Genomic DNA, 65,529 nt, shown 5'->3' on the forward strand with positions numbered 1-65,529 from the left:
GCTTCTTCGCCTTTTACTTCAGCGGAATCAGCGTTGACTTTTCGCTGTAAGCTCTGCATTCCCTTAGGAACGTCTTTGGAGCTTCTTCGCCTTTTACTTAGGCGGTATCAGCGTTGACTTTTCGCTGTATGCTCTGCATTCCTTTTGGAACGACTTTGGAGCAGAAAACTTACACTGTGCTCCCTTCGGAACGACTTTTTGTGACTTCATTAAACTTACTCTGCGTTCCTTAGAACGTCTTTTTGTTGCTTCGAAAAATTTTCGGTAGTCCGAAGGTCCTTTTTATTATCATAAGCCTGTGAAGAAAACATATTTTTTGTAGGAATCACCGAAACTAATTACATGAAACCTAAACAACGTCCTTTATTACAGAAAATAAAACTGAATGAAAAAGACTGCTATTAGGGTAGGATATTTGTCAATAGATGTGCTTTGATTCTGGCACAGTGCTGTTGACCGTGCGAGCTTCGGACTGTTCTCTGAAGTCCCTTTGATGCGGAGCATATTGGCTCCCTTCTGGCTGCTGGCCTTGCTGCAACGGAGGTGGAGGCGGAGGCTGTTGCCAGGAAGCTTGAGGCTGACTCGCCGAAGCAACAGAGACTGCAGGATGGTTGCCCACATATTCTGGGATGTAGGGCGAATGATACGAAGCTGTATGCATGACCTGCTTCGGCTGAGCTTGTTGTGCTGCTGCTTCAGCTATTTCCTTTTGCTTCTGAATAGTGACATGGCACATCCTGGTAGTATGGCCTTTGTTTTCACCGCAGAATAAGCAAAAGATTCTTCTCGGTTGATCGCCAAATCTTCCTCCGAAGCCCCTGGCTCCTCTGCCTCTTGGAGCTGGAGGTCGGAAGGAACTTTGTTGTTGCCCTGAAGCCTGTGAGGAGTATTGTGGCCTTTGTTGCTGACTCCCTTTATCATCATTCTGAGTGGAATTGTGAATTGACCTGACATGCCTCGGGTAAAACCTTCCTCCGAAGCCCCTGGTCATTTCAGAAAACCTAAAAGCCTCCTCCCTTCTTTGACGAAAATCATTGTCAGCTCGAATGTATTCATCCATCTTCTGGAGCAGCTTTTCCAGCGTTTGTGGTGGCTTCCTGGCAAAATACTGTGCTGACGGCCCTGGCCGAAGCCCCTTGATCATAGCCTCAATGACAATCTCATTGGGCACTGTTGGCGCCTGTGCCCTCAATCGTAGAAACCTTCGGACATATGCCTGAAGGTACTCTTCATGGTCCTGAGTGCATTGGAAAAGAGCCTGAGCAGTGACCGGCTTCGTCTGAAACCCTTGAAAGCTAGTTAACAGCAAGTCTTTCAGCTTCTGCCATGAGGTGATTGTTCCTGGTCGAAGGGAGGAATACCAGGTTTGAGCAACGCTTCTGACAGCCATAACGAAAGATTTGGCCATGACTGAAGCATTGCCACCATACGAAGACACTGTTGCTTCGTAGCTCATCAAAAACTGCTTCGGGTCTGAGTGGCCATCAAACACGGGGAGCTGAGGCGGCTTGTAGGACGGGGGCCAAGGTGTAGCCTGCAGCTCAGCGGACAGGGGAGAAGCATCATCAAAAACAAAATTCCCATGATGGAAACTGTCATACCAGTCATCTTCGTTGGGAAAACCCTCCTGATGAAGATCTTGATGCTGAGGCCTTCGGTGTTGCTCATCCTGAGCAAGATGGCGAACTTCTTCAGAGGCTTCGTCTATCTGCCTCTGCAGTTCGACTAGCCTGGCCATCTTCTCCTTCTTGCGTTGAACCTGTTGCTGAAGGATTTCCAGATTTTGAATCTCCTGATCTAGATCATCCTCCGGAGGTGTTGGACTAGTAGCCTTCCTCTTCTGGCTTCGTGCCTCTCTAAGAGAAAGGACGTCTTGATTGGGGTCCAACGGCTGCAGCGTGCCAGCCCCTGGTGCTGAAGTCTTCTTCGGTGGCATGACGAAGGTGATGCCTTCCGAAGGTGTTGAAAAAGCAACATAGAAAATGTTAATCGTTAAGGCCCTTCGTCCCCCGAAGCATTATTTCCCTTGGGATATAATGATTTGCGGACGAAGGTTATGAAGGACATACCTTCATAAATTCATCAAACAATGACGGAGGATAAAATATAAAGAATATAAAAGAACACATGAACAATCATTTATTATTATTATTGAACATAAACAAAAATATTGTTGAACTATAAGTGTACCTTCAACCGGAAGGAAATGATAGTACAAGCGTGACGCAAAAAAGCGAATGCCAAGTCAGCGTGAACAGTACGGGGATACTGTTCACCTATTTATAGACACGGGACACAGCCCTTACAAAATTACATTCATGCCCTTTACATCTGACAATAACTCTATAGTAATCTATTGAGGTCTGAATAGCCTTTTCATCTTTAAGTCGGTTCCACTCTCTGCTGTTACGCCGAAGCTTTCCTGCTCAACACCTTCGGCTCTGTATCAAGCTTCGTATTATTCCGGTCTGCTGCAATGCCGATTTTAGTCTGAGGGTACCTGTTCACATATTGTACTACAGAAATACTGTTAAATCCTGTTTTTGAGGACCTTCGGACGCCGAAGGTCCCCAACAGGGGCATAGGCCGCAGCCCGGCTTGCTTCTCCCCACCATCGAACCGGTGGTCACCCTCCTGCGTGACCATTGGTGAGGGGATGCAGCCGGACTGCCTGATGAAAATCCTTGAAGTCAAGCAATGGCTGAAAGGTGCCAACCTCCGCGAAGTTACGCTCCTCCAACAGCAGCAAGACGAAAGCAACGCGGGCGCTCCCCATCCGGGGGCTCGGAAGGTGGAAGGGCGCAATGCATGAGGAGAGTGCGAAGGCGTGGCTACCACCCAGGGGGTCGATCCCTTTTTAAAGGTGACTCTCCCCACTCACGTCCTCAGGCGTCGCGGACTAAGTCTTCACCAACGCGCTCCAGGGTCCTCCCCCTACGACATGGGGGCAGGGTCCCACACGTCATGCAAGCTGGCCTGGGACAGAAGAACCCAAACCGCCACGCGCGGAGCGTGTAACCGCCCAACGGTTACAAGCACTCCTCCATCTTCGCCTAAACCAACGGGTGAAAGGGCGGACCGCTATGCAGGTGGCATGCAACTGCACCACGGAGACGCACCCTTTCGACTTCGACGCATCCAGCATGGAGGCCCAGGCCCACACGTCATGTAACCGGCGCGCCGGTTACTACGTACGAAAAACTGCACTGCCACTTACGCCAATGTCGCGCCTTCTCGACTGCGGAACCGGTGCCGCGACTCGAGGCAACCCTGCGCATGGCCCAACAGTGCCAACCAAGCACATCGGTCACGGGTCAGTCAGCCGCGGGAGAAGGCGTGACGGTCGATATGGCCAAAAGTGGGCCGGCAGTAATGGCGGCAGCAGGCGGGCGGAAGCAGCAGTCAAATCGTCTGCAGGCTCACTTCCCCTCCTGGAGCAACAGGGGAGCCCTCTCCCACGGCGTGAAGACGACGCGCCCGTGTTCCGTCCCTCGAATGGCTCGCGCAACGGCTGCCCCGCGAACCACCCGTCCCGTCGCATTAACTTCGCGGCAGGGCAGGCGACACCTTTGGCAGGTGAAGCGGGCGACGTTTCACCTCCGCCATGATGACCGCATCAAAAAAGGTGCGTCACATCGTTTAAATTCATATCCTTTTCTCCTTCCCCTCTCTATCTCTTGCTACAGGGACCGGGAAAGGGGATATTTCGAAAGGGATCCTTCTCCATGAAGGAAGCGGGCCCCGAGCCCTCCTACTGATCAGGGGTTCGAAGGCTGGCCCCTCGGAAGGGTTCGACAGCCGCCCTAGAGCACTCGGGCTTCAGGCTCATTACTGATCAGAGGTTCGAAGGCTGGCCCCTCGGAAGGGTTCTACAGCCGCCTCAGAGCACTCGGGCTCCGCGCCCACTACTGATCAGGGGTTCGAAGGCTGGCCCCCCGAAGGGTTCGACAGCCGCCCCAGAACACGCAGAGCGAGGGATGACTCTGGGTACGTCCGATACATGGCCGAGGCTCGGGCTACGCTCCCGAGGTACCCTAGGACATTTCCGAGACCAGCAGGAGCGATTCTGTAACGGAATCCCATCAGAGGGAGGCATCAAGCCCTCGGACCCTATCAAACGGGACCGGGTCCGGCAAATCACCTGCAGTTACTTTTGGAGCGCGCCTCTGGGCCACTAGCCGACCCTTATCGAACGGGGCACGGGCATCCACTCGAATCACCCGTTAGCAACTCACTGGAGACACCATGTTCGGCGCCCTCCGAGGGCAACATGGTGCTTCCCCACCCCTCCTCCTTGCGGAAAGGAGACGAAGGGGCGTATGATAAAAGCCGAGTCAGTCCTTGACTATCCTCTCGCTCTGTGCAGAGGCTCGGGGGCTGCTCTCGCAAACCCGGCTCCGGCCAAACCGTTGACAGCGTCAACATACCAGCCCGAGAACTCGGAACCTGACCATGCACCCGGGCTACGATCAGATCGCATGAGGGAACAACCAGACCGGCCGAGGCGTCATGAAAGGCATTAAGACCTCGGAGGAGTCAAACCACTCCTCCGAGGCCTCGGGGGCTACACCCGGCAGGTGCGCTCGCGCACACCCACCTGAACAAAATGTAACCGAGAAAGGTCGGTCCCCTTGCAAAAAAGTGCGACAAAGCCTCCAAGCGAGTACCAACACTCCCTTTGAGGCTCGGGGGCTACTGTCGGGGACCATAATTAGGGGTACCCCCAAGACTCCTAAACTCGGCTGGTAATCACCATCGGCACAAGCTGCATAAGCCTAACGGGCGCAATTCAGGTCAAGGCTCCATCCACTCAAGGGACACGATCTCGCCTCGCCCGAGCCCTGCCTCGGGCAGAAACAGTAGACCCAGGCGGATTCACGCCTCGCCCGAGGGCCTCCTCAAGCAACGGGCGCACACTCGACTCGCCCGAGGCCCAGCTCGGACAGGCTTCACAGTGAAGCCACCTTGGCCAGATCGTCTCGCCAACTGACTGTATCGCAGGAGCATTCAATGCAAGGATCGCCTGACACCTTATCCTGACGCGTGTTCCTCAGTCGGCAGGGCTGAAGTGACCGTAGTCACTTCGCCCCTCCACTGACTGACCTGACAGGAAAACAACGCCGCCTGCCCTGCTCCGACTGCTGTGCCACCCGCCAGGGTGAGGCTGACAGCAGCCGAGTCCAGCCTCAGGCGCCATAGGAAACTCCGCCTCGCCCGACCCCGGGGCTCGGCCCCCGCCTCGGCCTCGGAAGGTGGTCTCTGCCTCGCCCGGCCCCAGGGCTCGGCCTCAACCTTGACCTCGGAAGACGGTCTCCGCCTCGCCCGACCCCAGGGCTCGGCCTCAACCTCGACCTCGGAAGACGGTCTCCGCCTCGCCCAACCCCAGGGCTCGACCTCAACCTCGACCTCGGAGGAGTCACCGCCTCGCCCGACCTTGGGCTCGGACCGACCACGCCACAGGGGGTACATCATTACCCTACCCCTAGCTAGCTCAGGCTACGGGGAACAAGACCGGCGTCCCATCTGGCTCGCCCCGGTAAACAAGTAATGATGGCACCCCGCGTGCTCCCATGACGACAGCGGTTCTCAGCCCCCTACGGAAGCAAGGAGACGTCGGCAAGGTCCCGACAGCCCCGACAGTTGTGCTTCAACAGGGCTCAAGCGCTCCTCCGACGACCACGACATCACATGCACAGGGCACTAGCACCTCTCCGACAGCCACGTCGGCATGTACATAGGGCTCTGGCTCCTCTCTGCCGGACACGTTAGCATATTGCTACACCCCCCATTGTACACCTGGACCCTCTCCTTACATCTATAAAAGGAAGATCCAGGGCCCTCGTACGAGGAGGTGGCCGCGCGGGAGGACGGGCTGACGAACAGGCTCTCTCTCTCCCTCGCGAACGCTTGTAACCCCCTAATGCAAGCACATCCACCCTGGGCGCAGGACAACACGAAGCCGCGGTTTTCCCCTCTTTGTGTTCCGTCTCGCGCCGACCCATCTGGGCTGGGGCACGCAGCGACAATTTACTCGTTGGTCCAGGGACCCCCCGGGGTCGAAATGCCGACAATTGGGAAAGCCGATCCAACTTTATTCACTAAGACTTGTGATGGTGACTTATTTGTGTGCCAAATTTATGTCGATGACATAATATTTGGTTCTACTAACCAAAAGTCTTGTGAAGAGTTTAGCAGGGTGATGACTCAAAAGTTTGAAATGTCGATGATGGGCGAGTTGAACTACTTCCTTGGGTTCCAAGTGAAGCAACTCAAGGACGACACTTTCATCTCCCAAACAAAGTACACGCAAGACTTGATCAAGCGGTTTGGGATGAAGGACGCCAAGCCCGCAAAGACTCCAATAGGAACTGACGGACACGTCGACCTCAACAAAGGAGGTAAGTCCGTTGATCAAAAAGCATACCGGTCTATGATAGGTTCCTTGCTTTACTTATGTGCTAGTAGACCGGATATTATGCTTAGCGTATGCATGTGTGCTAGATTTCAATCCGATCCAAGGGAGTGTCACTTAGTGGCCGTGAAGCGAATTCTTAGATATTTAGTCGCTACGCCTTGCTTCGGGATCTGGTATCCAAAGGGGTCTACCTTTGACTTAATTGGATATTCAGACTCCGATTATGCTGGATGTAAGGTTGATAGGAAGAGTACATCAGGGACGTGTCAATTCTTAGGAAGGTCCCTGGTGTCTTGGAGTTCTAAGAAACAAACTTTTGTTGCCCTATCCACCGTTGAGGCCGAGTATGTTGCCGCAGGACAGTGTTGTGCGCAACTACTTTGGATGAGGCAAACCCTCCGGGAGTTTGGCTACAATCTGAGCAAAGAACCACTCCTATGTGATAATGAGAGTGCTATCTGCATGGCGGATAATCCTGTTGAACACAGCCGCACAAAGCACATAGACATCCGGCATCACTTTTTGAGAGACCGCCAGCAAAAGGGAGATATCGAAGTGTTTTATGTTAGCACCGAGAACCAGCTAGCCGATATCTTTACCAAGCCTCTAGATGCGAAGACCTTTTGCAGGCTGCGAAGTGAGCTAAATGTCTTAGATTCGCGGAACTTGGATTGACTTATAGCATACATGTGTCTTATGCCTTTGATCATGTTCCTTTATGCATATTGTTGTTTATTTATGGTGCTCAAGTTGTACAAGCACTCCCCGGACCTCACAAGTCCATTTGCAAGTGGTGCACATATTTAGGGGGAGTTGTGCTACAACTTGACCCTTTGAGACTAACCATGTGTTTGAGCTTGCTTGATTTAGTCTCAAAGGTGGATTGAAAGGGAAAGATGGACTTGGACCATGAAAGACTTCCACTGCACTCCGATGAGAGGGTAACTTACTCCAAGTTCATCTCCATGTCTCTTATTGCCTTTTGCTCTTAATTGACAATTTTGGTGAGGCAATGAGGTTAAAAGGGTCAAGATTGATCCCGTTTTGGTGCTTCATGCCAAAGGGGGAGACAATAAGGTCAAAGCAAGAAATGGATCAGCTACCACTTGAGAATTTTGAAAATAGTAGAGTTAGAGTTTTTGTTTTGTCAAAATACTCTTATGGTCTCTTGTGGGGAGAATGTTTGATTATGGAAAAAGGGGGAGTTTTTGAATCTTTGATCAATTTCTCTTGGAATACCTTTCTCTATGCCTCAACAAGTGAATTTGACTTAGAGATAGGAAATTGAGTTTGATTTGCAAAAACAAACCAAGTGGTGGAAAAGAATGATCCAAATATGCCATATTTGAATCAAAACAAATTCTTGTTCTAATTTGCATTGATGTTGCACTTCTATATGTTGCTTTTTGTTGTGTTGGCATAAATCACCAAAAAGGGGGAGATTGAAAGGGAAATGTGCCCTTGGGCCATTTCTAAGTATTTTGGTGATTAAGTGACCAACACAAATGGTTATGTGTTAAAATATGCCAAATGGTGGACAAAGTGCAAATCAATACAAAGGTATGATTCTAGACTTAGTACTTTGGTTTTTGTGTACTAACATATTTGTCTAAGTGCTAGAATCAGAGAAAAGACAAATGGAAAAGACTTGGCTCGAGCAGCCAAGACTTTGCTCAGTCTGGGTGCACCGGACTGTCCGGTGGTGCACCGGACAGTGTCCGGTGCGCCAGGCTGGCTCTGGGGAAAAGGCTGCTCTCGGGAACTGAACGGCGGCGTACGGCTAAAAATCACCGGACTGTCCGGTGGTGCATCAGACTGTCCGGTGAGCCAACGGTCGGCCGCGCAATCCGCGCGTGACGCGTGGCCGGGCCAACGGTCTGAAGGGGGCACCGGACTGTCCGGTGCGCCAATAGCTCCAAATCGTCAACGGTCGGTTGTGCCAGAACAGAAAAGAAATCTGCACCGGACAGTGTCCGGTGGTGCACCGGACTGTCCAGTGCACCAGTCGACAGAAGACAAGAATTGCCTTCCTGGATTGCTCTCAATGGCTCCTAGCTGCCTTGGGGCTATAAAAGGGACCCCTAGGCGCATGAAGGAGTACACCAAGTATTCTTTGATCATCTCTTAGCACCAAGACATCTCTCTAGCGCATTTGATTCGTTGTGATAGCAATTTGAGCTCCTCTTGAGTTGAGAACTCCGTGTGTGATCTTAGAGCTCAAGTTGTGACTTGTGTGCGTGTTTGTGCTCGTGCTTTGAGGCTTGTGTGTTGCTCTTCCCACTTTTACATCTGTCCTTCTTTGTGATCATCTCATTGTAAGGGCGAGAGGCTCCAAGTTGTGGAGATTCCTCGCAAATGGGAAAGAGTAAAGAAAGAAGAACACCGTGGTATTCAAGTTGATCATTGGATCACTTGAAAGGAGTTGAGTGCAACTCTCTTCCATTGGGATGCCACAACGTGGACTAGGCAAGTATTGTACTTGGCCGAACTACGGGATAAATCCTTGTGTCTCTTGTGCTTGTTCTCACTGTGTCAATTGTGGTTCACAAGAGCTCTCTTTAGCCACTTGATTTCATTGTGCTAACACTTAATCAAGTTTGTGGCTTTAAGTTTCAAGTTTTTACAGGATCACCTATTCACCCCCCCCCCTCTAGGTGCTCTCAGCTATGCTGGATAATCCCTTGATAAAGCGGCGGTAATATCCTACCATTCCCAGAAAGCTTCGAACTTCACTAACGTTGGATGGCTGCTTCCATTTTGATACTGCTTCTACCTTGGACGGGTCTACTTCTATTCCTTCTGTAATCAAGATATGCCCAAGGAAGGCTATCTTTTCTAACCAGAATTCACATTTGCTGAGCTTAGCATAGAGTTGATGTGCCCTGAGTCTTCCAAGGACAATCCGGAGATGATGCTCATGGTCTTTGTGATTCTTGGAGTAGATAAGGATGTCGTCAATGAAGACTACGACAAACTTATCTAGTTCTTCCATGAATACCTTATTCATGAGGTTCAGGAAAAAGGCAGGTGTGTTTGTTAGTCCGAAAGGCATTACTGTGAACTCATATTGTCCATATCGGGTGACGAATGCAGTCTTCTGAATATCTGCTTCCTTGATTCTCAGCTGGTGATATCCAGACCTTAGGTCTATCTTGGAGAAATATTTGGCTCCTTGTAGCTGGTCAAAGAGATCGTCGATCCGAGGGAGTGGATACTTGTTTTTGATTGTAACTTCATTCAAGGATCGGTAATCAATACACATCCTCATACTTCCATCCATTTTGGTGACGAAAAGGACGGGTGCTCCCCAAGGAGACGAGCTGGGATGGATGTACCTTTTTGTTGCAACTCTTGCGATCTGGAGTTTTAATTCTGCTAACTCTGTGGGAGCCATGCGGTATGGTCTCTTTGCGATGGGCGCAATGCCAGGGATTAGATCTATGTAGAACTCTACTCCTCTTTCAGGCGGCATTCCTGGCAACTCTTCTGGGAATACATCCATGAATTCTTCTATTACGGATATACTTTCTGGTGCTAGATTAAACACCATTGGATCATTGGCGGGTGGTTGAGCCTGACAAGAAACTGATTTTCCTTGGCGGTCAGTGAGAAGGACGGTCTTGCTTGCGCAACTTATGATGCCCTTGTGCTTAGTTAGCCAATCCATTCCTAAGATCACATCAATCCCTTGGGATGGCAAGACGGTTAAGTCTGCCAAGAACACTACCCCACTTAAAAGAATTCTGACTTGGGAGCATTTGAGCTAGCATAGAAGGTCTGACCCTGGGGTTCGGGTGACCAATAGGATTTCTAGGTGTGTAGAGGGGATGCCATGCTTTTCCATAAAACTAGTGGCTATAAATGAATGGGATGCTCCTGAATCAAAAAGTACAGTAGCGGGAGTAAACTCGACAAGGAACTCACCAAGCACTACTCCCGGAGCTTGCTGAGCCTCTTGAACATCGACGTGGTTAACTCGTGCTCTGCCCTGATACTGGGTCTTGCTTTGCTGACTGTTGGAGGAGAGTGCCTTGGAGGCGGGTGCTGAGGTATTCTTGGGGCCATTCACCGAGTTGGAGTAAGTAGGTCCCGGTGCCTTCAACTGGGGGCAGTTATTCTTGAAGTGACTGGGGTCTCCGCAGTGCCAACAGGCATTTGCTGGTGGTTGGTTGCTTACGACCGACGGGGACTGAAAGGAGCCCTGACTCTGCTGGCTGAAACGTGACGGAGTGGGTCCAGCTGGTCTATTGAAGCTTGGTCCCTTGGGTGGAAACCCGAAGGATCGAGCTCTCTGGTGCCGATCTTGCTGCTGAGCTCGGAGAACTTGGAATTTCCTCTTGAGGTGACCTTTTTCTTCTTCCTTTGCTCTTTCCACTTGTATGGATTTATTGGAGAGGTGCGAGAAGTTGAGGAAATCTTGGCTGGCAAGGATGGTCTTGAGTTCTGGTCTTAGCCCCTTCAGAAAACGGGCCATCCTCTTGGCTTCTGTGCTGACATCGTCAGGCGCGTAGCGAGCCAATTCTGTGAATTTGTGCACGTACTCACTAACAGATCTTCCACCTTGAGTTAGTTCCCGAAATTCATCTTCCTTGAGCTGAACGATCCCCTGGGGTACATGGTGCTCTCGGAAAGCAGTTTCAAATTCTGCCTAGGTAGCATCTCTTACGGTAGTGCTAAAGGTATCACACCATGCTAGGGCCATCCCGGAAAGTTGATGAGCAGCCAATTGAACACGCTGATTTTTTGGGCATCCGATGGCTTCTAATTTCCTTTTTATCGTGCGCAGCTAGTCGTCGGCATCGAGGGGATTGTTGGATCCAGCGAACGTGGGAGGCTTGAGCCTCAGAAAATCTCCCATCCTGTCCTGTGGTCTTCCACCATTCGGGCGCTGATTCTCTAGACTTCAAGTGAGGACTTCAATGAGTCGGGTTTGGTTGGCTAGAACTTGGGCTAAATCTAATGGCAGCTCCGGAGGTGCGGGGAGGTGGGTCTCACTCCCTTCTCCGCCAGCTTCTCCTTCAGCTCCTAGGGGAAACCCTGCTCCAATCCCGGAGGCGGTAGGCGTGGTTTTATCCGAAGCCATAATCTGCCAGGGAAAAAGAGTTACTACTATGCATATGCCAATTTTTTTCAACCAAGTTATTTTATTCATTACACAAGTTCATTACAAGCATACAGTTACCACAAGTCGCACTACACGCGGGTGCTATCTAAGGTACTCTCGAACTCCTTTTCTAAAGTGTCCCCAAATTCCTTGAGGAGGTCATCAAGGCTAGCTAGGGACACATCCTCGGTGTCGGACGAGTTCTCTATCCTGGTAGGAGGTAGGGTTGGAGGGGCTTCCTCCTTCTGCTCAGTTTGGCATCCTTGGCTTCTGGTCTTCTTTCGGATTTTCTTCGCGAGGGCGAGCTTCTTTAGCTTCTTGTCGTAATCCATCTTCAGGGTTCGGTAGGCTTCATGAGTATTGGTTTCCTCGCCTTCCGCTATTTCGAGACTCTCTTGGAGGGACGCCTTTTCCCTTTTAAGTTTCTTGACTTGTTGCTCTAGGCTTTCCACCCGGGAGTTTAGGTGAGTGCAGTGTGAGGAAAGGTCATCATATTGGTTATCGAGAGTGCGGAGGTATCCGGCCATGTAGACGATGGTGGGGTCATCCTCGGTAGGGTCTCTTCCTAACAGGGCCTGAAGTCTTTTCCTCCAGGCAGGGGTATTTTTGTTGCTGGGTGGAAAGTAGCGAAGGGGAGTTTCAAAGACCACTCTGCTATAGTTTTGGCATAGCTGTCGGAGGGCTTTTCGGGCAACATTTTGGCAAGTGTCTGGGAAGTGGTGTCCGGTGAAAGTGACTTGGAAAGGAGGGTGCTTTGGGTAGTTTCGGCTTTCTCCCAGGTAGATTGCCATAGAGCACTTCTCCATTCCATTTTCGAGATATTCCTTCCAGACATATTCCGGCCTCTTGCGGATCCCCATGTGAAGCGCACAACTTCGCAACAGATGTGGGAACCCCTCTACTTCTGAGTAGTAGGATGTCCTAATGACCAGAGAGTCTTCCATCTGGAATAGGAAAAGAAGGGTCCGTTAATATCGAGGAAAAGGAGAGAAGATTTTTCTTGGGGTAAGAGGTATTTTCTTTTAAGGCAAACTTTTAAGGTCAGGGATGCGACCTACGGCCAGTCGTATGGCTCCGATACCACCTGAAGCATCCCGATCCTTTGGGACTCAAATGTGATACAATTACTAGTCCTAGGAGGCTAGTAACCACATTCCTTACTTCAAATAGTATAGAGTTCGATTAAATGTTATTACAATACCAGGGTACAAGCTCGAGAGAGCTAGAATACAAAGCGCAATAGAAGATACACTAGCCCAAGCCACAGGCAGAACTGGGTGCAGACACAGCCCCCCCCCCCCCCCCTCAATCAAGCATAGCAGAAAAGAAGTTTTCGGCAGCTAAAAAACATAAATAAATCTGGGTGAATACACTAGGTATTCCGCAAGCCCACCCCGCTCCCGTAAAGAGAAAGGGACCTATATCGTACATGCTTTATATGGTGGAGTTGAAGTCACTCTTCTTTTTCTCAGAGAAAGGCAGTACTTTTAGGGTTTTTCCCAAGGAAATAGAAATAACACAATACTCAACCACCACTGAGCTTCCTGCTCCCGTGGAATCGTTTTCTTTTCCAAAAATGCACTCACACACACATTTCCCTGCTTACGGAGGTTGTAAAACACTAATTGTCATACCACACCAGACTCGTCCATTCCAGTGGACACGGACTATTCGAATAGGTTTGAACTCTGCGCAGATGGGTACACTTTACCCACTAGTCCGGTTTCTGCAATCTCACCGTCGTGAGGCCCGAATGCCGGATCTCTTTCTTTCCTCGCATGTCCTAACCTTAACGGTTATACCGGAAGGAGTCAGGCCACCGTCATGCCCAAACCGGACAAAACATTCCCCCTCCTTATCCTCCCGGTGCTCCCCAGCCTTTATAACCCTAGGGTTGGACCGTACGAGTTCAGATTGAGTGACTGCCCACACAGTCTCGAGTGGTTGTACTATCGTGAGTACAGGTAGTGAAAGATGACAAACTGGTCCTTATATGAGGGGACAATCCTTCTGCTCACGCCTAAACCAGCTGAGCCTTCACCTTAGGCCCTCCCCTAAACCAGGGAGTCCCTGATCATCCCACTCACAAGGTGATGAGGGTGAATACCCTTCATCGCACACTTTTGAAAACCTTGCTTAGTGAAACACACTGCCATTTTTCCCATCCCACATCTTGTATTCAAAAGATGTTTGTTAATGCGGGCTATCTCTCTGCTCACAATGCAAATATTCCATCCCTTAATCCTGGCTTAGGTAGTGGTAGAAAGAATAGGTAAATTATGCATCAAGGGAAGGATGGACTTGCCTTCGTTGAAGCTTTCCTGACACAAAAGATTTATCTCGGAGGGGTCGGGCTCCTACCCTTCTTCCGGGGCTACGGGTTCCGGATCGACGGTCCCCGCTTCTTCTAGCAAAACAGGTAATAAACAATACATCAAACAGTGGTTTACTGTCTGGAGTGTGTCAAGTTCCTAACATTATCATTTCATGTGACTTAGAAAGTGTTTGGATAATTTTTGGTACATAAAATATTGAGATATAAATAACTAAAGGGGAAAAGATGAAAAAGAAAAAGGAAAAGGATTTTCGGCTCTGGTGGGCCGGGGGGGATTCCAGCCCAGTCGGGTGCGGGCGCGGGAATGCCGGCCCAGCACGGCCCAAGAGCGGAAAACGGCGTGGGCACGCGAGGAGACGGCGTCGGGGTCACGGGCCCACGCGCCAGGGAGAGCGGGAGGGGAGACGGCGTCAGCGGTCGACGGGCAGGGGCGAACCGGCCGACCCGCGGGGAAAACCTGACCGCCGGCGGGTTCAACGGCGATTCGCCGCCGGTGACCCAGTTCATGGGGATTGGACAGGTGCCAAAGCATGAGGAGAGGCTGGCGAGCTTAAGGGTGGGTCCAATTTTGCCAGAGGTGACTACGAGGGAGCTGACCGCGGTGAGGTGGCGGAGCTCCACGGCGGGAGTCGTCGCCGATGAGGTTTGGGTGGTGATCAGGGGCAGGGGAGCGGTGTTCCGAGTTTGCGGAGATGTGGTGAAGCTGCTGAGCCTAGTGAATTTCTCGCTGAACAACTAGAGGGGGGAGAGAAGGAGCTTACCGGAGCGGAGGGAGGGGCGGCGGAGCTGGTGCGGTGGAGCTTGGGGAGGGCGGAGAAGAGTGGCCGAGGCCGGTGCAGGTCATGGAGGAGCTCGAGGCGGCCCTTTTATAGGCGCCCGAGGGGATGGGAGCAGCGGTGTTAGGTGGACGCCGGTGAGGTGCACAGCGACGGAGTAAATGGTGCACAGCAGCGGCGACGGAACCGCTCGGCAGGGAGGTGTCGTGCAAGGACGCGACCACAGCGAGCGAGGACGAAGCGGCGTCAACTTCTCTGTGCGGTGAGTGCAGGCGGGGAGGAGGAGAGGACGGTGGCCGGCGGCGATCGCTCTGAGTGCGCGGCGAGGGAGATGGGGTGGCTGACTGGCGGGGCCGGCTTGTCAGCGATGCGCGGGTGAGAGAGAGCGATGGTGAGTTCGGCTGGCGGGTGGGGTCGGGCAGCAGTGAGAGAGAGAGCTCGCGGGGCGGGCTAGCGCGCGTGAGGGAGCAGGCCGGAGGTGGGCCGAGAGGGGGGAGGTCGCGAGCGCGGGGAGAGGGAGGCCGCGGGTATGGGCCGAGAATCGGCCCAGCCAGGGGGGAAAGGTTTCTCCTTTTTTAATTTCTTATTTCCATTTTCTATTTCTATTTCTTTTACCTCCTTTCCTCTTGAACAATTAATTAACTAGATAATCTTAGGTTCTAAAAAATAATATAATCTATGTGAGGTGCTTCTAAACAAACAAAGTGTATGCATATGATGTGAATACCTATGGGGGAGATTAGGGAGAGATAAATAGGGGGGTTAGATTAGGGTTCCAACCCTCAGTTTGAAATTTTGGGATGTTACATACACCCAAGTGCTTAATAGAATCACTCGGTGATTAACGTAAGTGCTTTGCGAAGTGCTTAGATTAGTTAGACCGCTCTAGCGCTTGCTCTAGGTGAATCCTAGTTAGTTGAGTGAGTTTAGATAAACCACCAACCCCTCGGCTCTTGCGCGAGCCATTGTATTTGTATCGAGTGGGGCGAGAGTCTTGCGAGACCGTGACAACCGCGTTTGTGTCACGGCCGCCACCGTGTACCGGAGGGAACGAGGCCCACGGCGTTTTCAGCCGGAAGCTCGATAGTGGAGATGGTGGAGAGCGTCCGAGAGGAGCTGGAAGCGGAGCACCACTTGCGCGTGGAGAAGGTTCGCGGCTCTCTACGGAGTTACTCGACCGAGGTGCTTGGCCCTCGCGTGGGGCGTGGGCTTCCCTTTGCATATGGGCACCAACGAGGATTAGTCGGGACCTTGCGTGGTTCCGGATACCTTGGTAAAAATACGAGCGTCATCCACGAGAGTTTGCATTTCTACCTTGCTCTTTAAGTTTCCGCATTTATATTAAGCATTTAAGTTTCAATCTTATATTCATACTTATATAGTGTAGATTGAAACTTAGCCATTGTGGTAGAGATAGCAACGCTTAGACAAAACCTAGTTTGCACATTCTAGTTTGATTATTTGCATAGGTTTTGCTCTAGGGATTTATTTGTGGCCTAGTTTAGTGAAAGTTTTAGAAGTCCTAATTCACCCCCCCCCCCCCTCTTAGGCGTCACCTGTTTCCTACAAGTGGTATCAAAACTTGGTTTGGCTCATTTGAAACGCTTTAGCTTCACCGCTAAAAGAGCCAACGCTTTTTAGAGGAATGGATGGATACCCATAGGCCACCACACTTTGATGGCACTAACTTCCCATATTATAGTGCTAGAATGGCTTGTTACCTAGAGGCCGTTGATCTAGGTGTTTGGAGAGTCACTCGTGACGGGATGAAACCTCCCAAGAATCCTGAGAAACCCACCACGAGTAAGGAAAAAAAGAAATTCATTTAAATGCTAGAGCCAAAAATTGCTTGTATGAATCTCTTAGCATGGATATTTTTAATCAAGTATTTACATTGAAAACTACCAATATGATTTGGCTAAAATTGCATGAGCTCCATGACGGCACATCCAATGTCCATGAGCAAAAACATTGCCTAGTCTTAAATGAGTATAATTCTTTTGCTATGAAAGATAATGAGCTTGTTAGAGAAATGTATTCTCTTTTGAATCTAATCATCAATGAGCTCAATTCTATTGGCATTATTAAGCTAGGTGATGCGGACATTATGAGTAAGATTATCTCCCTGCTACCACAACAAAGATATGGGAGCATCTAAACCATTCTTCACAACATGGAGGACTTGAGTACAATGACCTCGACCATCGTGATTGGGAAAATCACAGCCTTTGAGATGTCGCGAAAGATGTGTCGGGGAGAGGAGCCAACTTTCTCAAGGCCATATGCTTTTGCATGTGATGAAAGGAAGGGTAAAAAGAAGGCTTCCACTCCTAGTTCCTCAAGTGAAGAAGAGGAAGAAGAAGAAAGTGATGATGAAGAAGATAATCAACCATCAACATCATCCTCCGAGGACGAAGAAACAATCTGACGCGTCAGAAAGGTAATGGGGATTATCCGTAAGATTAATCTAATGGGTGTGCCCCTGCAGGTAGAGGATCTTCTCTTTAACATTGACAGGGAAAAGCAAATAAAGAGAGGATGCTTCGCATGCGAGGAGAAGGTCCACTTCAGGGACATCTGTCCAACTATGGCCGAACCCGAAAGGGAGAGGAGCAAAGGCAAGGCACTAACAAGTGTCAAAACTTGGGACGATTCTTCAAGCAAAGATAAACCTCCAAGGATGCGCAGCCACCGATCCTCATCACGCTTATCATGGTCATCACGCAAGTGCCTTATGGCAAGAGGTAAAATAGGTATTCCATCCTCTAGTGATGAAAGTAGTAGTGATGATGAAGGTGAGGGAAAGCCCTCCGTAGATGAGCTTGCGGAAGCCGTTAAATTTTTTCAAGATGTATGCACTAAACAAAAGGCTCAACTTAAAACTTCGAAAAATAAGTTATTTAGCTCTCAAAATGACTATAAAGGTTTGCTAGAAAATTTTGAAGCTTTTGCAAATTTGAATTGTGAGGTACCAACTGAAATTGAGCAATTAGTCTAGTGCTACATCAACAGCTACCGATGATGGCCTTATTAAAAAGAATGAAAAACTTAAGGCTAAGTTAGCTAGCTCTCAAGAAGCTATTGAAAATTTTCTAGAGAAAATGGAAATTCTTAGCATACACAACAACGATCTAACTACTAAGCTAGAAAACATTGGTAGCACCTTAGGAGCATCTTTAGTTGAGATTCCTGAAATTATTAAAAAGGATTCTTCTACTTATTGCTTTGATTTAATTGATAATTCTAACCCCTGCAACCAAGTTCTTGTTAAGAGTATTGTTGTAGAAACATGTTCGAATGAGGTTGCAAAGGAGAATGAGCAATTAAGGCAAGAAGTGGCTCACCTTGGCAAGGCTTTGTACAACAAGAAAGACAGAGCCAAACAAATCCAACCTCCACAGGATAACACCACTGCGGGAGTGAACAAGCCTGTGGAGGGCGAAACTGTGATTTGTAGGTTATGCCACAAGGAAGGCCATAAGTCTTTCCAATGCAAGGCGATGACCATGGATAAACAAAAGCAAAAGCCATCAAGCCAAATCTCCAACACCTACATCAACAAGGTGGACAAAAAGGCTGCTACACCATATTTGATCAAGAAGAAAAAGAATGGAAAGGTGATAGCAATCAAGGCCAACAAGCAAGCCAACAAAGGGAAAGGAGCCAAACGCATCTGGGTGCCAAAGGAAATAATTTCAACCATGAAAAGCACCAAGAAGGTTTGGATCCCGAAAGGGAAGTGAGGAGTCCGAAGAAAGATGGGGAATTTGGAAACTTGGCAAAGATGGGATGTATATCATGGGATACATCATATTGAATCAAGTTTATTGCCAAGTGGGTTAGCAAATATTTTGGACCCAAATTTCCCCACCCATGACTAAGGTAACTAGATTTATTGTATTCTTTATTTTTAGATATGCGTATCTATTTTCTTGAATCTAGTTTTACCTTCCATGCCTAGTATTTCATTTTGTACTTACTTTGGATTAACAATGCATGCATACTAGGCAAATCACATGGTAGGATTGCTCGTTCTCATTTCATATTCTTGAGCAAAACTACATGATTTAAAATTGTTTAATTAAGCATGGCACATAGCTTATTCAACATCCCTAAGTAAATGGCACTAATGCTTCAAAATCTTATATCCTTCTTTTGGTCATTTAACTTATATGTGTCAAAGCTCGGATTATAGATAATTTGCCCCTCTTGATATAAAATCAAAGTGCATGTCTCCTATAAGTATTCAAAACTTGTATGCACACTTTCAGGGGGGATTACTCTATAATCTAAGACTTTGAGACTAATATTGTTTTCAAGTCTATTTCATGTAGTAGTCTCATTGTAAGGAAAATAAAGTCCCCGGAGAAAGACAACAAACTTCCACTGCAAAATCTCCAAGAACTTTCATGTCTCACAAGTCTGCCATTGGTCTTCAATTGGTCTGTCATTGACTTTCAATTGGTATCTTTGAGACTACATTCAGTATCATTTACATGTCTTCTCCAATATTTGATTAGACTATATTTCATATCTTATACTTCCCATGCTGCTATAATGCATATATTGTTGACTCATATTTTGTTACCTATGCATAAGGGAAGTTAGTCTATTCAAATCATGTCTTGCACCTCTATTTCTCACATGCTTTTTCCCAAGTAGAAATTCTCTGTCAGAGGGAGTATTTCTTCGTCTCTAAAGGGGGAGAAAATTCTTTCTAAAGGAGAACACTCATTTAGGGGGTAACAATTTAATTCTTCAACTAGTATTAATTGACAAATCCTTTATGAGGGCAAGTCTTATTTGCTTCCTACATGTTTTTAATGTCTTCCTTTTCTGTGGTTGATGCCAAAGGGGAGAAGTTTAGGGACCAAAGCAATGAAATTAGTATCAAACACCAAACACCACCAATTTAAAATTTTAATTCTTCAAGTGGTTTTGTTCTTTGGTCTAAAAGAGGAAGTAAGTGAATTATGGAGTTAGGGGAGGCTTAAGTCCATAATATCACGTTGTGGGGACAATCATGCATCGTAGCAAGTAGATTGCATATTTTTCAATCAACTTTTTATAATATTTTCTTGCTTTGGTTGTGTTGTCATCAATCACCAAAAAGGGAGAGATTGTAAGGAAAATGGACCCCGGGCCATTTGGTTTAATAGATTTTGGTGTTTGATGATCAACATAACATGTGAACTAATGTGTTTGCTAGTGTCTATGTTTGTAGTTCACATGATGCTAAAAGTAACTTGGACCAAGACATTGAGGAAAGCAACACCTCAAAAGAAGACATTATGAAGAACAAGTAAAGTCCAAGAAGAGAAGAAGTGTTGCCACAGTCGGACTGTCCAGTGCCACACGCCGGACTGTCCGGTGCACCAGGAACAGTAGCCCTAACGGCTAGTTCCAGGTGGCACCGTGGAGGGAAGACCACCAGACTGTCCGGTGTGAAGTCCGGACTGTCCGGTGCAAAAAAGCATGCGCACCAACGGTCACCTGCGCTGACAGATCCAACGGCTAGGTTCACCGGACAGGGGCACCGGACGGTCCGGTGACCCCACCGGACTGTCCGGTGCACCACGGAAAGCAGCAGCTTTCCTCCAACGGCTAGTTTTGTGTTGGGGCTATAAATACACCCCCAACCGGCCATTTCCATGTGTGGGAGCCCAAGAGACATACCAAGGCATATAGTAGACATTCTCAAGTGCTCTTACACCCAAGTGCTTAATAGAATCACTCGGTGATTAGCGTAGGTGCTTTGCGAAGTGCTTAGGTTAGTTAGACCGCTCTAGCGCTTGCTCTAGGTGAATCCTAGTTAGTTGAGTGAGTTTAGATAAACCACCAACCACTCGGCTCTTGCGCGAGCCATTGTAATTGTACCGAGTGGGGCGAGAGTCTTGCAAGACCGTGACAATCGCGTTTGTGTCACGGCCGCCACCGTGTACCGGAGGGAACGAGGCCCGCTGCGTTTTCAGCCGGAAGCTCGATAGTGGAGACAGCGGGGAGTGTCCGAGAGAAGCCGGAAGCGAAGCACCACTTGCGTGTGGAGAAGGCCCGTGGCTCTCTACGGAGTTACTCGACTGAGGTGCTTGGCCCTCGCGTGGGCTTTCCTTTACGTAGGGGCACCAACGAGGATTAATCGGGACCTTGCGTGGTTCCGGATACCTCGATAAAAATACCGGCATCATCAACGAGAGTTTGCATCTCTACCTTGCTCTTTAAGTTTCCGCATTTATATTAAGCATTTAAGTTTCAATCTTGTATTCATACTTATATAGTGTAGATTGAAACTTAGCCGTTGCGGTAGAGATAGCAAAACTTAGACAAAACCTAGTTTGCACATTCTAGTTTGATTATTTGCATAGGTTTTGCTGTAGGGATTATTTGTGGCCTAGTTTAGTGAAAGTTTTAGAAGTCCTAATTCACCTCCCTCTTATGCGTCACCTTTTTCCTACAACAACAGTCAAAGAGAATTTTGTGCTCATAGCAACACATGCCCTGAACTATAGTCATAATTAATGTCAATTTGTCAAGCTGAGAACACAACCTAAATGGTTAGCTAAACTTGGTGATTTAGCTGCTGGTAGAACATCAGACAAGTTAAAGAGGAGAGATTAAACAAAGCATTTGCACTAGAACAGGAGTGAGTTGCAAATGAAAAGCTACTTCTAGAGGTAAGGAAAGAAGAGGTCGAATTGAAGAAACAGAGGGATGAAGGGAGAATTATGACACTAGATCTTCCTGCTATGTCAGAAGAGATAAGGAGATACTACATGGCCTTACGGGCTAAGATCACGAGACATTAAGCTATGCCTTCAACTTAGGTTAGGTTACGTTCCATTTCTCTTCTTTCACTGTAATTCTTGTAGTTTCTGACATTTGTTTATTTAATTCAGTTCCTGGGTGGTGGAGGCATGCCATGGATTTACTTCATTTTCAAGGATCTTCATTTAGTCGAAATTCTGTTCAGTACTTGCTGCTCATAGTAGTGCGAATACTGCTGCATATTCATGGAGTTACTGCATTTTCTAGGATCTTCATTTAGTCTGAATTCAGTTCAGTGCTTGCTGCTCATGTAGTGCGAGTACTCCCTCCGGTTTCTTATTAGTTGTCGTTTAGGACAACGACACGGTCTCCAAAATATAACTTTGACCAATGTTTTTTTGTTAAAATACAAATGAACTCTTAATACATTTATACTTTTATAAAAGTACTTTTTATGACAAATTGGTGCATATAAATATTAGGTTCCAAAACTAAATAACAAAATAGTTATTTGTAGTCAAAATTTTATAAGTTTGACTCGAAACTTATCCAAAACGACAACTAATAGGAAACCGGAGGGAGTACTTACCTGTCATTTGTTACAGACACACATGTAGTTAGAATACTTGTACCTGTCATTTGTTAACCACAAACGTTAAGCAATCACTGCAACTAGAGCAGTACTTTCAGGAACGGCAAACAGAATAATGCAGCTACCCAGCGACAGAACCCGTTTTTTTTAAAAAAAAAAGTTGGCCAGCTTTCTTTTTTTGGGGAACTGATGGAGTAATAGTTTGTTCCACAACTGAGAAAATACAATTTCTACATATATATAGGACGGAAGAACATTTTTTATATTTAGAGGACGCTAAAGAAGATAGGTAAGAAAATCTTCCTTATATTTACGAACGAGTGTTTAGCGGTGGCCGCTGGAGGAAAGTACAGTAGCTAGCAGGCATCCTGCTCGACCCGTGTAGGAGGAAGGATTTAGATAGCCAACAAATCTAGAAGGCTTAAGTAGATACAAAAAGAAAGTTTGAAGGCTTGTTTTTTACTCCACTACCTAAGTACATACAGAATAGGAGCCCGTTTAGGGGCTGTATGTTGGAGATTGTCAACCGAAGGATCAAAAAGATGGCATCCAATTGATTTGTTGAGATCCAGCTGAGAACGTAACACCTGATATTTTTAGTTGGTTTAATAATTACTCCCTCTCCCAAAATAAATGCACTTTTTGCTATGTACTATCTAGATAAGCACTTGTCCAGATATAGTCAGAAATGCATTTTGTTTGGGACAGTAATCGCTAAAAAGGACTGAACAAGTTACCACATTAGCGATCTGCATCGCTGTGTATTTACAGTTTTATAACTGGCTGTTGAGGACTGGAGGGTACATGCTAGCGCCTGAATAATAGGCATTCAGGTATATGGTTGCCTCAACAGTGCGCTGAGCCGCTAGACCCAAATAGGCAAAAATTTAGAGCTGTGCAAAATTGGGCACGAGTATATAGGTCTGTAGTAGCCCAGCAGCAGCATGGCCAACTAAGCTCGGTACTCGTCACCACAATCCCCAATAATATCGATCAAATTTCTGCCCCTCTTCGACACTTCAGTGATGATGTTCATGTCCTCTTCATCCAATTCAAGTGAGAATATGGCGTTGGTGTCTTTGATGTGTTCAGAGAGTCCCAATCTCACACCGACCATGGAACCTGCAACAGACGTCTGCACCAAACCCCAAAAAACGACACTAAGATTAACAAGAGTGAAGAATTGTGGAAATGCTACAGATAATGAAGACATGAAAATTCTTGAATCCAACTTGATGTTAAGATGGTAAAGAGGATGCCTGGTTCAGTATGTATTTCACAGCAACCGTTGAAATAGTAACACCGTGTTTCAGTGACACCTTCTTTAAGGTTTGAAGCAAAGTCTGGAACAGGCTCCAGCCACCCCAAGCATCAACCATCTGTCAAAACCTCAAGAATTAGGATGACACGAAATGGAAAGCAGACGCAGACTAAAGGTTCGACCACAACAAATACAGCTGCTCACCCTCTTATATTTCTGCAAGGATGGGGTATTTAGAGGAGGACCAGCAAAAGGTATTGATACATTGGTGTCGAGAAACTTTTCAGACAAAAGACCACCCATCACTGTGCCATACCTGCATCAAGCGATAGTGTGTTTAAGCTTTTAAAAGTAAGTTCTACGTAGGCAGAGGATGAGGGATATGAAGGGACAGAGCAGACGTTATAAGTCTAACTCCAGTTAGCTGGCAAAGCTCTGCCATTCTCTGCTGAGGGCGCATATCAACGATAGAATGTTGAACCTGAGAATTGCAACCATGTCTCACTTATCTTAGGGTCATATAATAACAGACATAAAAGATCCTCCATATAGAGGTATGATGAATATACCTGGTTGCTCACAACTGGGATTCCATTTTCGAGAATTATTTGCAGTCTGTCTGTATCGAAGTTTGTTAGGGCCACAGTCTTTATCTTGCCTTCAGAATTTTTGGAGCAAAAAGGCATGATGTCAAAAAGGCATGAGAGACTAAAAGATAAGATCTACAGTCTGGTATAAGTTTAGAATGTTACCTTCCTCCTTCAGGTCTGTGATGTGCTTTAGCGCATCCAAGTAGCCTGGATTTGAGTACTCCCACCTATTTTGTTTGAGGATTTGGTCAGCCAAATTATAGGTTGTTGCACTAGCCATGTCATAAACTTTTAAAATTCTCTGCAACACTCAGGGAGTACCCACAGTATAAAAGCAACACAAGTTGAAATCAACGTGTCATCTCAGAAGTTTTGGACTTCTAGTACCAAATAAGCAAATTTACTTCAAAAGTACTCAATCATCAAAATTACTTCCAGTGTCATTCAAATTGATCTCTCGCATCACAATTAAGAGCAAGGGCAATTGACAAAGGCACAACTACTGTTAGAGATTTTGGGCTTGGCCCAAATAAGAATTCTTGTAAATCCTAAAGGTCCACTCACACATACATAATATAGTGGGAACTTTAATATTACCTTGCTACTTCAGGTGGAGTGAGACCAACCTAAATAGTTGAGTTGTCTCTATCTGGTTGAAGCCATCAAGAAGAGTAAAAGGGAGAACCCATGCGCGCTCGCTCGCCTCGACTCGCCGGGCCGAGCCAGGCGGGCGGGGCGGGGCAATGGGTGCGGGCGCACGACGTGTGCGTGAATGGTACGGCGATTTCTCGCCTCTGCCCTTGCGGGTGCGCGGCCTCCTTTTACTGCTCAATATTTTTGAACGCATGAAGAAAATTGTGCTAGCCTGTTTTGGTAAGCAATTATTCTCGCATTAATTTTGATTGATTGTCACGTTAGTGTTGTGATTACGTGGCTAATTACTTGTCTGTTTTGGCTGCGTCGTGTGTATATATTGAGGTCGAGATGTCGTCCCTCAGAACAGACTTTCTCTTCCTTACACCAGAGCGTTGCACTGCCTTCGCCTTCCCCATCTCGCCGCTGACGTGCCATCAGGTCAGGAGAGCAGGTCTCCGAAGCCTACGTCCCCTTGTGTCCCTGCACGGGGTAGGGATCGTATCAGGTTTTTGGGAAGCGTCGTCGCGACTGCTCGTTGTTCGTCTGCTTCCTCTACACCGACGTCATCGTCCTCGCCGGTCAGCTACGTCTACTTTTGCGCTATTCTAGCGCCGACAACCCCACTGTAAGGATGCTTATGCGTATATTTATCTTGTCACTGGCACTAGTATTTGAACTGCTAGTGAGTTATACACATACAAAGCATGTTGTTGTTTCTTGTATTATTATTATTATCGGAATCAATTTGTTCATCTCTAAATTGCTATTATTTTCAACAACTATGAATCCAATTACAGCACATTTTTATGTATAGTCTTTTTCTGGATGATGCGGAGAACTGCAAATAAAATGGATTGTCCTACAAAATTCAATAGTGGCACTGAAGATGGCACACATAAAATGGCACCAAGATATTATGACCGTTACGGTAACTTCATGAGTAAACATACCAGTGGAACTGCAACATGTCCAATGCAGTAACATCCATCCTCTTCCTGGATCTGTTGATATTATCCTCAACATAACTTCTTGTCATCTTAACCGGGGGTGGTACCCACTTTGTAAGCCTGCACGACTAAGTCAGAATCAAGTAGAGACAGCAGAAACAGCTAAGATGTAAGTGACAGAGACAGAATTGCTCACTCACCCCTTGACTTCTTCAAGAAACTCAGGTGGGCGCTCCCTCCTAATTCTGTTGATGAACATGCCATACAAATCCTCTGCTGGCCCATCTGCCAGGACAACAATTATACATCAGTGTAAAACTGAAAACAAGATCAGTCCTGCTACATTATATGTTGGGATATAAAAACACGATACAGCCTAGACAGCTAACTGTTAGCTGCCACAGTTCAGTTCCCATCTAATGTCTAATGAGAGTGTAAAATTTTTAACACTTAACTATTTCTGAAGTGCATAAAACGTTGCCTATTTCTCAAGATGTATAAATAGGACGTATGAACACACTGTACAAGCTCCTAGCTCAAACAGCACAATTTCTCACAAGTTTCATTAGCAGTTTCAGCTAGGTGCAGCATTTGCACTTGCACATCAACTGGTTACACGCAACCGGAATCAGAAGATATAGTAGCACTTGATTTCACCATAGAAAGAAGAATAAACACGTGCATGCTAGGTGTTCGTGCGAATGCCGAGCATAGAGGGCGCAGAGATACTGGTAAGACAAGGGGAAGGATACGAGAAGTACAGTGGTCAGCCATATCGAAGGTGGAGAGTCCGGCGTCGGCGTGCGCGAGCATGGCGTCAACCGCGGCGTCGCGGTCTATGCGGCCCCACCCTCCGCTGGTCTGCCACATGCCGTTGAGCACCCGGCATATCGCCAAGGAGTCCCCGCGGTTGCTGACGGTCGTCACCCTTGTCGGACCCGCGGTGGCCGTGTCCGTCGCGGATCCAGCCGCGCACCTCGCGGGCGCCAGGCGGCGTGGGCGGGGAGGCGGCGGCGCCGCGGCAGCCGGGTGGACGACGCGCGCTGCGGTGGACGACATGGGACTCGTGTTCGTGCGAGCGCGCGCGCCACGGAGACGGAGGCGAAGTGATAAGGCGCTGCTGGCCCAAGGGCCTCGCATTGGGTTTGAGGCTTTGGGCTGCTTGGATCTTCCCGCTAGAGATGTCAATGGATATCCGAAACTCGGAACCTGATGGATTTTTACCCATTAGAGTATTAGTTTGAGTCAATTTTTATACATGGATTTGTTAATGAGGATAAATCTATACCTAATAGGTTCATGAGTACGAGTTTGTTCCTATAGTACCTAAACCTGTGAACCCGTGAGTTTTTTAAACCCGATCAAACCTATTATGTATTGTCATTTTATTTTATAAACGAACAACAAACTTGTTATCTCCTTATTTACTTCCTATTTTTTTATCAATGGTGAATGTTTAAGTAGCTGGTGAGAGTGTTGCTTGCTTGCTATTATAGTTTTTACTAGCATTATATATGTGGATAGTGCAAGGTCACTTGATTATACAACTTATTATTTATATTTCATTCTCTTTACTAATAATTTTTATACCAAATCATGAACTCATTGTTCATCACATAAATTTTGGACCACGATCTCATTATTCATTATAATTTATTTATTATGAGAAGAACAAGCATATTCGAGATAAAACTCGTGGGTACCCGCTAACCCTGATGGGTACGGGTTTGGACAAAATTTCAAACTCGATATGGGTATGGGTTTTTTTAATGGGTATAGATATTTTTCATGGGTACGGGTTTGGGATGGCAAAACCTAGTGGATTTGTACTCGTTGCCATCTCTACTCCCCGCGGAGGTGTGTGTGTGAGTGGGGGGTCTTGTTATATTTTTGTTGGTGTTTTTTAGTCCACAAAATATATAAGGGCCAGTTTGAAAACTTAACAGCGCATTTGGTCCGATGGTGTATCTCGTTCATCATGGCCCAGCTCCAAATGAAGCGGTCCAGCGGTTTCTCGTGGAGTGAGTTGATCATGCATGCTTACATAACATAGAAATCAAGGGGCGGGCAATTAGATAGAGAACACGTGATGTAGCGAAACTGATTGCAAAAGAGGGTAAATTGGTCACTTTAAGATTATCATCTGGTGAGGTCCGTTTGGTATCCCAAAATTGCTTAGCAACAGTCGCACAAGTGGGTAATGTTGGTGTGAACTAAAAAAGTTTGGGTAGAGCCGGATCTAAGTGTTGGCTAGGTAAATGTCTCGTAGTAAGAGGGGTTTATATTATTCCGCGATTCAAACCAAACGTTGATGTAGGCTCGGAGGCAGGTTCGGATGACTTCAAAAGTAGCCCAACCTACAAACCAAACACGTCGTGAATCTACTCTGGGATTTCCAAGAATTGAGGGGCAAATTAGTTTGATTTTCCTCTCAACCCCTCAAAATCATGGAGGAGATTTAAATTTCCAAACTAGCCCAGGTATACTAAATTTCCATACGTTGAGGATGTGATATAAAAGGCCACACGGGTATACTCCCTCTGTTTACAAATATATGACGTTATTGACTTTTTTAAAAAAAAAACTTTAACCAGTCGTTTTATTAAAAAAATTATAAGTTATCATTTATTTTGTACTGATGTGTTTTATCGCTCAAATTTGTTTGAATGTGATTTAAAATTTTACATTTTTGAATAAATATTTTGAATAAGTTGAGTGGTTAAGGTTTTTTTAAATGCCAACAAAGTTGTATATTTGTGAATGGAGGTAGTACATTGATAAAAAAAATAAACCGCTTCAAACTTACAAAATTAAAATAGCTTTAAGCCTTTAACCGATTCAATGACAACCGGTAATGAGAGGGAAGCGGCCGAAGCATGTTACCATAACCCGGGAAAGCGGTCGAAGCATGTTACCGTAACCCCAAACTCTGGCATAGGAGCTCATGTACTGTTTTAGAAGCAATCTAGATTTTAAGAAACCAATTTTTATTTTTTTAGTTAGAAGAAGTTAGCATTTTTGGTTTTTTCTTGGTTTTTAAAAAACTATAAATCCAATTTATATAAACTGAGACATAAACTAATATGTTTTGGAACTACCTCTGTTTTTATAAACTAACTGAGTTGTTCCAAACAGGTCTGAGTTAACTGATTTTCGACCTTAATGAAGATGCAAGTTGAACCTAGGCCACCACGGAAGGGTCACGTTTGTTCACAATGCGTGGCATGGTACCTACTGACTGCTGTGGCTCTGGACAACAACATTCGCAGGAACGTGGAAGTGAATGCCTGCAAACGTGGGAGCTGGGATGCCAACTCCTCCGCCTGGAGCTCGCGGCCAGCGTAGCCTATAGGCGAGGCGATGAAGCGAGGCAGCTGGTGGCCGCCGCCATTTCAGTGCCTGCCAGGACGCGAGCGACCGGGCGAGAACAATAATAATAAAAAAAAAGGGTATCTGTGGTCTGTGCTGTGCTAGCTGAGCCCTGAGGCTGCAGGACTTATTCAAATCTCACATGTGAGTGTAGCCACGTACAGATATCACAATCAGAAAACCGAATATATCATGTAGTGTAGTCACGTATGTAGTATAACATCTGTAGCAGAACATTTCTCAATCATGACCAGAGCTCCAGAAGAACCTTCACGATGACACGGAATTTTACATGGAACGGGAGCGTCTCAGATCTTGCTGGCGAACTGGAGGCCATCCTTCTTGAGCTCCTCGAGGTTAGCGACCGGCGGCTGGGTTTTCGCCACCTTGGCAATGACCTTGTTCTCGTCCGGTGACCCGCCCTCCAGGAAGGCGCCCAAGACCTTGCCGTCCTTAATCCAGTACGAGCCGAACTTGGGCTTGCTGGAGGTGGGGTCACTGTCGCCAAACAGGATGGTTTCGCCCACGTTGTCGCCGTAGAATTGCCACGCCAGGTCGAATGATCGGGAGTAGAAGTATGGCAGGTAGTCATACTCCGGAACTGGTTCACCGGACTCTTTGCCCTTGATCGCCTGAAATAAGAGGCCATAACATTACCATCGCAACCAATTTGGATACCAAACGGATGACAATATAAATGAATTACACTACTTTTTTTTTTGGGGGGGGGGGGGGGGGGGGGGGGGGGATGCATTTCACTCTAAGCCAACTAAGTTCACAGGGTGCTTGAAGGGAATTTTGATCCAGGTTAAAGGCTTTACGAACTACAGACACTAAATTGGAAGAGTGAAGTCAATAGATAACAAAGGATAGCCACACCTTTACAGCCTGCTCTGCAGACTTTCTAGAATGGTCAACATGTTCCACTCTCCTCAACTCATTGTACATCTTCAAAGGGAAGGTAGCCACATCACCAATGGCATATACTCCAGGAACGCTTGTTTCAAAGGAAGCGTCAGTCTGCATGGAAATTTTGGGCATGTCAGATATTAAGGTATAAATCAGAACAAAAAGCTTGGTAGTTGAGTATTATTATAAAAGAAGAAACAGGGACACGGAGTGAAACCAAAATGGAGAAAAACTAAGGTGAATGCTGTTGCTCACAAAAGAGAATAATGCATGTGTAAATGCACCTTTTAACAAGGAAAACGAGAAAATAGCATCATCACTAACACATGTTTATTAAAACAACCCTAGTATTATCTGCGGTGATCTGCTCGGAGTTGAAAAATGATGAATCGGAAGCAAAGTAACCTTGATTCCACCCTTCTCCTCAGCAACTTGACCCTTGAAGAGAGTAGTCAATGGTCTGCCTCCAACACCGACAACAACAATATCGGCTTCAAGTACTGTGCCATCCTTTAGCTTAACTGCAGTGACCTGTAAGCAAGAAACAAATTAAATCAAGTAAACCTTTGGATCTACAGATAGAAATTTACAGCTAAACTGGGCTTTGGGGGGTTTTACATACATCACCATTGGCATCAGCATCAAAACCAACAGCTAGCGTGCCCTTCAAGATCTTTACACCTTTGTTAGTATAGTAAGCCTCATAGAAAGCAGCAATATCGGCAGTGAAGAGGCGAGGCACTACATGAAATGGCAGTAAGCAGAGTTATTTTGTTGTGTGAATAGTTCTTGTCACTACAATATCATTTCACTGCATGATCAAAGTGATTTACATTTCGCTGCTGCATAGAAAGTGTACTCCCTACGTTAACTTTCATAAGATATGATATTTTGGTAAGAGAAATTCAAGCATCATAAGTTCTGGTCGAGGATTAATCAAACTCTATGCAAATTTATTGTGGAAAAAATAATATCAAAAGGTTTCTACTTCAAAGGTATCATAAGTTCTGGTCGAGGATTAATCAAACTCTATGCAAATTTATTGTGGAAAAAATAATATCAAAAGGTTTCTACTTCAAAGGTACTTTTAATCTGTTATTAATGATTTTGTAACAATTGGCCCAGTATTATAAAAAGGAAAGCAATGTCAAGATATGCCTACAAAGGCCTCCCAACTCAAAATAAGCACTATAAAAATAGGAGGGATGTTATGACCGGCCGCCACTATAGGCGCCGGGCAACAACATAAAGCATGCAGATAAGATTGCATGCAAATAAGGATTAGAAGATAAGATTTGTTAGAGAAAAGATAGGGATTATAAGATAAGATTTGTTAGAGAGAAAAGAGGAGATCTATCTCATTAGATAAGGACTAGAAGGGAGTATAAATAATTGTAAGCACCACTCTATAGATCAAGCAGAAACAAGATTGTTCCGGCTTCCCAGAGGGAGCCGGGAGATTACTGTGACCTAGCTGCCCCTTTCCTCGCGCCTCTCTCCTCTCACGCGCGGTGAACACGGCGCCCCGCCGCTGTGCATCGCGCCTCAAACCCCGGCCACCAATCACCCACAACTACAACCTACAATCAATCCGGGAATCCGCCCCGATTCCTATCAAGGGAGTACAAATTAGCAGTCGCAATATGTGAATGATGACACTTACTGCACCAAGGTTCAGGAAACACCATAGTGACATCAAAGTCATTGATCTTCAGGGCTGCACTCAGTTCGAGGCCGATATAACCTCCTCCAACAACCACTGCCTTGCCACCCTTCTTTGCCTGGATAGCTGCAACCAGCTTGTCAGCATCATCAATTTCCCTTAGATATAGAATGTTGTTAGAATCAGCTCCTTGTGTGCCAAAATCGGTGAGCTTTATGACCTGGAAAGCAAGTGGAAACAGTTGTGGTTCATTATTATGCCAAAAAAAATAGGAGTAACTAGTAACCAGTGAACAAATCTTTAATAGCTTTGAAGGGCAACATTTTGCACCATCATCAAAAGATATTCAGGAAACAAATACATAAGCAGCAGAAGGGAAATATAGGTATACCGAGGAGCCAGTAGCAATGAGCAAGATCTCATATGTAAAGTTTGCTCCAGCTGCACTAGTCAGAGTCTTGGTGGAAAGATCAGCTTTGACAATTTCTGTACTAAGGATCAGCTCAATGCCTGCCAACAGATGTAATAAAATATGTGATATGTGTCCAAAAGCATATCATAGCAACCATATGAATACTCTTGAAGCACCAAATAGACAGTGGACATGCGGTACTCAGGGATCCACAGTTTTGGTACTGACAAAATAAAATCACCACAGTTATGATTAAGATGGCATTCAGCCAAACAAAAATATCGTACTTTAGAACGAGCATCTCATTGGTGAACTATATATTTGTAAGGCTAACCAGCTAAGGTACCCTCGTACGGCAAAAAAAAACAGTGAATTGGGTATCTGTGATAGCATCATTTACAAGCTAAGTACGAAATTTTGAGGTTCCATCAAGTATGCTCCTTAAAAAAATTCCCAGCAGAAGTTTAACAGTATAAAATGAATGATGCAACTCCGATGACCACAAATAAAGAATTCAAACATGGTTCAACACATAAGAAAAAATTGTGAATTGTACCTTTCTCTGAGTACCACTCAGGCAATAGCTTCTCTCCACCACTTCCCACACATACATAAAATCCTGGGAGTCTTGCAGCATCTATTCACAGTAAGACATAACACAACAGAACTTCGCATGAACCAATGTGCTAAGTAGATGAGAGATTAAAGGGAAAGAAAACATCGCATCAAGGACTTACTCGTAGGAAAGAGGTAACCTTTGCTTAGGGCAGGACGCTCGTAAGGAGCCACCTGTCAAAGAAATTGTGGTAAGAAATGGGTAGCCTATGCATTTAGAAACAAGAACCGCCACATAGAAATTTTAAAGGCTAGACTATCATTAGTAGATTGTCAAATGAGTTCACAGATTGAGAATACAAGAACTATTTTTGCACCCTTCCATGCAAGGCTGGGGCATCCCTGATCCTATGTGTTTGCTCTCACTTATTGACTGCCAACTCAATTCACTGTATTAACCATTATGTAAGCACTTGTTCGGTGGATTAGTAGTAGTGACTATGAAAATAACACATGCGAATTTTTGTTTTGGTAAAAGGAATGAGGATTAATAAGCAAATATTTCAGCAGAGCGACATGCCTAGCTATTACATAGCCTAGCCCCTTCATTCGTTATCAGTTCATGTACAAGTTGTAAAGTTCAACTGTATCTGAGTAGCCAGTAGGTATCCACTTGTGCAACAATTTGCAGGCGTCAAAGCCTCTTTGATCGGTCAACAAGAGAACAGATTAAAAAGGTCTGGCAAAGCCGCATAAGGCTCACGCCTCAGGACGGGGGAGAGAGAAACATACAGCCTCCTTGGAGATGATTGCAAGCTCCCCAGGCTTAACTCCCTGCTTGGCGAACTCCCGCGCCGCGTACCCCTGCAAAATTCACTCGGAAATTGAGCAAAAACGAGTTCGCGTTCGAGATCTAGAGATGATTCGATGGAATACAAAAACAGTTTGGAGGAATCGCTGGGTACAAGCAAACAAGAATGACATCAGACACGAACGAAAAAATGTAAAATCTCACTCAATTTTGAGTGCGGATAAAGTCATCGATCTCATTCACACAAAATGAAACTAATCGGAAACCAGGGAGCCGTGACGTAGGGAGAAGCACGGGCACGCACCGCCGCGACGCCGCCGCCGAGGATGACGTACTTGAAGTGCTTTTCGGACGCCATGCCTCCCGCCGAATCGAACTGTATCAGCCCTACTCGGATTCGATCGAACTACAGTGACCAGTCAGTCCGCTCAACTTCTGCCGGCCTGGAGATCCGATTTGGGGAGCGACTAGGGAGGGAGAAGACGAGTGGGAGCGGGTGGAGGCGTCTCTAGTGGCGATACTAGTAAGCACCAGCTCTGTGCTTGATCGAACGGCTGCCACGGGGGCCCGAGAAGCTCCGGGCCCAGATGTCGGTGGATCAATAGAAACTAGGAAGCGAACACGGAAAATGTGGTGGCTGTCCATTGGCTGGTTTCCTCGAGGTAGGCGGAACACGTGGTGCGACTCACGCCGTTGGGTTCTCATTAATGAGGCTGGTTTCAACTGGGCTTGTTTGATCGATACTTTAGCTAAAATTTAGCATTTAAAGTCCTCGAGAAATTTCTATTTTTCTAAATAAAGTAATTTATTTTTCCTTAGAAAAATATAATTCCTAAACTGGCCCTCAAATATATAAATAAAAATACTAAACGTGCAATACTAAAGTTCATCACTTATTAATAGTTTAGCTCCTCTAAAGTAAGCTAGACTGCTAGAGTTAGCTAAAAGTGATCCAAATGAGAAACATCCCCTGCCCCTCGCTCCATCACGCATTAATTAAGGGTATGCATGTATGTCTTTTCTATATCTATGTACTACGCTTTAGCATTGCATCTAAATATTATCTATATGCCAAATTTTATGTCTTTATTTGAGAGGGCTAAACTTTGCTAAACTTTAGCACGTGGGATCCTCTATATCTGCTCCGAAATAGTTTTACTTTGGAACTCTAGATAAAACAACTTTGTTCCAGAGTAGAGCATAAAAAAGGTATTCCAAAAAAATATATACAGTTCTTGAAACTACATGAAGTTTGCATCTCCGTAACTAGGGCTAGTGTTTGCTGGCTCCCACTTGGAGTTTTGCTAGAGTCATGTTATCTACCGCACGTTCTACAGCATAGTTTTTACCGTTAGACTATAACTAACTCAGTGTCATTTCAACTTTTCTCTATTAATAGCTAAAATTAGTTTAGAGGTTTAGAACGATCAATTAATGTACCATATAATTATTAGCTATACCTTTCAAATAGCTATTATTTGTCAGCTGCTCCAACCCGGCTAAAAACAGCTAACAACTCAGTAGTTGACTAATAATTAGCTCTAAAGGTTTGGAACAAGATCTAATTTTTCAGTTAAAATGAAACATGACATTTTATCGAAATATAAATTCATCCAAATACATAATTAATCAAATAAAATTTACATAATTCATAAAACATGAACAAAAATTATATAATTATTAAATAAAAATACATAATTTAAACATAGAAATACTTAATTCATAAATGATACCTAATTTATAGGCCATGTTTTAAGATTTTTATTTAAAATGTTTTTTAAATAGACTTCACAAGATTAATGGAAAATTCCTTTTACACCACTGTAATTTTGTTCGGTGCCTTATTTGACATCGCAAATGTCCCTGTTGACGCCTTTTCGGAGCGCCAAATACTCAAGAAGAACCAGCGGCGGTGTTCTCTGATCAGGCGCGGACGGTCCGCGGCCTGGGGCCGGACGGTCCGCGACCTGGTGCAGGAGCTTGGGTCCTCTGCCTGACGGCCGGACGGTCCGCGCCCTGAGGCCGGACGGTCCGCGCGTGCGCAGGGGCGGCGGAAGTCGCCGGCGGCGGCCTGGATCTCGCTTCCGGGAGGGACCCCGTCGGGGAGGAGAGATCCTAGGAGTTGTCTAGGCTCGGGCCGGCCGACCTAGACTCCTCCAATCGGCGTAGAGTCGAAGAGAGGCGAAGAATTTGGGAATTGAGAGGCTAAACCTAAACTAGACTAGAACTACTCCTAGGATAAAATGCGAATAAAAGTTGTATTGATTAGATTGTTTGTTACAAATCGGCCGTAGACCTCTCTTTATATAGAGGAGGGGGGCTGGACCCTTTACACGACTAGATTCCGAGTTAATTCCGCGAATCTAGCCAACAATCATAGCACAAAACTCGGAACCCTAAACTGCTCTGCGCAAGCGAGGACCGTCCGCCCGCTCAATTTGGTGCTCAACATATGCCCCCCTGCCTTTTGGTGGAGCTGAGCAAACCAAAAGCAACTAACTCGATGTGATTACATCGGTTCTCTTAGGCATCTTGCCACATACTAGGATGGTACTGTTTGAGGAAACGCCCATTCAAAGCCTTAGGCAAACCCTTGTCTTGCAATGTTTGTAGCAAATAGGCGTTGCCAGACATCACCTGTTTTACCTTATAAGGACCTTCCCAACTTGGTGACCATTTCCCGAACTTCCGGTCTCTATTCCTTAGAGGCAGAATGGTCTTCCACACCAGGTCCCCTACTTGAAATGATTTTGCTTTGACCTTCTTGTTGTAGGCCCTGGCTACCATGATTTTGTCCTTTTCTATTGCTCCCAAAGCTATAATCCTTTTGTCGGTCACCTCATCAATATTATCCATCATTGAATCATAATAATCAGTAGCAGTTAGATCATTTTTCTAGCGAACCTGACAGCATTCAAACTTATTTCCACAGGCAACACTGCTTCCTGCCCATAGACAAGCTCAAAAGGAGATACTTTAGTAGCCCTATGTTTAGATATTCTATGAGCCCATAAAGCCTCAGACAAAATCTTATGCCAATGTTTAGGATTATCAGAAATTTTCTTTTTTATCAAATTAACCAATGTCCTATTGCTAGACTCGGTCTGACCATTGGCCTGAGCATAATATGGAGATGAATTAAGCAGCTTAATTTTGTATAATTCAGCAAATTCACGTACATCCTTTGACATAAAAGAAGTACCTTGATCTGTAGTTAAGGTTCGGGGAATGCCGAATCTATGAATAATATGCTCAGTTATAAACTCGATTACCTCCTTGTGTGTCATGTTCTTTAGAGCAACGGCTTCAGTCCATTTGGTGAAGTAGTCAGTGGCAACTAACACAAACCGATGCCCCTTTGATGATGAAGGATGAATTTCTCCAATAAAGTCTAATCCTCATCATCTGAGCGGCCAAGGCTTGATGATAGGATGTAATTCGGCTGCAGGAACCAACTGTAGGTCGCCGAATTTTTGACACACTTGGCAACCCTTGTAGTACTTGAAACAATCAGCTATCATACTAGGCCAATAAAAACCGGACCTTCGCAACAACCAATTCATCTTTGGAGCTGATTGATGAGTACCACAAATCCCTTCATGTACTTCGGTCATGGCTAATATAGCATCATCTGGGCCCAAGCACTTAAGCAGGATGTCATTGACTGTTCGGCGGTAAAGTTCGTCACTCATCAAAACATACTTGAAAGTTGTTCGCCGAATGTTCTTATCTGTTTTGATATTGGGATTTCGTAAATAATTAAGTATAGGTGTCCTCCAATCTCTTGCATCGGCTTCATTGTCAGCCGAATCGATTAAGAGAACATTTCTGGTAACCCCGGACGGTCCGGCGCCATCACGCGGACGGTCCGCGACCTGGGAATTTGGCTCTGCACTGGTTATCAGATTTTCAGTTTTGTGAAACTTCCCTCTCTTTATCCGATAACCTGATGCATCTTGTGCCAAATCGTTAGCTCTATGATTCTCAACTCTAGAGATATGCCGAATACTGAATTCGTCAAAAGAATGAATTATGCTCCAACATTTCTCAAGGTAACTATTTAGAGTACCATCAAAACATTGATATTCTTCTAACACTTGTTGGACAACCAGCTGAGAATCACCAAATACCTTCACATGTTTTACTCCCATACCATTTAAAAGTTCTAAGCCGAATAGGAGGGCCTCATATTCAGCTTGATTATTAGTGCAATAAGTTTTCAATCGGCTAGAGAAGTCAAAGGAGACATTACTTGGTGAAACAAGCACAATGTCAATTCCTTGCCCTTCATTGCAAACCGATCCATCAAAATATAAAGTCCAAGGAGTAATAGTGAGGTATGACATGTCTAGTTCATGAATATTATTAACCCGATGTTCTACAATGAAATCCGCTATGACTTGGTCTTTCATAGATTTCAATGGTTCATAGTCCAAGTCATATTCTATGAGTGCATAAGCCCACTTACCAATTCTACCACTCATAATTGGGTTATGCAACATGTATTTGATCACATCGGCTTGACCAGAAACAGTGCAATGACTAGACAGTAAATAACATCTACATTTGGTGCATGCAAAAAACAAGCATAAGCATAACTTTTCAATAAAAGTGTACCTTGTTTCAGCATCCACCAATCTTCGGCTTAGATATGTCACCACATGCTCCTTCCCCTCGGTTTCTTGTGTCAGAACAGCCCCAATGACCTTATCCTTAGCTGCAATGTATAATCGGAATGGTACTCCTGCTCGTGGTTGTAACGCCCTGAATTTGGGGGTAGAATTTTTTCTTCTTTTCTCTCACCAAATTCAGGCATTACCCTTTTCTTTTCTCGTTCCCTCGCTAAACCTTGATCTTTTCCAAAGTTATAGCGGGGTTTGGCTTGGAATTCCCGTGTAAAGAAAAACCCTAAATTACTCTATGTTGTTTGATGCACCATGCCGAACTATGCATTCTTTGATTGCTTAGAAATGTAAGTGCATTCATCTAGGAAGATCGGATTTCGAAAAGGAGAAAAAACTTTTCTTTCTTTTTCTTTTTCTTTCTCTCTCTCCTCTTCTTTTTTCTCTCTCCCGCGCCGTGGGCCGCCCCGACCGGCCCAGCCCCCCCCCCCCCCCCCCCCCCCCCCCCCCGCGCGCCCCCTTTGGGCCCATTGGCCCAGCCGCCCCCTCCCTTTCCCCCCAATTCCCCCAATCCCTCTCCCTCCCTCTCATTCTCTCTCTTCCCCACCCCAGCCGCCGCCCCTGCTCGTCGCCGGTTCGGCCGCCCGTCCCCGTCCCCGGTGAGGTCCCCCTCCCCCTCTCCTCCCTCCCCCATCTCCCCTCCCCTTCCCCCTACCCGGCTTGGCCGCCCCCTGCCCCTGCGCCCCGGTCCGGCCGCCCGCCGCCCAGCTCGGCCGCCGCCGCCCCTGCGCGCCCTGCCCTCCCCTGGCCGGCTCGGCCGCCCCTGCGCGCCGGCTCGGCCGCCCCCTACCCCTGCGCCCCCGCCGGTTCGGCCGCACCCCCCCCCCCCCCCCGCCAGCTCGGCCGCCCGCCGCCGGCTTGGCCGCCCCCGCCCCTGCCCAGGCCGGTTCAACCGCCCCCTGGCCGGTTCAACCCCCCCTTTTTTATTTATTTATTTATTTTATTTTCTTTCATTACTGTTATTTATTTTATTTTAGGCAGGTTAATCATTGTTCATGTTATTGAAATAGGAAATTTAATTTAGAATTCTGTTACGCTAGTTAATTCATATAATCAATTGTTTATCCAGTTCAATGTTGATCAACTAAAAATGACTAGGTTTCCATTAGTGCATATAACTAAATTCTTTTGTTAGAACCAATTGTAACTAATCATTAGTGCATAAGCTTTAACCCCCCCCCCCCCCCCGCGAGACCTTTTCCCGTTTCTTTCTAACCATAATGAATGCGATATCGAATGTCATACTTGATGCATATTCACTTTATTTGTTCCCTTGTATGATGTACTGTTTGTTTCCCAATTTGAATGGATGAATGTATGTATGCTTGCAATCGCATAGAGAACGATTCGGTCGAAGAGCCCGAGGAACTCGCAGGAGAAGCCCCTGAGCAGCAGTCGGTTGGTGGAGGCAAGTGTCCCTTGACCTATCTCTGTCCTATTCATTATTTAATTCATCTCCCGCTTTACACATTTATGCCTAAGGATTGACTAGCTTTTGTGATCCATGTCCTTGTTTACCTATCTGGGTTGGATTATTATTGTTTAGCTTTATGCTATTGCTCAAACTCTAATCAATGAACATGATGAGATTATCTATGATACGCTGTTTTCCCTTCTCTTATTATGATGTTGTACTTGTGGTCATCAAGGGGGCTCGAGCGGTTTCTCGAGTGCCTCTCCGTAAGGACCTGTTCTATGGATGACCGCCCGGGAAAACAGTGCAACCATCAGGGTGGAATGGGATGCCCTTAGCTGAATAATTAGAGGATCCGGGGTGTAGTTCACTTAGCCGTCGTGCCGTCAATGGGGCTCGGTGTATGCGGCTCGCTCTGCCAAGTTTGGGTTCGCCCCTTGGGGAGGAGTGCGGTGCATTTAGGAAACCTAACGGGTGGCTACAGCCCCGGGGAATCTTTGTAAAGGCTACGTAGTGATGCCCTGCTAGTCCACCTAGGTAGTGGTCAATGGGGAGTAGCTCTCTCCGGGCAGAAAGGGAATCACGGCTTGTGGGTAAAGTGCACAACCTCTGCAGAGTGTTTGAAAACTGATATATCAGCCGTGCTCACGGTTATGAGCGGCCAAGGGAGCTCCAGTGATTAGTGATACTTGATGAGAGATGGTTGGTTTACAGATGATGATGAGGATGGTTATGATCATGCTTATGGTAATGGTAAGTGGTACTCTTTCTGTTTGGAAAGGAGTACGTTTGGGTTAATAACTTGGGTTAATGCTAAAACTTGGCTTTCTACTAGTAAGTAATAATCTGACCAACTAAAAGCAATTGCTTGACTTATCCCCCATATAAAGCTAGTCCACTACAGCCAAACAGGATACTTGCTGAGTATGTTGATGTGTACTCACCCTTGCTCTACACACCAAACCCCCCCCATCCCCAGGTTGTCAGCATTGCAACCACTGCTCAGGCGAAGATGAAGCTGTGGAAGGAGACTTCCAGGAGTTCCAAGACTACGACGAGTTCTAGGTGTGGGTTAGCGGCAACCCCCAGTCGGCTGCCTGTGAAGGCCGCGGTTATCTACGTTTCTTTTCCGCACTTTGATTAATTGTAAGGACTATATGGACGTCTCAGACGTATGATGTAATCGACTATTTCCCTTATTAATACTATTTTGAGCACTGTGTGATGATGTCCATGTTATGTAACTGCTGTGTACGTGAATAACTGATCCTGGCACGTACATGGTTCGCATTCGGTTTGCCTTCTAAAACCGGGTGTGACATAAGTGGTATCAAAGCCGTGCTGACTGTAGGACCGCTAACCTAGAGTAGAATGGTCGTTCTAAGGACTATAGACCTCTGTCCCTGCCTTGACTTTGATATCCCTTCAAAAGTTGGTCATACCGACCAAACCTATGTTCTACTATATATAATACCTTGCTGAAAATTGTGTTTTATTCTAATCCTTCCTTTACTTATGATTCATTATTTGCTAGTCATATTAATTCTGTTCTCACCCTTTTGCTTGCGATGTCTTTTGTAGATGGCTCGACTTAGACACACTGCACGAAAGTCAGTCATCCCCTTCTTACCCTCCCGCCTTGCTGAGCGTCCGCTTCGCCGTCCCGTGGCCGGACAGTCCAGCCACTTGGAGAGACTGCACCACCGCCTGCGTGAGGAGCAGGAACGTCGACGACAGGAGCAGCAGGGCTCTTCTTTCTCGCTCCAACAGGAGATAGAGTCCGTGAGGAGCTGCTCCCCTATGCTTCCTCTGGAGGCGCCCCCTGCACCACCACTGGGCGCCCCAGCTTCTGGAGTAGCTGCTGGAGGAGACCCAGACGACGGAGGTGGCGACGACAGCTCGATCCACGACACCGACTTCTCTGCTAACCCTGAGCCGGAAGGATGGGTTGCTCGACCCATCACTCGCGACGCTGCTCGCGGGTGTCACTTCCACGATGCGCTCGACACCCTGCTACGTCGGGCATTTAACCGGCATACTTGGTCCGTCGAGTATCGCTGTGTGGTCTACCAGCACAGTCGCGGGGTCTACCCGGACCGCTGCGAGGCAACCTGCTTGGTGCGCTGCCCGGAGAACAGTCTCCAGGGTGTGGAGGCCTGCTCAGAGCACTATTCTATTTCTGAGCGGGACTCAGCTGAGGCAGCCATGCAAGATGCTGCACGGCGTGCGCTTTCGCACTACTACTCGGTTTTCGGTGGGGCAGCTGACGGTCTTGACCTGAAGTATTACCCCCGCCGTCCATCTGGCAGCACAGGAGGCGCGATTGTCTCACCTGTTGGTGAGGGCAATCCTAGGTTGAGCAGCACAGTCAACCTAGCCGCCGTGCTAAACACGGAGCTGGACCATGCATTAGACGAGCTGAGTAGGGCTCGTGCTGAGATCGCCCTGCTGCGGGCTGAGCGCGCGGAACGTCATCACCTGGATGGTGGTTCCCCCGCTCCCGTCGGGACTCAGCACCCGTACCGCTCACCTCAGCGTGGACACCAGTCTTATGGCAATCCCGACTGCAAGACCAAGATAGATCTAGAACCATAGTTCGTTGGAGTTGGATCTTGTAATTAATACGAAATACATACATAGAAGCTACAGTCTTAGCGTTAGTCTCAATCTTAGTTAGTCTTAGTTAGACAGGGTAGTTTGCTATATCATGTGCATCTATGTTTGTCATGATGAACTATGTTTGGTATGGATCTTTGTAATGACTGTCACCAGAATGTGGGTATCCCCTGCATTTTGGTTTACCTATTATGTTAATGGAGTTAGTTATATAGTTGGGAAACCTTTTATTCCACTTTCCTCTTTATCTGAGAAGCTGTGTGGTCTGTGTTGGAGATCAGTGAAGATGCTCATTTGTTCAGTGCTGTTGAAGAATTCTATACTCTTTTCTTATGCTGCAAGATTTGCCAGATCAGTTCTGATGTGTGGTTGCATTCTGCAGATGTCAGAGAACAGGCGCAGAGGAGGAAGGCGTGCTCAGCAGGAGCGAGCCACTCAACAGGAGGAGGTGCCCCAGCAGCAGCACCTGCCGCCCCCGCCCCCGATGTCGATCGAGCAGATGTTTCTGTTGCAGACTGAGGCAGTTCAAGCCATCGGTCAGACTTTGGCCGCCATTCAGCAGCAGCAGCAGCAGGCCCCACCTCAGCCTCAGATGCCTCAGATGCCCAGAGACAAGCGTGCTGAATTCATGAGAGGTCATCCACCAACGTTCGCTCATTCTTCTGACCCCATGGATGCTGAAGACTGGCTGCGCACTGTGGAGCGTGAGTTGCATACCGCTCAGTGCGATGACAGGGAGAAGGTTCTGTATGGTCCCCGTCTGTTGAGAGGGGCAGCCCAATCATGGTGGGAGTCTTACCTCGCCACCCATGCCCACCCTGACGCCATCACCTGGGAAGAGTTCAGAGGTAACTTTCGTTAGTACCATGTTCCTGCAGGTCTGATGATAGTGAAGAAGGAGGAGTTCCTGGCCCTCAAGCAAGGGCCATTGTCTGTCAGTGAGTACCGGGACAGGTTTCTGCAGTTGTCTCGCTATGCTCCTGAAGATGTCAACACCGATGCCAAACGACAGTACCGTTTCCTGAGAGGCTTGGTTGACCCTCTTCAGTATCAGCTGATGAATCACACCTTCCCGACATTCCAGCACCTGATTGACAGAGCAATCATGACAGAGAGGAAGCGTAAGGAGATGGAAGATCGTAAGCGCAAGATCAGTGGACCCCAGCCTGGAAGCAGCAATCGTCCTCGTTTCTCAAGCAATCAACCTCAGCAGTTCAGGCAGAACCAGCGTCCACCTCAGCATCAGCAGTTCCAAAGGCAGTATCCTCAGCACCAGTATCAGAACCGTCAGAGCAATCAGTCAGGAGGTCAGTTTCAGAGGCAGAATCAGCAGGCACTTCGCCTTCCTGCCCCAGCAACCCAGCAGAACAGTCAAGCAGCACCAGCTCAGGTTGGAAACAGAGCATGTTTCCACTGGGTGATGCAATGTCCGAAGAAGGCAGCCCAGCAGCAGTCAGGCCCCAATGCCCCAGCAGAGCAGAATGTGCCTCAGCCCGGAGCAGGCAACCGCTCTCAGCCGCGCTATAATCATGGGAGACTGAACCACTTGGAGGCTGAAGCAGTTCAGGAGACCCCCGGCATGATAGTAGGTATGTTCCCAGTCGACTCCCATATTGCAGAAGTGTTATTTGATACTGGAGCAACACATTCTTTCATTACTGCATCATGGGTAGAAGCACATAATCTTCCAATTACTACCATGTCAACCCCCATTCAAATTGACTCAGCCGGTGGTAGAATTCGAGTCGATAGCATTTGTTTGAATATAAGTGTGGAAATAAGGGGGATAGCGTTTCCCGCCAACCTTATAGTAATGGGTACTCAGGGAATAGATGTCATCCTAGGGATGAATTGGCTAGATAAGTATCGGGCAGTTATCAGTTGTGATAAAAGGACCATCAAGTTGGTGTCCCCACTAGGAGAGGAAGTGGTGACCGAGTTAGTCCCGCCTGAGCCAAAGAAAGGAAGTTGTTATCAGCTAGCTGTTGATAGCAGTGAAGCAGACCCGATCGAGAGTATCAAGGTTGTGTCCGAATTCCCAGATGTGTTTCCAAAGGACTTACCGGGTATGCCACCAGAGCGAAAAGTTGAGTTTGCTATAGAGCTTCTTCCTGGAACCGCCCCTATCTTCAAGAGAGCTTACAGAATATCTGGACCAGAGTTGCTTGAGCTTAAGAAGCAAATTGATGAGCTGTCAGAGAAAGGTTACATCCGGCCAAGCACCTCGCCTTGGGCCACCCCTGTCTTGTTCGTGGAAAATAAAGATGGCACCAAGAGGATGTGTATCGATTACCGAGCTTTAAATGAAGTCATGATCAAGAACAAGTATCCCTTGCCTAGAATAGAAGACCTGTTCGACCAGTTGAGAGGAGCTAGTGTGTTCTCCAAGATTGATTTGAGGTCAGGTTATCATCAGCTCAGGATCCGACCTTCGGACATTCCGAAGACGGCATTCATTACCAAGTATGGTTTGTATGAGTTCACAGTGATGTCTTTTGGTTTGACCAATGCGCCAGCGTTCTTCATGAACTTGATGAATAGTGTATTCATGGATTATCTCGATAAGTTTGTGGTGGTATTTATTGATGACATTCTGGTTTATTCTCAAAGCGAAGAAGAACATGCAGATCATTTGAAGATGGTATTGCAGAGATTGCGAGAGCACCAGTTGTATGCAAAGTTGAGCAAGTGTGAATTCTGGATCAATGAAGTCCTGTTCTTGGGTCACATAATCAACAAAGAAGGATTGGCTGTGGATCCGAAGAAAGTGGCAGACATTTTGAACTGGAAAGCGCCAACAGATGCTAGAGGAATCAAGAGCTTCATTGGAATGGCCGGATATTATCGGCGATTCATTGAAGGGTTTTCGAAGATTGCGAAACCAATGACAGCGTTGCTAGGCAACAAAGTTGACTTCAAGTGGACCCAGAAATGCCAAGAGGCCTTTGAAGCGCTGAAAGAGAAGTTGACTACAGCGCCTGTCCTAGTCTTGCCTGATGTGCACAAGCCCTTCTCGGTGTATTGTGATGCTTGTTACACAGGTTTGGGATGCGTGTTGATGCAAGAGGGAAGAGTTGTGGCTTACTCGTCCCGACAGCTGAAGGTTCATGAGAAGAACTACCCAATCCATGATTTAGAGTTGGCAGCAGTGGTTCACGCACTGAAGACATGGAGGCACTATTTGTATGGACAGAAATGTGATGTTTACACAGATCACAAGAGTCTGAAGTACATATTCACTCAGTCAGAGTTGAACATGAGGCAACGAAGATGGTTAGAGTTGATCAAAGACTATGAGTTGGAGATTCATTACCATCCAGGCAAAGCAAACGTAGCGGCAGATGCTTTGAGCAGAAAGAGTCAAGTCAATCTGATGGTCGCTCGTCCGATGCCTTATGAGTTGACCAAGGAGTTTGATAGGTTGAGTCTCGGATTTCTGAACAATTCGCGAGGAGTCACAGTTGAGTTGGAACCTACCTTGGAACGCGAAATCAAAGAAGCGCAGAAGAATGATGAGAAAATCAGTGAGATCCGGCGACTGATTCTAGAAGGCAAAGGCAAAGATTTTCGAGAAGATGCAGAAGGCGTGATATGGTTCAAAGACCGCTTGTGTGTTCCTAATGTCCAGTCTATTCGGGAGTTGATTCTCAAGGAAGCTCATGAGACGGCCTATTCGATTCACCCTGGCAGTGAGAAGATGTATCAGGATCTGAAGAAGAAATTCTGGTGGTACGGAATGAAGAGGGAAATCGCAGAGCACGTGGCTATGTGTGATAGTTGTCGAAGAATTAAGGCAGAGCACCAGAGACCTGCTGGATTGTTGCAACCGTTGCAGATCCCTCAGTGGAAATGGGATGAAATCGGTATGGATTTCATAGTCGGATTGCCTCGCACTCGAGCCGGCTACGATTCCATTTGGGTAGTAGTGGACCGCTTGACCAAGTCAGCCCACTTCATACCTGTCAAGACCAACTACAGCAGTGCCGTATTGGCAGAATTGTATATGTCTCGGATCGTTTGTCTTCATGGTGTGCCAAAGAAGATAGTGTCAGACAGAGGAACACAGTTCACCTCTCATTTCTGGCAGCAGTTGCATGAAGCTTTGGGCACGCATCTGAATTTCAGCTCAGCTTATCACCCGCAGACAGATGGTCAGACCGAAAGGACCAATCAAATTCTTGAAGACATGTTGAGAGCCTGTGCGTTGCAAGATCAGTCCGGATGGGACAAGAGATTGCCTTATGCAGAGTTTTCCTATAACAACAGTTACCAGGCCAGTTTGAAGATGTCACCATTTCAGGCGCTTTATGGAAGGAGTTGTAGAACTCCGTTGCAATGGGATCAGCCTGGAGAAAAGCAAGTGTTTGGGCCAGACATTTTGCTTGAAGCCGAAGAGAACATCAAGATGGTCCGAGAGAATCTGAAGATAGCGCAATCGAGGCAGCGAAGCTATGCAGACACAAGAAGAAGAGAGCTGAGTTTCGAAGTCGAAGACTTTGTCTATCTGAAAGTGTCACCGATCAGAGGAGTCAGAAGGTTCGGAGTGAAAGGCAAGCTAGCACCCCGCTACATTGGTCCGTATCAGATTCTTGCAAGACGTGGAGAAGTGGCCTATCAGCTCAGTTTGCCCGAGAATTTGTCTGCTGTGCATGATGTCTTTCATGTGTCTCAGTTGAAGAAGTGCTTGCGTGTGCCAGAAGAGCAGTTGCCAGTGGAAGGTCTTGAAGTCCAGGAGGACTTGACCTACGTTGAGAAGCCAGTGCAGATCCTTGAGGTTGCAGACAGAGTCACCCGAAGGAAGACCATCAGAATGTGCAAAGTCAGATGGAATCACCACTCTGAGGAAGAAGCAACCTGGGAGCGTGAAGATGATCTGATGGCTAAATACCCTGAGCTCTTTGCTAGCCAACCCTGAATCTCGAGGGCGAGATTCTTTTAAGGGGGATAGGTTTGTAACGCCCTGAATTTGGGGGGTAGAATTTTTTCTTCTTTTCTCTCACCAAATTCAGGCGTTACCCTTTTCTTTTCTCGTTCCCTCGCTAAACCTTGATCTTTTCCAAAGTTATAGCGGGGTTTGGCTTGGAATTCCCGTGTAAAGAAAAACCCTAAATTACTCTATGTTGTTTGATGCACCATGCCGAACTATGCATTCTTTGATTGCTTAGAAATGTAAGTGCATTCATCTAGGAAGATCGGATTTCGAAAAGGAGAAAAACCTTTTCTTTCTTTTTTCTTTTTCTTTCTCTCTCTCCTCTTTTTTTCTCTCTCCCGCACCGTGGGCCGCCCCGACCGGCCCAGTCGCCCCCCCCCCCCGCGCCCCCTTTGGGCCCATTGGCCCAGCCGCCCCCTCCCTTTCCCCCCAATTCCCCCAATCCCTCTCCCTCCCTCTCATTCTCTCTCTTCCCCACCCCAGCCGCCGCCCCCTGCCCTAGCCGCCGCCCCTGCTCGTCGCCGGTTCGGCCGCCCGTCCCCGTCCCCGGTGAGGTCCCCCTCCCCCTCTCCTCCCTCCCCCATCTCCCCTCCCCTTCCCCCTACCCGGCTTGGCCGCCCCTACCCCTGCGCCCCGGTCCGGCCGCCCGCCGCCCAGCTCGGCCACCGCCGCCCCTGCGCGCCCCGCCCCTGGCCGGCTCGGTCGCCCCTGCGCGCCGGCTCGGTCGCCCCTGCGCGCCAGCTCGGCCGCCCCCTGGCCGGCTCGGCCGCCCCCGCGCGCCCTGCCCCGCCCCATGGCCGGCTCGGCCGCCCCCTGCCCCTGCGCCCTCGCCGGTTCGCCCCCCCCCCCCCAGCTCGGCTACCCGCCGCCGGCTTGGCCGCCCCCGCCCCTGCCCAGGCCGGATCAACCACCCCCCTTTTTTATTTATTTATTTTCTTTTCTTTTCTTTCATTACTGTTATTTATTTTATTTTAGGCAGGTTAATCATTGTTCATGTTATTGAAATAGGAAACTTAATTTAGAATTCCGTTACGCTAGTTAATTCATATAATCAATTGTTTATCCAGTTCAATGTTGATCAACTAAAAATGACTAGGTTTACATTAGTGCATATAACTAAATTCTTTTGTTAGAACCAATTGTAACTAATCATTAGTGCATAAGCTTTAACCCCCCCCCCCCCCCGCGAGACCTTTTCCCGTTTCTTTCTAACCATAATGAATGCGATATCGAATGTCATACTTGATGCATATTCACTTTATTTGTTCTCTTGTATGATGTACTGTTTGTTTCCCAATTTGAATGGATGAATGTATGTATGCTTGCAATCGCATAGAGAACGATTCGGTCGAAGAGCCCGAGGAACTCGCAGGAGAAGCCCCTGAGCAGCAGTCGGTTGGTGGAGGCAAGTGTCCCTTGACCTATCTCTGTCCTATTCATTATTTAATTCATCTCCCGCTTTACACATTTATGCCTAAGGATTGACTAGCTTTTGTGATCCATGTCCTTGTTTACCTATCTGGGTTGGATTATTATTGTTTAGCTTTATGCTATTGCTCAAACTCTAATCAATGAACATGATGAGATTATCTATGATACGCTGTTTTCCCTTCTCTTATTATGATGTTGTACTTGTGGTCATCAAGGGGGCTCGAGCGGTTTCTCGAGTGCCTCTCCGTAAGGACCTGTTCTATGGATGACCGCCCGGGAAAACAGTGCAACCATGAGGGTGGAATGGGATGCCCTTAGCTGAATAATTAGAGGATCCGGGGTGTAGTTCACTTAGCCGTCGTGCCGTCAATGGGGCTCGGTGTTGAAAGTCGCCTAGAAGGGGGGTGAATAGGGCGAAACTGAAATTTACAAATATAAACACAACTACAAGCCGGGTTAGCGTTAGTAATAAAGAAACGAGTCCGCGAGAGAGGGTGAAAAACAAATCCCAAGCGAATAAGCAAGTGAGACACGGAGATTTGTTTTACCGAGGTTCGGTTCTCTCAAACCTACTCCCCGTTGAGGAGGCCACAAAGGCCGGGTCTCTTTCAACCCTTCCCTCTCTCAAACGATCCACGGATCGAGTGAGCTTTCTCTTCTCAATCACTTGGAACACAAAGTTCCCACAAGGACCACCACAAGTTTGGTGTCTCTTGCCTCAATTACAAGTGAGTTTGATCGCAATGAAAGAATCAAGAAAGAAGAAAGCAATCCAAGCGCAAGAGCTCGAAAGAACACAAGCAAATCACTCTATCTAGTCACTATGGCGTTGTGTGGAATTTGGAGAGGATTTAATCTCTTTGGTGTGTCTAGAATTGAATGCTAGAGCTCTTGTAGTAGTTGGGAAGTGGAAAACTTGGATGCAATGAATGGTGGGGTGGTTGGGGTATTTATAGCCCCAACCACCAAATGTGGCCGTTGGGAGGCTGTCTGTTCGATGGCGCACCGGACAGTCCGGTGCCCCCGCCACGTCATCACTGCCGTTGGATTCTGACCGTTGGAGCTTCTGTCTTGTGGGCCCGCCTGGGTGTTCGGTGCACACCGGACAGGTACTGTTTGCTGTCCGGTGTGCCAGTATGGGCGCGCCTGACTTCTGCGCGCGCTGCGCGCGCATTTAATGCGCCGCAGGTAGCCGTTGGCGTCGACTAGCCGTTGCTCCGGAGTTGCACCGGACAGTCCGGTGCACACCGGACATGTCCGGTGAATTTTAGCGGACTAGCCGTTGGCGATTCCCGAAGCTGGCGAGTTCCTGAGGCCGGTTCTCCTTGGCGCACCGGACACTGTCCGGTGTACATCGGACAGTCCGGTGAATTATAGCGGAGTCGCCTCTGGAAAATTCCCGAAGGTAGCGAGTTTGAGTTGGAGTCCTCTGGTGCACCGGACACTGTCCGGTGGCGCACCGGACACTGTCCGGTGTACACCGGACAGTCCGGTGCTCCCAGACCAGAGGGCCTTCGATTGCCACCTCCTTTGTTGAATCCAAGACTTGGTCTTTTTATTGGCTGAGTGTGAACCTTTTACACCTGTATAATCTATACACTTGGGCAAACTAGTTAGTCCAATTATTTGTGTTGGGCAATTTAACCACCAAAATTAATTAGGGACTAGGTGTAAGCCTAATTCCCTTTCAATCTCCCCCTTTTTGGTGATTGATGCCAACACAAACCAAAGCAAATATAGAAGTGTATAATTGAACTAGTTTGCATAATGTAAGTGCAAAGGTTGCTTAGAATTTGGGCCAATATAAATACTTACAAGATATGCATGGATTGTTTCTTTCTTATTTAACATTTTGGACCACGTTTGCACCACATGTTTTGTTTTTGCAAATTCTTTTGTAAATCCATTTCAAAGTTCTTTTGCAAATAGTCAAAGGCAAATAAATAAGATTTTGAGAAGCATTTTCAAGATTTGAAATTTTCTCCCCCTGTTTCAAATGCTTTTCCTTTGACTAAACAAAACTCCCCCTAAATGAGATTCTCCTCTTAGTGTTCAAGAGGGTTTTGATATATCATTTTGAAATACTACTTTCTCCCCCTTTTGAACACAATAGGATACCAATTGAAAATATTCAACACTTAAGTTTTTGAAATTGGTGGTGGTGCGGTCCTTTTGCTTTGGGCTCTTACTTTCTCCCCCTTTGGCATGAATCGCCAAAAACGGAATCATTAGAGCCCTCGAAGTGCTATCTTCCTCTTTGGTCATAAATAAATGAGTTAAGATTATACCAAAGACGAAGTCCTTTTGCTTGATGCTCATGTTTTCTCCCCCTAGAACGGAGAGTTGCTTGGAGCGACGGCGAAGGATGAGTTACGTAGTGGAAGCCTTTGTCTTCGCCGAAGACTCCAATTCCCTTTCAATACACCTATGACTCGGTTTGAAATAGACTTGAAAACACATTAGTCATAGCATATGAAAGAGATATGATCAAAGGTATACAAATGAGCTATGAGTGCAAGTTAACAAAAGAAATTCCTAGAATCAAGAATATTTAGCTCATGCCTAAGTTTGTTAAAAGATTGTTCATCAAGAGGCTTGGTAAAGATATCGGCTAATTGATCTTTAGTGTTAATGTAAGAAATCTCGATATCTCCCTTTTGTTGGTGATCCCTTAAAAAGTGATACCGAATGGCTATGTGCTTAGTGCGGCTATGCTCGACGGGATTGTCGGCCATTTTGATTGCACTCTCATTATCACATAGCAAAGGGACTTTGGTTAATTTGTAACCGTAGTCCCGCAGGGTTTGCCTCATCCAAAGCAATTGCGCGCAACAATGGCCTGCGGCAATGTACTCGGCTTCGGCGGTGGAAAGAGCGACCGAATTTTGCTTCTTTGAAGCCCAAGACACCAAGGATCTTCCCAAGAACTGGCAAGTCCCCGATGTGCTCTTCCTATTGATTTTACACCCTGCCCAATCGGCATCCGAATAACCAATTAAATCAAATGTGGATCCCCTGGGATACCAAAGCCCAAACTTAGGAGTATAAGCCAAATATCTCAAGATTCGTTTTACGGCCGTAAGGTGAGCTTCCTTAGGGTCGGCTTGAAATCTTGCACACATGCATACGGAAAAGCATAATGTCCGGTCGAGATGCACATAAATAGAGTAAAGAACCTATCATCGACCGGTATACCTTTTGATCCACGGACTTACCTCCCGTGTCGAGGTCGAGATGCCCATTGGTTCCCATGGGTGTTTTAATGGGTTTGGCATCCTTCATCCCAAACTTGTTTAGAATGTCTTGAGTGTACTTTGTTTGGCTAATGAAGGTGCCCTCTTGGAGTTGCTTCACTTGAAATCCTAGAAAATACTTCAACTCCCCCATCATAGACATCTCGAACTTCTGTGTCATAATCCTACTAAACTCTTCACATGTAGACTCGTTAGTAGACCCAAATATAATATCATCAACATAAATTTGGCATACAAACAAGTCATTTTCAAGAGTTTTAGTAAAGAGCGTAGGATCGACTTTTCCGACTTTGAATCCATTTGCAATAAGAAAATCTCTAAGGCATTCATACCATGCTCTTGGGGCTTGCTTGAGCCCATAAAGCGCCTTAGAGAGCTTATAGACATGGTTAGGATACTCACTGTCTTCAAAGCCGGGAGGTTGCTCAACATAGACCTCTTCTTTGATTGGTCCATTGAGGAAGGCACTTTTCACGTCCATTTGATAAAGCTTAAAGCCATGGTAAGTAGCATAGGCCAATAATATGCGAATTGACTCAAGCCTAGCTACGGGTGCATAGGTTTCACCGAAATCCAAACCTTCGACTTGGGAGTATCCCTTGGCCACAAGTCGAGCTTTGTTCCTTGTCACTAGGGCTGGAAAATTAGCTCGAGGCTCGCGAGCCGGCTCGAGCTCGGAGCGGCTCGGCTCGGCTCGGAGCGGCTCGCGAGCCTCGAACGAGCCGAGCCGAGCCTCTTCTTCGAGCTCGTTTTTGCAGCGAGCCGAGCCGAGCTGGCTCGTTCCAGCTCGCGAGCCGGCTCGCGAGCCTTGCAAAAATGGTCAATTTATGGAATAATAATGAATATTAGATAATTTTATGGATAATAGCTCATTTTATAGTCTTTGATGATGAATATATTACAAGTTATAATTTAATTTACTCATAATGTAGAATGATGATTCTATATTTCAAATTTATATAATGTTAATTCACCAAAAAATGCAACGAAAAGTACCAAAATATGGCTCGCGAGCCGAGCCGAGCCGGCTCGCGAGCCAAGGTCGAGCCGAGCTGAGCCTCTTTCACCAGCTCGTGGAATCGACGAGCCGAGCCGAGCCGAGCTCGTTCAGGCACCGAGCCGCACCGAGCTCGGCTCGACTCGTTTCCAGCCCTACTTGTCACCACACCATGCTCGTCTTGCTTGTTGTGGAAGACCCATTTGGTTCCTACAACATTTTGGTTAGGACGTGGAACTAAATGCCATACCTCATTCCTAGTGAAGTTGTTGAGCTCCTCTTGCATTGCCACCACCCAATCCGAATCTTGAAGTGCTTCCTCTACCCTGTGTGGCTCAATAGAGGAAACAAAAGAGTAATGTTCACAAAAATGAGCAACACGAGATCTAGTGGTTACTCCCTTATGAATATCGCCGAGGATGGTGTCGACGGGGTGATCTCGTTGGATTGCTTGGTGGACTCTTGGGTGTGGCGGCCTTTGTTCCTCATCCTCCTTGTCTTCCTCATTTACATCTCCCCCTTGATCAATGCCATCATCTTGAGGTGGCTCATTTGCTTGATCTCCTACTTCATCAACTTGAGCTTCATCCTCATTTTGAGTCGGTGGAGATGCTTGCATGGAGGAGGATGGTTGATCTTGTGCATTTGGAGGCTCTTCGGATTCCTTAGGACACACATCCCCAATGGACATGTTCCTTAGCGCGATGCATGGAGCCTCTTCTTCACCTATCTCATCAAGATCAACTTGCTCTACTTGAGAGCCGTTAGTCTCATCAAACACAACATCACATGAGACTTCAACTAGTCCAGTGGACTTGTTAAAGACCCTATATGCCCTTGTGTTTGAGTCATAACCAAGTAAAAAGCCTTCTACAGTCTTAGGAGCAAATTTAGACTTTCTACCTCTCTTAACAAGAATAAAGCATTTGCTACCAAAGACTCTAAAATATGAAATGTTGGGCTTTTTACCGGTTAGGAGTTCATATGATGTCTTCTTGAGGATTCGGTGTAGATATAACCGGTTGATGGCGTAGCAAGCGGTGTTGACCGCCTCGGCCCAAAACCGATCCGAAGTCTTGTACTCATCAAGCATGGTCCTTGCCATGTCCAATAGAGTTCTATTCTTCCTCTCCACTACACCATTTTGTTGTGGCGTGTAGGGAGAAGAGAACTCATGCTTGATGCCCTCCTCCTCAAGGAAGCCTTCAATTTGAGAGTTCTTGAACTCCGTCCCGTTGTCGCTTCTTATTTTCTTGATCCTTAAGCCGAACTCATTTTGAGCCCGTCTCAAGAATCCCTTTAAGGTCTCTTGGGTTTGAGATTTTTCCTGTAAAAAGAATACCCAAGTGAAGCGAGAATAATCATCCACAATAACAAGACAGTACTTACTCCCGCCGATGCTTATGTAAGCGATTGGGCCGAATAGATCCATGTGCAGGAGCTCCAGTGGCCTGTCGGTCGTCATTATGTTCTTATGCGGATGATGAGAGCCAACTTGCTTCCCTGCTTGGCATGCGCTACAAATCCTGTCTTTCTCAAAATGAACATTTGTTAGTCCTAAAATGTGTTCTCCCTTTAGAAGCTTATGAAGATTCTTCATCCCAACATGAGCTAGTCGGCGGTGCCAGAGCCAACCCATGTTAGTCTTAGCAATTAAGCAAGTGTCGAGTTCAGCTCTATCAAAATCTACCAAGTATAGCTGACCCTCTAACACTCCCTTAAATGCTATTGAATCATCACTTCTTCTAAAGACAGTGACACCTACATCAGTGAATAGACAGTTGTAGCCCATTTGACATAATTGAGATACGGAAAGCAAATTGTAATCTAATGAATCTACAAGAAAAACATTGGAAATAGAATGGTCAGGAGATATAGCAATTTTACCAAGACCTTTGACCAAACCTTGATTTCCATCCCCGAATGTGATAGCTCGTTGGGGATCTTGGTTTTTCTCATATGAGGAGAACATCTTTTTCTCCCCAGTCATGTGGTTTGTGCACCCGCTGTCGAGTATCCAACTTGAGCCACCGGATGCATAAACCTACAAAACAAGTTTAGTTCTTGACTTTAGGTACCCAAATGGTTTTGGGTCCTTTGGCATTAGACACAAGAACTTTGGGTACCCAAACACAAGTCTTTGACCCCTTGTGCTTGCCCCCAACGTATTTGGCAACTACTTTGCCAGATTTGTTAGTCAAAACATAAGATGCATCAAAAGTTTTAAATGAAATGTTATGATCATTTGATGCACTTGGAGTTTTCTTTCTAGGCAACTTAGCATGGGTTGGTTGCCTAGAGCTAGATGTCTCACCCTTATACATAAATGCATGATTAGGGCCAGAGTGAGACTTCCTAGATTGAATTCTCCTAATTTTGCTCTCAGGATAACCGGCAGGGTACAAAATGTAACCCTCGTTATCCTGAGGCATGGGAGCCTTGCCCTTAACAAAGTTGGACAATCTTTTAGGAGGGGCACTAAGTTTGACATTGTCTCCCCTTTGGAAGCCAATGCCATCCTTGATGCCCGGGCGTCTCCCATTATAGAGCATGCTACGAGCAAATTTGAATATCTCATTTTCTAAGTTGTGCTCGGCAATTTTAGCATCTAATTTAGCTATATGATCATTTTGTTGTTTAATTAAAGCCATATGATCATGAATAGCATCAATGTTAATATCTCTACATCTAGTGCAAATAGAAGTGTGCTCAATGGTAGATGTAGAGGGTTTGCAAGATTTTAGTTCAACGATCTTAGCATGCAAGATATCATTATTATCTCTAAGATCGGAAATTGTAACATTGCAAACATCTAGTTCTTTAGCCTTAGCAATTAAATTTTCATTTTCTACTCTAAGGCTAGCAAGAGAAATGTTTAATTCTTCAATCCTAGCAAGCAAATCATCATTATTATCTCTAGGAAGGGGAATTGAAACATTACAAACATGTGAATCAACCTTAGCATTTAAACTAGCATTTTCATTCCTAAGGTTGTCAATCATCTCACGGCAAGTGCTTAGCTCACTAGATAATTTTTCACATTTCTCAATTTCTAGAGCATAAGCATTTTTAACCTTAACATGGTTCTTATTTTCTTTAATAAGGAAGTCCTCTTGAGTGTCTAAGAGATCATCCTTTTCATGGATGGCACTAATCAACTCATTAAGCTTTTCTTTTTGTTGCATGTTGAGGTTGGCAAAAAGAGTACGCAAATTATCCTCCTCATCACTAGCATTATCATCACTAGAAGACTCATATTTAGTGGAGGAGTTGGATTTAACCTTCTTCCGTTTGCCGTCCTTTGCCATGAGGCACTTGTGGCCGACGTTGGGGAAGAGAAGTCCCTTGGTGACGGCGATGTTGGCGGCGTCCTCGTCGGAGGAGGAGTCGCTAGAGCTTTCGTCGGAGTCCCACTCCCGACAAACATGGGCATCGCCGCCCTTCTTCTTGTAGTACCTTTTCTTCTCCTTTCTTCTCCCCTTCTTGTCGTCGCCTCGATCACTGTCACTTGATATAGGACATTTAGCAATAAAATGACCGGGCTTACCACATTTGTAGCAAACCTTCTTGGAGCGGGACTTGTAGTCTTTCCCTCTCCTTTGCTTGAGGATTTGGCGGAAGCTCTTGATGACGAGCGCCATTTCCTCATTGTCGAGCTTGGAGGCGTCTATTGGTTGTCGACTTGGTGTAGACTCCTCCTTCTTGTCCTCCGTCGCCTTGAATGCGACTGGTTGAGCTTCGGATGTGGAGGGATCATCAAGCTCGTTGATCTTCCTCGAGCCTTCGATCATGCACTCAAAACTTACAAAATGCCCGATTACTTCCTCGGGGGTCATTTTAGTATATCTAGGATTACCACGAATTAATTGAACTTGAGTAGGGTTAAGGAAAATAAGAGATCTTAGAATAACCTTAACCACTTCATGGTCATCCCACTTTACGCTCCCGAGGTTGCGCACTTGGTTCACCAAGGTCTTGAGCCGGTTGTACATGTGTTGTGGCTCCTCCCCTTTGCGAAGCCGGAACCGACCGAGCTCCCCCTCGATCGTTTCCCGCTTGGTGATCTTGGTGAGCTCATCTCCTTCGTGCGCGGTTTTCAGCACATCCCAAACCTCCTTGGCACTCTTCAACCCTTGTACTTTGTTATACTCCTCTCTACTTAGTGAGGCGAGGAGTATTTGTTGCTTGAGAGTTGAAGTGCTCGATTTGGGCCACCTCATCCTCATCATAGTCTTCATCCCCTACGGATGGTACCTGTGCACCAAACTCAACAACATCCCATATACTTTTGTGGAGCGAGGTTAGATGAAATCGCATTAAATCGCTCCACCTAGCGTAATCTTCACCATCAAAAGTTGGTGGTTTGCCTAATGGGACGGAAAGTAAAGGTGTGTGTTTGGAAATGCGAGGATAGCGTAGGGGGATCTTACTATACTTCTTGCGCTCTTGGCGCTTAGAAGTGACGGATGCCGCGTCGGAGTCGGAGGTGGATGCCGATGAAGAATCGGTCTCGTAGTAGACCACCTTCCTCATTCTTTTCTTCTTGTCCCCACTCCGATGTGGCTTGTGGGAAGAAGATTTTTCCTTCTTCTCTTTGTGGTGAGAAGATTTCTTCTCCTTCCCTTTGTTGGAGGAGATCTTCTTCTTCTCCTTCCTCTTGGTGCGGGACTCTTCCGATGAAGTGCTCCCGTGGCTTGTAGTGGGCTTTTCGCCGGTCTCCATCTCCTTCTTGGCGTGATCTCCCGACATCACTTCGAGCTGTTAGGCTCTAATGAAGCACCGGGCTCTGATACCAATTGAAAGTCGCCTAGAGGGGGGGGGTGAATAGGGCGAAACTGAAATTTACAAATATAAACACAACTACAAGCCGGGTTAGTGTTAGTAATAAAGAAACGAGTCCGCGAGAGAGGGTGAAAAACAAATCCCAAGCGAATAAGCAAGTGAGACACGGAGATTTGTTTTACCGAGGTTCGGTTCTCTCAAACCTACTCCCCGTTGAGGAGGCCACAAAGGTCGGGTCTCTTTCAACCCTTCCCTCTCTCAAACGATCCACGGATCGAGTGAGCTTTCTCTTCTCAATCACTTGGAACACAAAGTTCCCACAAGGACCACCACAAGTTTGGTGTCTCTTGCCTCGATTACAAGTGAGTTTGATCGCAATGAAAGAATCAAGAAAGAAGAAAGCAATCCAAGCGCAAGAGCTCGAAAGAACACAAGCAAATCACTCTCTCTAGTCACTATGGCGTTGTGTGGAATTTGGAGAGGATTTAATCTCTTTGGTGTGTCTAGAATTGAATGCTAGAGCTCTTGTAGTAGTTGGGAAGTGGAAAACTTGGATGCAATGAATGGTGGGGTGGTTGGGGTATTTATAGCCCCAACCACCAAATGTGGCCGTTGGGAGGCTGTCTGTTCGATGGCGCACCGGACAGTCCGGTGCACACCGGACATGTCCGGTGCCCCCGCCACGTCATCACTGCCGTTGGATTCTGACCGTTGGAGCTTCTGTCTTGTGGGCCCGCCTGGGTGTCCGGTGCACACCGGACAGGTACTGTTTGCTGTCCGGTGTGCCAGTATGGGCGCGCCTGACTTCTGTGCGCGCTGCGCGCGCATTTAATGCGCCGCAGGTAGCCGTTGGCGTCGACTAGCCGTTGCTCCGGAGTTGCACCGGACAGTCCGGTGCACACCGGACATGTCCGGTGAATTTTAGCGGACTAGCCATTGGCGATTCCCGAAGCTGGCGAGTTCCTGAGGCCGGTTCTCCTTGGCGCACCGGACATTGTCTGGTGTACACCGGACAGTCCGGTGAATTATAGCGGAGTCGCCTCTGGAAAATTCCCGAAGGTAGCGAGTTTGAGTTGGAGTCCTCTGGTGCACCGGACACTGTCCGGTGGCGCACCGGACACTGTCCGGTGTACACCGGACAGTCCGGTGCTCCCAGACCATAGGGCCTTCGATTGCCACTTTGCTCCTTTGTTGAATCCAAGACTTGGTCTTTTTATTGGCTGAGTGTGAACCTTTTACACCTGTATAATCTATACACTTGGGCAAACTAGTTAGTCCAATTATTTGTGTTGGGCAATTTAACCACCAAAATTAATTAGGGACTATGTGTAAGCCTAATTCCCTTTCAGGTGTATGCGGCTCGCTCTGCCAAGTTTGGGTTCGCCCCTTGGGGAGGAGTGCGGTGCATTTAGGAAACCTAACGGGTGGCTACAGCCCCGGGAAATCTTTGTAAAGGCTACGTAGTGATGCCCTGCTAGGCCACCTAGGTAGTGGTCAATGGGGAGTAGCTCTCTCCGGGCAGAAAGGGAATCACGGCTTGTGGGTAAAGTGCACAACCTCTGCAGAGTGTTTGAAAACTGATATATCAGCCGTGCTCACGGTTATGAGCGGCCAAGGGAGCTCCAGTGATTAGTGATACTTGATCAGAGATGGTTGGTTTACAGATGATGATGAGGATGGTTATGATCATGCTTATGGTAATGGTAAGTGGTACTCTTTCCGTTTGGAAAGGAGTACGTTTGGGTTAATAACTTGGGTTAATGCTAAAACTTGGCTTTCTACTAGTAAGTAATAATCTGACCAACTAAAAGCAACTGCTTGACTTATCCCCCATATAAAGCTAGTCCACTACAGCCAAACAGGATACTTGCTGAGTATGTTGATGTGTACTCACCCTTGCTGTACACACCAAACCCCCCCATCCCCAGGTTGTCAGCATTGCAACCACTGCTCAGGCGAAGATGAAGCTGTGGAAGGAGACTTCCAGGAGTTCCAAGACTACGACGAGTTCTAGGTGTGGGTTAGCGGCAACCCCCAGTCGGCTGCCTGTGAAGGCCGCAGTTATCTACGTTTCTTTTCCGCACTTTGATTAATTGTAAAGACTATATGGACGTCTCAGACGTATGATGTAATCGACTATTTCCCTTATTAATACTATTTTGAGCACTGTGTGATGATGTCCATGTTATGTAACTGCTGTGTACGTGAATAACTGATCCTGGCACGTACATGGTTCGCATTCGATTTGCCTTCTAAAACCGGGTGTGACAGTGGTGCTTTTAATACGGGAGCCGAAGATAAGTATTTTTTGATGAGATCAAATGCTTCTTGTTGTTCTGCCCCCCAAGCGAATTCGGCATCATTCTTAAGCCGAAGAATAGGGGTGAACGCATCAATCTTCCCGGCTAGGTTAGAAATAAACCTTCGTAAATAATTCACCTTACCGAGAAACCTCTGTACCTCGACCTTACAGGTCGGAGGTCCCACATTCCGAATAGACTTGATTCGGTCAGGGTCTATCTCTATACCATGTTCATGTATGACAAATCCTAAAAACTTACCAGCCGACACTCCAAAAGCACATTTACGTGGGTTCATTTTCAAACCATACTGACGCATTTTATCAAAGGCTTTGCGCAAATCAGCTATATGAGAACTAAACTCAGCCGATTTGACTACAATATCATCAATGTAAACTTCCACAGTGTTTCCTAACAATTCATGGAAGATCAAATTCATAGCCCTCTGATAAGTAGCACAAGCATTTTTCAGACCAAATGTCATGACAACCCACTCAAATAAACCAATGAAGCCTGGACATATAAAGACCGTTTTAGACGCATCTTCTTCGGCCATGAAAATCTGATTATATCCGGCATTACCATCAAGGAAGCTAATAATTCTATTTCCTGATGCATTATTGATTAATGTGTCGACTATGGGCATGGGATATTCGTCTTTAGGAGTTGCTCTATTTAAATTGCGAAAATCAATGCATACTCTAAGTTTACTTGACTCCTTCTTCTCCACCGGCACAATGTTGGAGACCCACTCTGCGTATCTGCAAGGTCTGATAAAATCAGCTTCTAGCAGCCGGTGGATTTCGTCCTTGATGCGTGGGAGAAGATCTGGACGAAATGTTCTAGCTCTTTGCTTGAAAGGTCTGAAACCAGATTTAATAGGCAGCCGATGCTCTACGATCTCTCGGCTTAATCCAGGCATCTCAGTATATTTCCAAGCAAAGCAATCTGAATATTCCTTCAATAGACCGATCATCTCATTTCTAGGATCGGTCTCCAGGGTCTTGTTTACAAAAGTCGGCCTTGGAGTTTTACCATCTCCTATGTCAATCTCCTCCAAAGGATCGGCCGATGTAAACCTCTGTCCTAGTTTATCAAGATCTATGAATTCCTTTATCATGTTCCCCACAGAGGAATTAGAAGATCTTTGTGTGACGGCGGACTCTCCGGTCTCGGGGACCGGATCATCCGTAATACTGTCCTTTTGCTGTGATATATGTTCGGTCTTAAAGTCCGAACCCTTTTGTGAAAGACCAGACCATCCGGCCTTGGAGGCCGAACTTTCCATGACCAGAGACTTATGAACTTTGTGTGTATTCATCATTTAAACTTTATTTAGGATTTAGCCGATTCTCCATCGGCTCTAGCATTACAGGAATGAAACCTTTCTTATCTATACTGATGAATTGATAATCAGAAAAATCTACTCCTGTGAGACATGTAGTAGTCTCATAAGTCCAGAGTACAGGGGCATCGGCCACAGCGATGCAGGCCGATACATCAGCATGTACTTGTTCTATATCATCGCCTACCCATTGTATCAACATTTGATGTAATGTAGAAGGTATACATTGATTGGCGTGAATCCAATCTCTGCCTAGGATTAAACTGTAATTTCCTTCTACATCAGCGACGAAGAATGCAGCAGCAAGGGTCTTAGTCCTGATGGTTAATTCAACGGACGTGACTCCCCTGGCTTTGATCGAACTATCAGTTCCAACACCGCTGAGGGTCATGTTGGTCTTGACAAGTTCGTCATCTTGTTTACCTAATTTTCTGTACAATGAATAAGGCATTAGATTTACAGCTGCCCCTCCATCTACCAACATCCTAGCAATCGGTATCCCATCAATGTGGTCGCGCACGAAGAGCGGCTTTAAATGGTTTACCGATTCTTTTGGTTTAGTAAAGGCGGCTTCTTTAGGACCAAAATCAAACTGGGCAACAACAGGTTCATCGTCGCCGATAATAGTACAATCGGCAGAAAATGTAATAATATTTACATCCATACCTGGGCGTTCTGGAGAAGCCTCGTAGTCGACCAGGTCTTCTCCCAGCAGGTCGTCCTCCTCCATTGATGTTGTCGTGTCGTTGGAGGCCTCCTGGTAAACGGCGGACGGTCCGCGCGTGGAGGCCGGACGGTCCGCGCCTGGTGCAGGTTGTCCAGACGCTTCCTGGTGAAAGCCGGACGGTCCGTGCGCAGGGGCCGGACAGTCCGCGCCTGGTGCAGATTGTACAGACGCTTCCTGGTGAGGGACGGACGTTCCGCGCGCAGAGGCCGGACGGTCCACGTCTGGTGCAGGTTGACTTTCTATTTCCGTGGCCGTTTGTTTTTTCTCGACGGCCTTTGGTCTCCATTTCTTTTGCGGTGGTGGGTATAGTGGATGTGTGTCATTGAATATCTTTTCCGCCTCTTTCTCCTGACTCTCCTTCACTCTTAGGCGCTGTAATTTTCTCTTTTGGGATCGTGTCAATCCCGCCGGGCACCATCGAGGCATGGAGTATTTTGGATCGGCTGTTTTGACGATAGTCGTATCCTTTTTGGTTGTGTTATCCTTTTTGGTTGTGTTGGCCGATTCACCAAAAATCATTGGCCCTTTATTGTCCCCCTGTATGACAACATCTTCAGTGCCTATTTTGATGATGTCTTTTTTCGTTGTTCTTTGAGTTGCTACAGGCATATGCCCCCCTGCCGGATTGGTCGGCCTAGGAGGCCGAGTAGTCCGGCAATCTTGTTGGGCCTGTGCCTGGTGACCAGATTCAGCAGCGTTCAATCGGTCTTGCACTAGCGGCGCCAACCTATCAAAAACGGATGTTTGGGGTGCCCCCCAGGCGGGGTACTGTGGCATCCCAAATGGATATGTTGGCATGCCCCACATTTGATTTGGGACATATGGTGGAGGTAAGTATGTGTATGGATATGGCATAGATGGATAAGGGGGTGGAGGGGTCCATGTCGGTATGTTAGGTCTCAATTGTACAATAGGACCTTTCATTTCTTCTGATTGGTGAGGTGGTCCAATCGGCCTGACCTGACGTTGCTCATGAATGGGTGAGCGGGGTCGCTTTGGTGGTCGGTCACTGGGGCCGACCTTCTTTTTCACGTATTTAGACAACAATTGATCGAAAGTCGGGCCAGACTTGATCAGCCGACCAGCTGCTTTAAATGTATTTGTTTTCCACGTACCTATCTCGGGTTGTCGTGGTTTGAAGGTACGTGGTTGCTGCGTGTCCTGAGCACGGCCGGACCGTCCGCTGGAGTTCGCCAGACCGTCCGGAGAAGCGTCGGACAGTCCGCGTCTGGATGGCGGACCGTCCGCGATGCGCAGAATGGGTTCTTGCGCCTGTCTCCCTGTCTGTGTTTGCCCCCGAGTGCCAGAGGCTGTGATGGTCACCTTCAAGGTCTCCCCTCCATCAGGAGTCTTCTCGGCCACCACTTTTCTGCAAGAAGTTTTATGATTCCCACCGGCCTCTCTTGCATTGTCGATGACTATTTCTTTGCCTTTGCCTTCATCGGCTGTGTTTGGCCGAGTCAGGACTTTCTTGCCCTCAAAGTCGATCATGTTCATTGGAAAGGGCTCCGTGTCCACCTGCATTTCCTGAAATTTCAATCGTCCTTCGTTAATGGCCGATTGAATCTGTCGACGGAATACATTACAATCATTAGTGGCATGAGAAAATGAGTTATGCCACTTGCAATATGCACGACGTTTTAGCTCGTCGGTGGATGGAACAGTGTGATTTATTTTAATGTTGCCATTTTTGAGTAATTCATCAAATATTCTATCACACTTACCAACATTAAATGTAAACTTAACCTCTTCTTGCCGTTTCTTTTGAACCGGCTGTATGGAGGGACAAGCCGAAGATTTGGCCTGCTTTGGCCAAACCATTTCAGCAGCATACACCTCTGCTGATTCATCTTCTGAGCTACTTCGGTCGCATTCTACTACATGTACGTTGTGACGAATTGTTTTAGCAGTTTCTTTGCTTCGGCTTTCACAAGCCAAAGCTCTCTGGTGTAATTGTGCTAGTGTAAAGAATTGGATGCCTTCTAATCTTTTTTTAAATAATATCGTAGACCATTAAAGGCTAATCCTACTAGCTGTTTTTCTGCTAAATGAATTTGAAAGCATCGGTTTCTTGTATCTCGGAATCTCCGGATGTAATCATTAACCGATTCATCTTTTGTCTGTCGCAATGACACTAAATCTACCAAATCCAACTCATAGTCACCGGAGAAAAAATGATCATGAAATTTTTGTTCTAGATCCCCCATGATGAAATGGAATTAGGAGGTAAAGTGGCATACCATGCAAACGCGGTTCCTATTAAAGATAATGAAAATAAGCGCACGCGAAATGCCTCTGTGTCGGCCAATTCTCCCAATTGTGCTAAGAACTGGCCTATATGTTCACGCGTGTTTTTCCCTTGGTCACCCGAAAATTTTGCGAATTCGGGTATTCTAGTTCCCTGTGGGTATGGGTGGTGATCAAATCGGCTGTCATAAGGTTTCCGATATGATTGCCCCCCAGGGACCATGCTTACTCCGAGCTTATCTCGGAACGCCCCGGCTATTTCTTCCCTCACTATATCAATGGCAGCCGGTGCAAGACCACCGGCTCTCTGGTCAAACATAGGTGGGGTTGGTTGCATGTTGGTATGTTGTCGTTCCCCCCATTGGTTTGAGCTACGTGGTGCATTGCCACTTGCCTATATGGTTCGTATGTTTGATCGTTCCTTTCCGGCCTTCTAGGTGGGTCCGGAAAGTTTTCCTGGGCTCTAGATCTCGAATTAATAGGTTGATGCATTGTATAGTGCGATGAGAAGTGTTGCTGGGACGGGTGAGGATTCAGGTAGCAATCCTCCTCAAAAAGGTCATGCGCGGACTGTCCGGACATTGGCCCGGACCGTCCGTGATTATGTGCGGACCGTCCGTCGTTGTACGCGGATGGTCCGACTGGGTAGTTTAGATTCTGTGTCGTGTGTGGTGGTTCGGGCGCATATCTAGGTAACTCATCAAAAATAGGCCTGACTGTTGTTGGCCCGGACGGTCCGCGCTCACGTGCGGACGGTCCAGGCATGTGCAGATCGGCTGATTTGCTGCCGATTTGCGGTTGTTCAGGATATGTGTCCATCGGCATCCCATAAAGGGGTTGTGACTGGTCGTGACAACCTGTAGCCAATGTGTTACGCGTGTTACCTCCTAACTCAACCTCGTGTGAAGGAAAATTTGCGATGTTAGATTTATCGAATGCACGTACTAGTCTCTTAACATCGCTTTGCATACCCCCTATGATGTTCTGCATTTGTTCACACTGCTCTTCTACATAATTTCTAAGAGATTGTAGCTCGTTGGTATTACTTACATTGGGGATATCTGGCGTGGGTTGGAGCGAAGCCGGATCCGTCGCCCGATGTCGGACGACCTTGTTGTTCCTGTCCACTTTGAAGTTGGCCAAGAATTTTGCTTTCGCCTCCTGGATCATCCGCTCCTTGTGCTCCTCAAACTGGAGCTGCTCGTCAGCCGACAAGGTTTCCCAAGTCGGCTCTATGATGTTGCTTGGAGAAATATCAGAGCTCTCCCTTGAACCGGCCATTGAGGGCCGATTTGATGAGCCTAGATGTGTTTTCCCCAGCGGAGTCGCCAAAAAGTATGTTGACGCCTTTTCGGAGCGCCAAATACTCAAGAAGAACCGGCGGCGGTGCTCTTTGGTCAGGCGCGGACGGTCCGCGGCCTGGGGCCGGACGGTCCGCGACCTGGTGCAGGAGCTTGGGTCCTCTGCCTGACGGCCGGACGGTCCGCGCCCTGAGGCCGGACGGTCCGCGCCCTGAGGCCGGACGGTCCGCGTGTGCGCAGGGGCGGCGGAAGTCGCCGGCAGCGGCCTGGATCTCGCTCCCGGGAGGGACCCCGTCGGGGAGGAGAGATCCTAGGGGTTGTCTAGGCTCAGGCCGGCCGACCTAGACTCCTCCAATCGGCGTAGAG

General features: G+C 46.8%; 2 protein-coding genes across 2 annotated transcripts; both read right to left on the minus strand.

Annotated features, from left to right (window-relative positions):
• Positions 1-22,677: 22,677 nt before the first annotated feature.
• On the minus strand, positions 22,678-26,582 carry LOC100273031 (uncharacterized). Its single transcript, NM_001349924.1, has 9 exons — positions 26,180-26,582; positions 25,619-25,703; positions 25,422-25,538; positions 23,998-24,062; positions 23,815-23,903; positions 23,647-23,726; positions 23,450-23,561; positions 23,244-23,363; positions 22,678-23,119 (listed from the first exon to the last, which is right to left on the minus strand). The coding sequence occupies exons 1-9, from the start codon at positions 26,556-26,558 to the stop codon at positions 22,937-22,939; spliced, it is 1,230 nt and encodes a 409-aa protein (NP_001336853.1). The 5' UTR covers positions 26,559-26,582; the 3' UTR covers positions 22,678-22,936.
• Positions 26,583-28,882: 2,300 nt separating this feature from the next.
• LOC100501585 (monodehydroascorbate reductase homolog1) lies at positions 28,883-33,564 on the minus strand. Its single transcript, NM_001196274.1, has 10 exons — positions 33,442-33,564; positions 33,119-33,190; positions 32,509-32,560; positions 32,328-32,408; positions 31,751-31,869; positions 31,360-31,579; positions 30,319-30,437; positions 30,102-30,227; positions 29,667-29,807; positions 28,883-29,419 (listed from the first exon to the last, which is right to left on the minus strand). Exons 1-10 carry the CDS (start codon positions 33,493-33,495, stop codon positions 29,096-29,098), a joined length of 1,308 nt encoding a protein of 435 aa, NP_001183203.1. The 5' UTR covers positions 33,496-33,564; the 3' UTR covers positions 28,883-29,095.
• Positions 33,565-65,529: the final 31,965 nt, after the last annotated feature.

This window comes from Zea mays, chromosome 2 (assembly GCF_902167145.1).
Source record: "Zea mays cultivar B73 chromosome 2, Zm-B73-REFERENCE-NAM-5.0, whole genome shotgun sequence".
Classification (NCBI taxonomy): domain Eukaryota; kingdom Viridiplantae; phylum Streptophyta; class Magnoliopsida; order Poales; family Poaceae; genus Zea; species Zea mays.

Bases quoted from the DNA above. Each gene is read 5' to 3' on its own strand.
- LOC100501585 (NM_001196274.1), bottom strand. From the start codon at position 33,495: ATGGCGTCCGAAAAGCACTTCAAGTACGTCATCCTCGGCGGCGGCGTC. The intron at 33,191-33,441 runs GTGCGTGCCCGT...TGAATTTTGCAG, and splicing joins TCGGCGGCGGCGTCGCGGCG to GGGTACGCGGCGCGGGAGTT. The intron at 32,561-33,118 runs GTATGTTTCTCT...TTTCTTTGACAG, and splicing joins CAATCATCTCCAAGGAGGCT to GTGGCTCCTTACGAGCGTCC.
- LOC100273031 (NM_001349924.1), bottom strand. From the start codon at position 26,558: ATGCGAGGCCCTTGGGCCAGCAGCGCCTTATCACTTCGCCTCCGTCTC. The intron at 24,063-25,421 runs GTATGTTTACTC...CAAACAAAATAG, and splicing joins GACATGTTGCAGTTCCACTG to GTGGGAGTACTCAAATCCAG. The intron at 23,904-23,997 runs GTAACATTCTAA...AAAATTCTGAAG, and splicing joins CACAGACCTGAAGGAGGAAG to GCAAGATAAAGACTGTGGCC.